General features: G+C 44.2%; 2 protein-coding genes and 2 long non-coding RNA genes across 9 annotated transcripts; 1 reads left to right on the forward strand and 3 right to left on the reverse strand.

Moving 5' to 3' along the window:
- Positions 1-9,412: 9,412 nt before the first annotated feature.
- On the reverse strand, positions 9,413-23,220 carry hnrnpdl (heterogeneous nuclear ribonucleoprotein D-like). 4 transcript variants are annotated; one of them, XM_063210729.1, is made up of 9 exons: positions 23,013-23,220; positions 21,705-21,873; positions 19,278-19,439; positions 18,999-19,130; positions 18,592-18,730; positions 17,111-17,284; positions 15,098-15,139; positions 11,810-11,930; positions 9,413-9,817 (listed from the first exon to the last, which is right to left on the reverse strand). In XM_063210729.1, exons 1-8 carry the CDS (start codon positions 23,099-23,101, stop codon positions 11,860-11,862), a joined length of 978 nt encoding a protein of 325 aa, XP_063066799.1. In that variant the 5' UTR covers positions 23,102-23,220; the 3' UTR covers positions 9,413-9,817; positions 11,810-11,859. The 4 variants fall into 4 exon arrangements, with proteins under 4 accessions (XP_063066799.1, XP_063066798.1, XP_063066800.1 ...); XM_063210728.1 differs by having other exon boundaries at positions 18,592-18,733; XM_063210730.1 differs by lacking the exon at positions 15,098-15,139 and having other exon boundaries at positions 18,592-18,733.
- Positions 23,221-26,890: 3,670 nt separating this feature from the next.
- LOC134459029 (uncharacterized) lies at positions 26,891-28,805 on the reverse strand. Its single transcript, XR_010036742.1, has 3 exons — positions 28,305-28,805; positions 27,420-27,680; positions 26,891-27,093 (listed from the first exon to the last, which is right to left on the reverse strand). It is a non-coding gene; the product is annotated as an uncharacterized LOC134459029 (long non-coding RNA).
- Positions 28,806-32,577: 3,772 nt separating this feature from the next.
- LOC134459030 (uncharacterized) lies at positions 32,578-42,641 on the reverse strand. Of its 2 annotated transcripts, none has more exons than XR_010036743.1 (5): positions 42,510-42,641; positions 35,138-35,240; positions 34,909-35,009; positions 33,984-34,056; positions 32,578-33,586 (listed from the first exon to the last, which is right to left on the reverse strand). It is a non-coding gene; the product is annotated as an uncharacterized LOC134459030 (long non-coding RNA). The 2 variants fall into 2 exon arrangements; XR_010036744.1 differs by having other exon boundaries at positions 32,578-33,596.
- A 1,091-nt stretch (positions 42,642-43,732) lies between these two features.
- Positions 43,733-56,128, forward strand: enoph1 (enolase-phosphatase 1). Of its 2 annotated transcripts, XM_063210734.1 has the most exons (7): positions 43,733-43,926; positions 44,007-44,144; positions 44,304-44,405; positions 46,173-46,375; positions 54,136-54,268; positions 54,782-54,905; positions 55,391-56,128. In XM_063210734.1, the coding sequence occupies exons 2-7, from the start codon at positions 44,061-44,063 to the stop codon at positions 55,513-55,515; spliced, it is 771 nt and encodes a 256-aa protein (XP_063066804.1). In that variant the 5' UTR covers positions 43,733-43,926; positions 44,007-44,060; the 3' UTR covers positions 55,516-56,128. The 2 variants fall into 2 exon arrangements, with proteins under 2 accessions (XP_063066804.1, XP_063066803.1); XM_063210733.1 differs by having other exon boundaries at positions 43,733-44,144.
- The last annotated feature ends 15,805 nt before the right edge of the window (positions 56,129-71,933 follow it).

Consider the following 71,933-nt stretch of genomic DNA (forward strand, 5'->3'; position numbering starts at 1 on the left):
TCATGGTCTGGACTTTGTTTGATATGACGCGATTGCAGGAAGCAGGAAGGACATTTTCTGAAAAATCATGATTTCACTTATAAGTTGTTGAACAAACATGTCTAATGTCTATCTATGGCGATGTAGGACCGTTTAACAGACATGTCTGACAGAACATCCTACCGTAGGATAAAATTACAATGTAGGACTGTTTGTCAGAACACCGGCGAAAATCCTACCGGTCAACATCGGTCAACATCTGTTGTTCTCTTGCTGTGTGGTTTTTGCCATTATGACTTGGAAAACTGCACTTTTCATTCATGAAAAGGGGGCTCTTCTTCATTGTGTCCGCCATTTTAAATTTCCAGAAAAATACATTTTTAGCTGCAAAACTTACTGGTCATACTAGTAAATATTTGTCCATTACTTAGTAAATATTAATGAAAAGATCAAATTTGGCAGTAGACAGTACAGTTTCAATAGCAATACCTATGGCAACCATCCTACACAGTGCAATACCTACTCTGTCCACCATCCTACACCGTGCAATTGACCCCTTTAGAGTTTGAAAACAGATATGACGTAATTTGGCTGTGTGCGCATCGTTGTATCAGAATCAACCGTACACCGTTCACTTGTATAGAAACTCGACAAGTGTTTTTTTCCTAAATAAGATAACGGATGGTCACGCTAACTTCAGATATGCAGTGGGCACCACAGGCACAGGCATTCCTGACGATGTCCTCAGTTCAGTCAGTAGTTTAATGTCTTGTAACAACAAACATCTCATATGCTTCTGGAACAGCCTCTTCCCTCTCAAAATAGCATAACAAGTGTACTTTTCGGAATCTCTATTTTCTATCAATGCACACGCTTCAGAACGGCAGGTTTTCTTTCTTTAGGGTCTGCACTGTCTGTTAGTGTGTGTGTGTGTGTGTGTTCACAGCCAGTTTTACATACAGCCTCCCCACTCCCTATTTTACCCATGCCTGCAGTTCACCTAGTGGCCGCTGTCGAGAGAGCGCAGCCCATTCATTCTGAACGGAATCTGCCCTTTTTTTGTGTTTGTGTATTATTGTACTGACAGACAGCTTAATTTCCTTCAGATGTTTCAGAATGCCTTGCTGGCGGAAAAACAATTATAAACACTCTTTTCTTCTTCATTCTGTAGCACTGCTTAACAAAAGGGGAGAAAAGTAGACCGTCCACATCTTCATGGAATGCATACCTCTTTTTAATACCACTCAGGAATAGAATGAAGTCCAGTTGGAGTGCTTCCTGGAACTGTCTAGCTTTTTAAAGATGGTGCTCTTTGGTGACAGGCTTGGTTGATTTAAAAAAAAGTTTTAGAAATACCAAGGCACTCATCTTCTTTGTAATTAAAATGCCTTTATTTTGTTGGGCATAGCATGATTAAAATACTTTGACGCGTTTCTGCATGAAGCCTTCGCCAGGAAGTGAAGTATTTTAGTCATGGTGTGTATAAATGGGAGAGGGGGGGGGCTGTGGTGTGTATAAATAGGAGGGGGGGTGGCTGTGGTGTGAATAAATGGGGGGGGGGGGGGGGGGTATAAATGGGAGAGGGGGGGGTTGTGGTGTGAAACGGAGGCAGGCAGGCAGGCGGGCGGGCTGTCAGCTAGTCTCTCTGAGCGTCACACGCTCAGACACACAGTCCGAGCTGAGCTGTGCACAGACTTTGTATTTTGGAGATCGCAAATCAATTTTTTGTGAATTTTGACGCATTATCTGGTGAGGATTTCCTCTTCTCTTTTTACAAATATATAAAAGAACTTGGAGTCAGCAAGACAGACTGTAAATTCACCGTTAGAACTGTGACTCGCGCTGTCTCAATTGGTACACTTGTACACTTCAGTGTTCATGTTTTAGTGCGTATGCCGTATTAATTGCGCACTGAAACATAGTCTCCGAAGAGCACAAGTGCACCCTCAGAGACACTGCATTAGTCTTGCTCGTCCTCTTTCACTTGCTGTACCACTGTCACAGTGAATCACTACCGCAAGAAGTGAAACATTTGTAAAACCTTGTTAGTGAAGTTATTATTTTACACACTTACAATTTCATTTGCCCAATGATCATGTCCTTATTATGTGAAAATGAGAACACAATAAACATGGTGGTGTATGTGGGGGGGGGGGGGCATTTATATGAATGTACATTGCACAATAAAACAATCCTGAATTAAGTTTTTTTGTTATACAAAAGTTTGTAGCAGTATTGCGTCCCCAGCATAACACACTCTCTCTGTGCATGTTACTGTATGCATGATTACAATTATGTCGGCCTATACATGTGTATGTATATATCTATGCATCTATGTACTGGATATCACATGCTGTACAACATGATATATATAACATGTCCCTTTGAAATCAATACAATAAATAAAAATGGGTAGTGTGTAGGTTATCATTGAAACTCGTGTCCACAATCACAGTATGCATAATTACATTTATGTATAGGCTACATGTATGTACACGTATATAGCTGGGGAAATGAGGGGGAGGGTAAAATAGAATAAAATTGAATAAAATGGATGGGTTGTGTGGAGGAGAGGAATGTAATGTATAGGTATGTAGAGGAGTGTATATTGGAGTGTATATGATGTGAGTATATGTGTTATATGTGAATGTCTGAAGATGTTTATGTGTCTGTGTGGAAATGGTGTCTATATGTTTAGAAAATGAGATGTGTACTATCTAACCTGATTGAACTGAACAGTCTGATGTGAAACCAAATATCCCTATGGGACAATGAATAATCTAATCTAATCTATGAATCTAGGCTGCTGTATATAAGATGCTGTACAACATGATATCTCACATGTCCCCTTTAAGATCAATAAAATAAATAAAAATGGATAGTGTGACGGTTATCATTGAAGCTCGTGTCCACAATCACTGTTTGTTAAGAGTTTATCATTGTTGTCACAGAAGCCCGGATGAACAGCACACTTACAGAAACAAAACCAAAGGGCAGATTTGTAGTTTAATATATTGGTTATTTTTATTATTAAATGCTTTGTATGCACTGATGCATAAATACACATGTGTGGCCCCTCAGGAATTGCTTGATCAACCTAGTAGGCTATAGCCTCGCGACGCCATTCTCTGTACTCCACCCAAAGATTTTGGCTCCGCACATCGTCTGGAAAAAGCCTCGAGCTCGGTTCTCTCAGTGTTTAGCCAATGAGCAAACAGTTGAGAGCGAGCTCCGTTACTGATTGGTTAAACAACTAAATTCACACTTTCGTTTTGTTATTTGTTTGCTTTTGCGACGATATATCGTAACAGGCATGCTAATAAAGCACAATATGGGTTTTCATTTGAGTTTGGAACTCCAATTAATTTAAATGATAGAGTAAGATCAGACCATCTACCACCCTCCACGGAGACTGATTCCTCTTGGCTTTTGCCAGACTGATTGACGGAGTCAACAGTCGGCTTTTTGGCCAGGCTAAGTAGGCCACTGCGCACTACAACATGCCTTCCAAATATTACTATTTAGCTCACACAGTCATCGTAAATAGGCTAACTGTTGCCTATGACCATAAACACACACTTGTCATGGTAAAGTTTGGGAACTTTTGGCTGCAGCCTAGGGGTCCCCACAGGCTAGATATGGCTACAGCCTAGGGGACCCCACAGGCTAGATGTGGCTGCATATGGCTGCAGCCTAGGGGCCCCCACAGGCAAGATATGGCTGCAGCCTAGGGGCCCCCACACGCTAGATATGGCTGCAGCCTAGGGCCCCCCACAGGCTAGATATGGCTGCAGCCTAGGGGCCCCCACAGACTAGATATGGCTGCAGCCTAGGGGCCCCCACAGGCTAGATATGGCTGCAGCCTAGGGGCCCCCACAGGCTAGATGTGGCTGCAGCCTAGGCGTCCGTATGTGCTGGGGGGGCCTTGATTTGCCACAAATGAAATATTGCAGAATTGTGCACGGCCCATGTCAGGGGGGCCTTGGTACGGCCCTGCGTGGCCCCTGTCAGGGGGGCCTTGGTACGGCCCATGTCAGGGGGGGCCTTGGTACGGCCCATGTTAGGGGGGCCTTGGTACGGCCCATGTCGGGGGGGGAGGGGGCTTTAGCTAGGGCTAATGAAACGTCACAGCTCACTTTCCACTTGGCAGCTTACCAAGAGATCTCTCCTGCGCTTCGGGAATAAATAATCAACTGCAACAGTTTACTACTCAAGACTCAACACTTTGACTGTGGCATTTACAGGCGCTATTCCACTGCCAGGCTCAACCCCATGTACAAGAGCTATTCCACTGCCAGATGCTACTCGGCCTTTAACTCAAAACCATTACCCTGGCCGGCAGCTCCAATCGAATACACTTTACATTTGCCCCTGACAGCTTTACAGTCGATGCCTATAATTCCAGTTCAATGTTATGATTCAGTCAAATCAAACATGTCAATTAGACAGCCGTGCATGCGGCCATGGTATGGGGACAATTAGACCACTAACATCCTGTCATGGTATGGGAGCAATTATAATAAATTACAATCAATTATGTTCAAACTAAAACCAACCCTGTCAAAGAGGGACAAGAGACTGCCCCAGATTATACAATAATAAAGTACTGACTGATAACACAAAAACCATCCTAGAATTTCTTCCTATTATTGCTGAATGAAATCTACAAAATTCCCATATCTAAATATATACTATAAACTATACAACTGTTAGTAAAATGACATACTAGTGTCATAACTTGAGCTGTTTGCTTTTGGACCCAGAGAGTTACTTTGGCTGTAAATGTCTTAATAATGTCACAATTTCTTTGATGTTGATGTAGCCAATAGTCTAAAGGTGTGAAGAACCGCCTGCAACTATTTAAGTCATTTGAGTTAGTTGGACGACTCACGTCACGCAATAAAACGTTACCCGTTGCAGCCTCGTAAAGCTGTCCTGTGTGGCCATGCATATGCTGCTGCAGCTGCCGGTGAAAGTGACACACTATGTGTCTCCCAAACATGGGCATGGGTGCGACCTGCTGCCGGGTCCAATTCCAGCGTGCGGCTCCGCTATCGAGGCGGACCACCTTTGAACAGCGCAATATTTATTTTTTTTGCTGCGAGGGCGACTTTTATTTTAGTCCGTCTTGTCACCAGCAAATTCCACCACCACGAACTGAAAAACAAGTTCACACAAATGACTCGCAACAGGTGCAACGCGAGACGGGGCAGTGGCAGTGCAAAATGCTGACTCGGAAATGGAGAGGACACAGGTGTCCCGGCGGCTAGAGTTTCCTCTACGGAGCCAGGGGCTCATCATGTTGATAGACTACATCAAATAATGGCATGAATTGGCGAAAACAAAATACACCTCAGCTAGCAGGTGACTTCTCTATTCCATTCTGGCCGTAGTAATGCTGACTGCAATGATAGCCTATTTCGTTGTGCCCCGCTTTACAAAGTTCATGGGGAAGTAATGCGCGCCTGACTGCTATTATCGCGCAGTGGAAGTGTAGCTCTACAGTCAAATAAGGCAACAACAACGGCAACAGTCATGGAAGATATAATTAGACCTGGTAGAATGTTCAGTAAATACGTCCGTGGCGTGCTAAAACTCGCTTGGAGCAAGAGGTGCTGTTTCATTACCCTTTTATCACAAATGCACGCACGGATATTAGTGCTCTGTCTCTGTAAACATTTCACTGAAATAGACTGTGATGCTTTGGCATAAGCTATTCGTGGAATTCTTGTTGAGTTAACTCGATGTTGCTGTGAAGTAGACCTATAATACATCTTAATAGAATAATACGACGTGCGTAATTTTGATTTGTCAGTCAAAATTACGCATGAGCGTTATTACAGTTATCAGGTGTAAACAGTACACCTTATTTTCTTCAGTATTCCACTTTATTGTCTATTTCTTTTTTTGGCTCAGAAGCTGAGACAAGCCCTGCTGTAGTCGGCCTGAATGCCAGACTTACAGCCTGCCGTAAAGGTAGCCTACTCTGATGAGAATGTTATTTTGGTCATTAGTATTCCCCTGTTTATTAGTATCCCCCTTGCCAGTAGCTGACTATTATCAAGGAGTTTTATTGGTGTTGATCCCAGAAACATTCTCTGTGGAGACAAGGACAGATTAGTGGACAAGCCTACCGGGCCTAGGAGCCCAGGGACCCAGCCACAGGAGCCCAGGGACCCAGCCACAGGGACCCAGCCACAGGAGCCCAGGGACCCAGCCACAGGGACCCAGCCACAGGAGCCCAGGGACCCAGCCACAGGGACCCAGCCACTGGAGCCCAGCCACAGGAGCCCAGGGACCCAGCCACTGGAGCCCAGGCCTAGGAGCCCAGGGACCCAGCCACAGGAGCCCAGGGACCCAGCCACAGGAGCTCAGGCCTACCAGGCCCAGGCCTAGGAGCCCAGGGACCCAGCCACAGGAGCTCAGGCCTACCAGGCCCAGGCATAGGAGCCCAGGGACCCAGCCACAGGAGCCCAGGGACCCAGCCACTGGAGCCCAGGGACCCAGCCACAGGAGCCCAGGGACCCAGCCACAGGAGCTCAGGGACCCAGCCACTGGAGCCCAGGGACCCAGCCACAGGAGCCCAGGGACCCAGCCACAGGAGCCCAGGGACCCAGCCACAGGAGCTCAGGCCTACCAGGCCCAGGCCTAGGAGCCCAGGGACCCAGCCACAGGAACAGGCCCAGGAGCCCAAGTCCAAGCCTCCATGCTGCACCCCCCCCCCCACACATCTGCATGTGTGTCTCATATTGTGTTATCTCGCTTCAAATTAACTGAATATCCAAATTTTCGACAATTAAGGAATGCTTTCTAACATCTTCTTCACTATGCCCCAAATGTTTTGGAACCGCCATGCTGGGAGGGGGGGGGGTTGTGTCTTGCTGTCTGGCCCAGGGGTCCATGGAGTCATAACCTCTCCCTGTGTGGAGATGAGATCCTCTGGAGGGGGGAGCCTGAGGACCGGCATGGAGCTGGCTCTGGCTGAGCACCTGAACCTCCTTTGTTTTTTTAACTTTATTTGATAGGACAGTGTGAGAGGTGGACAGGAGGCGAATTGGGAGAGAGACGGGAAGGGGTCGCAAAGGACCCGGGTCAGAATTCGAACCTGGGTCAGCCGCATGGCAGGCGAGTGCCCTACTGGTTGGCCACGCCAGCGCCTCAAGCGCGTGGCCCTCCTAGTTTGCCTTCTCCTTCTAGGGCCCGCCCAGGCCTAGCCTAATGGTTAGGGAGGCGGTCTGAAGAGCAGAGGGTTGCCGGTTAAAAACCCATCCTTGTCTCATCCTACACCTCCATCCTTGTCCTTCCATCCATCAAGTGTCCTTGAACAATGTACCTAGGCCCACAGGGGCTGCTCCAGGAGCTGTAACCAATACCCTGTAAATAGCTGTAAGTGGCTTAAGATAAAAGCGTCAGCTACGTGTAATAAGTGTAGTGTAATGTAATGTCTGGCCAGTTCAGTCGAGTTCTCACTTGGAGTGTGAAACAGCAGATCTGTATCATATCATCATCCTGATGAGCTGTGGAATCATTCTCAAATAGTGAACATGCACACTGTATGTGACCCTCCACCGTCATGGTAAAATAAGATTTAATGCTGAAGAGGTTTGAACAGCACCATCTGGTGGCTAAAAGATTTAATGCTGAAGAGCTCTGAACAGTACCATCTGGTGGCTGAACGATGTAACTGCCAGAGCGGGGGGTTGTGATTGAACAAGTTCCAGCAGGAACTCGACTTGGCTGGCAGAGGCGATTCTAGGGTAAGCCCAGGCCCCCAAAGCGAAAATTCAAAAGAATGAACATTCACAACAAATGGCCACTACTGTAGTTAAAAGTCTTAACTTCTATTCTGGTAGCTGCCCCTGCCCTTTGCGGGCCACTGAGGTTGTGAATCCGCTGTGGGCCTACTATAGACTGGGCCCTTAATCTGAAGTCTCCACAATACCCACTGGGGCCATTACCCAATTTAGGCACAACACATCTGGTGCATCCGCACTCAAATTTCACAGCTCCCACAGTGTGCACAGATCTAGTTAGCCAAGGCGCTGCTAATGACCCGGTGTGCGTTCCATTTCCCCACACTGTGCACTGTGTGCTGAGATGCAGTGCACTTCCCACCCTCAGCTTAACGGCAAATAAGTGCAGATATTTTGGCTGACACAAGTGCGTGGATTGAGACGCGATTTTTCATCTTCTGACATCAATTCCGGCTCGTGTTTGTTTTTGGGGGGCGGGACTAAGAGTGTTGAAAAACAGTTAAAACAACATTTACAAACAGTCCTTACTACTGAACAAAACAACTTCTGTACATTAGAGTTCTGTTTCTGGACACGTGAAAACACGTTTGAAACCATGTAAACTTATAGTTTTCTATTAGAGTGGTCCTTTAAGTCCCTGCCTCTGGTGAAGGCCAGCATACAGGAAGCCTCCCCTTATTCCCTGAAAGTAAGACTTTTTAAGGATCTGTGGAGACCCTGTTATGAGATCTGCAGCTGTTGCAATGCATGTTTGCAGGGTTTCCCCAATAAACTGCATAAACCAGTGTCTTTACAGCTTTTTTGAAGCATATTTAGTATCATATTTAACTTCGGTCACAAGGTAGAGTTGCTGTAATATTACAGTAAACTTGCAGTAGGCCTACAACAGCCATGCCTCTGCAACAATTCATTCATTACAGTTAGCCACTGTTGCCACAAGAGGGAGACAGAGTTCACTCTACAGGTACTCGGTGCTCCCTCCCAGGCCCCTTTACTGTTTGTATACAAATATGATGTAATTGGCCTGCGAGTGTTTTTATTCCCAAATAAGAAAATGGATGGTCACGATAACTTCAGATATGAAGTGGGCGCCACAGACATTCCTGATGGTGTCTTCAGGCCAACCACAAACATCTAATGTTTCTGGAACAGCATACTGTATAACCTATTGGAAATGTGTCACAAGTGTACTTCTTAGGATTTCTATTTTTTACAAATGTACACGTTTCAGGATGGCAGGTCTTCTCTCTTTAGGGTCTGCACTGTCTGTTTGTGTGCATGTTTGAGTCAACAATGCGCACGCAATCAGCGATGACAAACCTTCTAAAGGGGTCAATAGTCTTGTCAACTGTATTCTCCATCTAGCATAGAAATCTAGACGCCCCTAACAGTCACAACTTGAATTTGTTGTAGGGGTTTAGCTCGCTAGGCTACATCTAAAAATGTGCCAAACTGGTATGAGTGAATAATCGGATCAGATTAAAATGTTTTTGCAGTAACTACAGTTCATTGTCTGGTTAAGGCTGACCATCAAGATATTCTTAATATTACTCTGTATGACGACACATGCACATTCTGGAGAGATATATAATCTCAATATACTGAATAATTCTATTCTCCAGCTACACTGAGGAACAACCATATAATACAATAAAAGACAAAACCAAGCACGCCAGCAGTATGGTACACCCTCCATTTAATGATCCCTTTATCCAAAACTTTCAGAGAAAATTAAAACCAGAAAGAAAGAAAGGTCACTTTCTGAGTCGAGACTTAAGAACAGAGGGACAGCAGAAGGCCCTGAACACCTCCAACGGGGCGAGGGGACATAACGAAGGAAAAACAAAAACAAAAAGGGAAAAAAATAAAATAAAACACAAACGCTAAAAATCCTCACTATGTACAAAGCAGTTTCACATCCCATTGGACAACTGAAAAGTGGGCGGAGCCAAGCGAGGGCCATGTCATGTCATGAAAACTATGCGGAGAGTTTTGATTGGTTTAGGAAATGGGAGTCCACAATCTGCTATCTCCAATGGAAGTCTGTCGATGCCTTGAGCGCCACCACACACACACGCGTCCACCTGCAACAGAAAAGGGAAACGGGAATATGTTAAGACGAATCAGCTCAGGCCGGCACGACCACCTGAAGTTTTCTCTTTTTTTAAGAAAAACAAAAACTTCATCATCATCATCCCCTTGTTATGAATGTTCACTTCGTGGGCTGCCCCGTTTACGCTACGAGAGACGTGCTGCTGTATGGGGGCCTGTATAGCAGATTAAAGATCATATGAACAACTAGCAATTATCAGGAGAGGGAAAGAGGAGAAAAAACGAAATGAGAAATTCATGAATTCATTATTATTATTAACTGTGGACGTTTAGCCAGCAAAAGGCTTCAGCTCAGTTCCTCCTGGACTGTGGTGGTCACAACTTCACCATAAAAGGAGTTCGCCAGGTCACTTAAAAGAAAAAGACTTCAGCTGACTTCTGGCAACTTGTTAAGTGACGTTTCAACAGAACCAAATGGGATTTCAACGCTCCTGCTTCTAGAGTAGGATTTGTTTTTTTTAACCTTTAAAAGGTGTATTGTCACCAGTGTGACGGGAATGTTTGGACAGTGAAAGTTCTATAGAATTTTGAGCGTCATACAATACAATTTGGAATTTTAGAATCTTGCATTGTTCTAGAACACATTCCTTTTACAGAATGTTCATAAACCCACTCTTTTAAATGTTAAAGCCCAGCTTTTTGTGGCTTGGACAAGTGTGTCTCCATATGATCTTTAACTTGTTAAGGTCATTTCTCCTTACAGAGCGTGCACGATTAAGGGCAGGTGGGTGGTGTGGTATCATTTGAAGTTCTCTAGGGGCTTAAAAGAGAAAGCAAGCATTATGAGTTTAAATTAAGCAATTTTAAAACAAGGGGATCATTTATCAAGGAAATGAAAACCAAGGAATGGATCAAGAAAAAACCTCTGAAGTTCCAGAACTGAAATACAAGAAACACTAGAATAATAAAAACAGAGAAAAAGCACAATTACAAAAAAACACGACACTTTTGAAATCAGTCTTTAGATTTCAGTTACTTTAAGCCCTGCAAGTAAGAGACCCATTATCAAAAAACACACCGTTAACAAAACCATCAAAACATCAAACTTTTACAGAGCAAAATGGTTGACAAAGAGAAGCCCCTTCCTGTCTTTAGGCAGTTTAAGGCTGTTTTTTTGTTTATTTTTGTCTTTGTTTTCTTAGTGAGCTGTCGTTAGCTGAGCTGTGCTGGGAGTTGACGGGATGGGAAGGGAGATAGACCATACCACTGGACTGACACCGACCGGGCGCTCGCTCGCTCTCCTGAGCACTGTGCCAACCGGGCGCGCTCGGCACGGCTTGCTGACCCCGTCCTGTCCGCTATGACGCACGGACGGAACGGAACCGAACGCCCAGACATTTGTGGTCAGGTGACACACGTGACAGGTGAGACAGCACGTGAGGTGACGTGACGTTCCTGCAATGGAAGCTCCAGTCCCCAGCTGGCAGGACAGGCAACAAACAAGGTAAACAATATGAGAGTTAGGAAGAGAGGAGGAGGAGAGGAGGAGAAAAAAAACCCTTTAAACTGCTCCTTTAAACTCTTGAGGCCCACCGTTAGCAGTACTTTACCTGGTTAACATGCTATCAAGTGGCTAAATGCAATAGAACTCTATGAGGATTCACCTGTGCAAATGGCAGGAGGAGGAAGAGGAACAGAAAATCAAAAACAAAAACATAACAAAGGTCTACAGAAAAACACTTACGTTTTCCTGAAAGCTTTACAAAAAAAAAAGTGAACCTTAAAAAAACAAAATTAACAAACCAAAACAAAACTAGAGGTAAAACCTCTATACCAAAATGATTAGCCATTAAAGATCTATAGACATTTCATTAGAGTTTTAGTATCCAAAACATATAAGCCTTGAGGCTTTAAAAGCATTTGTTTGTTTTTGCATTGTTTCCAATTCCTAGATTTATGTTGTCTATTGATCTTTAAACTGGGAGTGGTTTAACCAACGCTGGAGGCGGGGCTCTGAGTCTTACCAGGAAGTGAGCTATTCGGAGTGGGCGGGGCCCTGTGGCAGGGGGCGGGGTCAGTAGGGCTGGTAGTTGTTCTGGTGGTTCCCGCTTTCCCGGGACGCTTTGCCATAGCTACTCTGCTGACCTGTAGACACACACACAGATACACAGACACAGACACAGACACAGACAGACACACACACATGCGCATACATTGGCATCGATTCAACTAACACACCTGGGGTGGTATTCCACGAATCTGGTTAAATAATAAACTGGATCCAAGTTAACCTTGAGGTAGTGGTAAGTGATCTTATAGAGGAACCCGCAGTCTTAATGATCTTAACAAAATGTTGCCAGCAGGCTAGCCGTTACCGGGATAAAGACCTGATGCAGGTTAACTTAGCCAGGTTCATCATTGGACCATCTTCTTGGAGTAGCCCCCAGCAATACAGAAAGTACAAACACATATAGATATAGATATAGATATATAACAGCATTTCAAGTTTATTATCTGTGATAATTTCATCTCCTAAGAACCAAAATTATTCAGTCAATGCAATTACAGTAGCAGTCCTCCACAATACACATGCATAATAGCTCCATTCCCCTGCTGCTCGCTATGAAGACACCATGCCAGGGGAGGGCGCTGTGGGGTAGTTGTGTATTCACCAGGGTTTCTGCAGGGTTCAACAAGTCTAAGCCAACGTCCCTCCCTTGCTCTCTTATTGTCGTCTAGAAGTGGCCCTTTAACCAGTTCCCCCACAGCCCAGGGTTGTCAGCATGCAAAGCTCAGGGTTCCCACGTCAAAATTAAATTTCTATCCATGAGTTTCCGTGACACTGAAGTAGAATTTCCATTACTTCTCATAAAGGGAAATACCCTGAAAACGATGTCAGATGTTTTTCAAATCACCATTTTCAGCCAACTCCCTTTAATATTTTTGGCATTCTACTGTAGAAGGTTGCACAATTTTAGGGTGGCAAGCAGGCCTCTAAATCAACTTTTTTCATCAACAGCCAAAATGGCTAGCAGAGGTGAATTTTGCTAGCCAAACACACACTTACTAATGGAGCAAAGTGGCTAGTAAGGTGCCGTTTCCACGTAGCAGGATATTTTTTTAAGCAGGGTTTTTTTTTCCCTCCTGTTTAGGTGTAAACGCAACATGTGGATAAAAATAAATCCTCCATTGTAACAAATGGGTTTCAGCCCCCTAAATTGGATATTTTTTTTCTCCTGCTTTTTTCACCTGGATTTTAAATATCTTCTACGTGGAAACAGAAGGCCAAAACCAATGCGAAACCAATACAACCGGGAGAAAAAAATATCCACATATAAAAATATCCAGCTACGTGGAAACAGCACCTAAGTTTTGCTTTCTACCAGCCAAACTGAATTTACACCATCAGCATTTGGCCGGTTGGCTGGAGTTAATTTAGAGCCCTGATGACAAGTAAACCGGCGTATATTGTCAGTTGTTATAACACTTCTTACTTTTGACAACTTTACAACATATTCTCCTGACTGCACATGCAGAATGGCCAAATTCCATGACTGGAAAGAGCTCTATTGAATTCCAATGATATTCCAGGATGTGGCGCGTTATCTTGACACTCTGGTATGATGACATGTCTGCAGCTATGGGCCCCGTTTCTCGAAAGCATCGCTGCTAACCAGTTAGCAACTTACTTTGTTGCAATGCAATTTCCCATTGGCAACATACTAAGTTGATAACTTAGTTAGCGACGATGCTGTTGAGAAATGCACCCCTGGTCTGGAGCTGCATCATCCCAATACCAGAGGACGGCAAAACATTCCAGCTTGAAACGTGTTAAATGCACACTTTACTTTCCTACTATCCCAAGTCTATTTTGCACTCTTGCAGACTTCTTGAGACCCTGGCGAAACCCTGGTTTGGAGTGTGTGTGTGAGCGTGTGTGTGTACATGTGTTTGGTGAGTTTGCAGGTCAAGCAGGCACACAGCCAAATGTAGCAGCGCACAGCTGTGTGTGTGTGTGTGTGTGTGTGTGTGTGGGCACATGTCTGCGTGCAGGTGTGTACATGTGTATCTGTGTGTGCACGTGTCTGCATGCATATGTACGTGTGTACATGTATATCAGTGTGTGTGAGTGTGTGTGCACATATGCATATGGTCATGAGTGTGTGCACGTGTGTGTCTGCGTGCATGTTGAGGTGCAGCTGGTAGCCATAGCCAGTAAGCGGTCTTGAGGGGAGAGCAGAGCAGAGCATTAGTGTGTGTGTGTGTGTGTGTGTGTGTGTGTGTGTGTGTGTGTGTGTGTGTGTGTGTGTGTGTGTGTGTGTGTGTGTGTCATGAGAGTGGAGCAGGACCCCGTTTCTCGAAAGCATTGCTGCCAACCAGTTAGCAACTACTTACTAGGTTGCCAATGGGAAATTGTATTGCAACCAAGTAAGTTGCTAAATTAGTTAGCAACGATGTTGTCAAGAAAAACACCCCAAAGCAGTAGTGCACGTGTGCACACGTGTGTGTGTGTGTGTGTGATAACAGTGGAGCAGTAGTGTGTGTGTGCGTGCGTGTGTGTGATAACAGTGGAGCAGTAGTGTGTGTGTGCGTGCGTGTGTGTGTGTGTGTGATAACAGTGGAGCAGTAGTGTGTGTGTGCGTGCGTGTGTGTGATAACAGTGGAGCAGTAGTGTGTGTGTGCGTGCGTGTGTGTGTGTGTGTGTGTGTGTGTGTGTGTGATAACAGTGGAGCAGTAGTGTGTGTGTGCGTGCGTGCGTGTGTGATAACAGTGGAGCAGTAGCGTGTGTGTGCGTGCGTGCGTGTGTGATAACAGTGGAGCAGTAGCGTGTGTGTGCGTGCGTGTGTGTGTGTGTGTGTGTGATAACAGTGGAGCAGTAGTGTGTGTGTGCGAGCGTGCGTGTGTGTGTGATAACAGTGGAGCAGTAGTGTGTGTGTGCGTGCGTGCGTGCGTGTGTGTGTGTGATAACAGTGGAGCAGTAGTGTGTGTGTGCGTGCGTGTGTGTGATAACAGTGGAGCAGTAGCGTGTGTGTGCGTGCGTGCGTGTGTGTGATAACAGTGGAGCAGTAGTGTGTGTGTGCGTGCGTGTGTGTGATAACAGTGGAGCAGTAGTGTGTGTGTGCGTGCGTGCGTGCGTGTGTGTGTGTGATAACAGTGGAGCAGTAGTGTGTGTGTGCGTGCGTGTGTGTGATAACAGTGGAGCAGTAGTGTGTGCGTGCGTGCGTGTGTGTGTGCGTGCGTGCGTGTGACAGCATTAGCGGTAGCAATAGCATGCATGAGAGAGAGGAGAGGAGAGGAGGGTCAGCGTTCACCATTCATGGCCTCTTGATCCCTGCCTCCCGATGCTCGCGGCTCTAAATGTACACGGTGGGGGTGGTTTAGACAGCGCCATGGAACTCAGAGTTGTGACAAACTAGTGCTGCAAATAAAAGTCCATATGTATCGATGCAGCGATCCTACGGCCAAACATAGAATCGAATAGTATCGTATCGTGGGGCATTCGTAATTATTGAAAATAATCGAATCGCTGGCTCCTGCCCAATGCCCTATCGGAAGAAGAAAAGCAATTGGGAAAAAAACCCGAATCCCATCGGTATCGTGGGGCATTCCGAAGTATCGAAAACGATATCAAATTGTATCTGTGGTACAGGAAGTCGGTTGGTGACATGATTCATATGAATACAAATCATTCTAGGCAGCTGCTTCTTTTGGCTAAAGACGAACACAAAATCACTACATAACAAGCAAAGATGACATAAAATGAATTTTAAAATGCATTACGTTTTCCTTTACTGCACTTTTGGTGTTCAACGCTCACTTGCTGGAACTATGACTATGGAGATCGGATCAATGGAGAATGGAGGCGTGTTAAAAAGTCTGTGAGCAGCCATGTTTGGGTAAAAATGGAACATGGAGGTCAATGGGATTAGCCTAACTCTTAGTTCCATGGCTCTGGTTTTCGACAGACACTGGAGCTCTAGTTTAAAGTGACACTGTATCATTTCTGGATATAAGCTCATTTTACACCTCTCCTTCAGTTACAGGATTGAGTTTCACCTTTCTCCTGTTCTGTCAGTCGTTCTCTTAAAGCGATGGTTCGGAGTAGAATCACCCTAATGCCATTTGAACCGTGACACCCATCCACCTTTACACCCGAAGTGTTTTCTGCCGCAGGCTTACATCAACAGAGTTGCCGTGTTATTCGATGTTTATTCCGGTTAGCTTGACTCAAGCGCATATGGATACTGGGCACCGTCTCCAAACTTTCCCCACAAAAATAACATGTCATGACACCAAACTTCTGCAGTAGCACAAATATGGTCTGTACTCACGAAACGAAGCATTTGGAAGTTTGGAAATAGTCCAGGAGTTTATTATTATCAACACAAGCCGAATAGCTTCTCTGCTGCTAAAGCTGCGCCAACGTTACTTCCGTCATCTAAGACAAGCATGTAAGAGTCCTCAACGAAGCTCATAATATGCACAATGAAAAGTGAATTCAGCATCAGTATTGATAACGAAAATCCTTGTCTAATTGATAGTAGGTAAGATTTGAAATATCTTTTAAGTATTGCCTTGAAAATATAAGCCTTAATCACAATTCAGTGAAAACTTTTTTAACACTCTCGTCTGGAAGTTTGTTGAAGACTTTTACGGGCTTGTCTCATATGACGGAAGTAACGTTGGCACAGCTTTAGCAGCAGAGAAGCTATTCAGCTTGTGTTGATAATACTAAACTCCTGGACTATTTCCAAACTTCCAAATGCTTCGTTTCGTGAGTACAGACCATATTTGTGCTACTGCAGAAGTTTGGTGTAATGACATGTTATTTTTGTGGGGAAAGTTTGGAGACGGTGCCCAGTATCCATATGCGCTTGAGTCAAGCTAACCGGAATAAACATCGAATAACACGGCAACTCTGTTGATGTAAGTCTGCGGCAGAAAACACTTCGGGTGTAAAGGTGGATGGGTGTCACGGTTCAAATGGCATTAGGGTGATTCTACTCCGAACCATCGCTTTAAGTCTGTTGATGCTACTTCTAGTTACACAGCTAGTAATTATCATCATTGCATTTTACAGGTCTGGCCAGCTGCTAGCCGACCCAAAATGATCCGATGTCATATGCCAGCTTGGAGAAAAAATTTGCACCGTCAAGATGGTTGAAAGAACAGAAGAAAGGTAACACTCAAGTCATTTAACTCCAGGAGGAGGTGTAAAACCATCTTATTTCCAGAAATGGTACAGTGTTAATTTAAAAACATGTGTAGGTGAGGTGAGGTTGTGCTAGCCTAGCTAGACTAGCCTAGCATGGCGCGCTGCTTACCACTATAGTAGGTGCTGTCGTAGCTCTGGCCACCGTAGCCGTAGCCCTGGCCGTAGTTGTAGCCGGAGTAGTCGTAGCCTGTGTAGCCATTGTAGCCCTGGCTGTAGCCGTCGCCATAGCTACCGTAGCTCTGGTCGTAGTAGCCACCATAACCCTGGTTACCATAGCTCTGACCTGCGGCGGGAGAGAGGGAGAGACGAGAGGCAGGCGATACAGAAGACCGCTCTAGTCAACTCAAGTCAACCATGTCGTCAGTTTCTTCCTATACACGGGTCCATACAAGGAAATTCACATTGTGTTTCTCTCGGTCTCATACAAAGACATGGGGCATTTCTTTAAGTGAAGTGCCCTAGCTTGGCTAGAACGAGTAGCACCTTTTCCCCCCGTATTTCACCAAGGAGTATCCAATCACTAGTTCAAAGTGTAATTAATATTTGGTGAAATCCGTGAAAAATGGGCGTTACTTGAACTAGCAAGGCTAGAAAACTTCGGTTTGGGAAATACACATAGACATGCACAGGACTGACATTTAACAAAACACACATCAAAGTGCAAGACAGGACTTCAGACAATGTAACAAGTAATAATGAAGTAATCAATACAGTTGAAACTGTACAAAAATATAGTACAGGGGGAAGTTCAGAGTAATACGCCAACATGTCTGGTCTGGCAGACTTCACCCAGACTTGCCTTCAGAACGGATGTAGTCACAGCGAGAGAGAGAGAGAGAGAGAGAGAGAGAGAGAGAGAGAGAGAGAGAGAGAGAGAGAGAGAGAGAGAGAGAGAGAGAGACTGAATCCTACCGAGATAGACACATGGCACATTCAGGCCGACTGACAACCGTGCCGGTTCCAGTTCCCACACCTAATCGCAAACCAACAGGTTCATCCGGGTAACAGTCACTTGCGGAGAAGGTTCAGAGCCCGATATGAACATGAGTGGTTCACAGATAAGCACTTCAGTGACTGGTGCAGGCACGGACAAGGGCACCGTTCGGGGTTGAGTTTATCGACAACATCTAACTAAGTCAGTAACTTACTTAGTTGCAATGCAATTTCCCATTGGAAACCTAGAGTGCGTTGCAATATGCGACCTTGCCTCCTCCACTTGCGCTTGTCTCCTCGTATCGCCTCCTGGCCCCTCCTCCGTGAAGAAAACGATAACGTTTCCCAGCTGTCAGCCTAGCCACAACAACTTTTGAGGGACTGTTTTTCATTCACCATCCCAATGCAAATGAGAAAAAGACTCTACAATTGAGCTTTTGCAAGATATTGAAATATAATGCTGTTGTCAGTGATGTCATCATGACATATTACTTCCTGGTACGAGGAGAGAAGCAAGTGGAGGAGGCAAGGTCGCATATTGCAACGCACTCCTAGTAAGTTGCTAACTGGTTAGCAGCGATGCTTTCGAGATACGGGGTCCTGGTCGGCCTGAAAACAGTAGGAGATGGAGAGATACGAAGAGCGCACCAACTTTACCTCCCCTCCCGCGGCCTCGGAATCCTCCGCCTCCTCCTCGACCACGCCCCTGGAAACCACCCCCTGCTCCGGCTACGCCCACTGCGCGACTCTGCTGCTTCCTGTACACATCCTTAGGCTGCGCCACCTTGATCTCACACTGCAACTCAGACACAGACAAACCAGATTAATACGCCACCTTCAGATCACACTAACACACACCATAACTCGTTTTTGTGTTGTCTAGTTGTATTGTTGAATGTGTGGGCACAAGCAAGTACATTCCTAGCAACTGCATTTTAATACTGTTGAAATGGCTAATAAACTTGAACTCTCGATTGGAATGGTCATTACCTTTCCTGGCTCGACATCGTGGTATCCGTTTAAATAAAATAAAATAATTAATATCTTTTTATTATTATTATTACCTTTCCCGGGCCGACGTCGTGGTATCTGTTTTCCAGCAGTTTGGTGACTGGCTCCTCCTCTACGAACGTCACGAAGCAGAATCCTCTCCTCTCATTCGTCTTGGTGTCCACCGGAAGCTCGATATTCTCAAGCTGGCAGACAAAAAGTTGCAGTCATTTTGAAATTGAGGTGGGAAAATGTTATTATTATGATCAACATGCTATGCCATACGTCTCTGTACGTATAAAATGCTATTATAATAATTATTATTATTATTAACATGCTATGCTGCAAGCTACCTCTCCGTAGGTGCCAAAGTATTCCCTGATCTGTTCCTCTGTGGTCTCGGGGCTCAGGCCTCCAACAAAGACCTTCTTAGGAGGCTCCTTCCCCTTCATGGCCTTCGCCCTCTTCGGATCGATCAGCTTCCCATCCAACTTATGCTCCTTCAACTCCAGCACCTGTAGACACAGTTAACAGGTAAGAGGAACCAATCAACACACAGCAGGTGCAGGCGAACACCAATCACGGAGCAGGTAAGGGGTAAAAAGAACCAATCAGCATAGATGATGAACAAGCGAGCACAAATCAACAAACAGTAAATCCATAATGCATTTCTTCGGGTCGATCAGCTTGCCATCCAGGGGTGCTTTTCTCACCAGCATGGTAGCTAACCAAGTAAGCAAATTACTTGGTCGCAGTGCAATTTCCCATGAGCAACCTTCTACATTGCTAACTGGTTAGAAACAATGCTTTTGAGAAACGAAGTCTAGCTTGCGCTGTTGCAGCTCCAGCACCTCCACACAGGTAACCGGCAGTTACCATAGGAAGTAAGAGTTACATTGATATCTGTGATCCATTTCCACACAATAGCGGCTCATGGACCCTTTGACACACAGATTGTCATTGAAACAGATCCAGGAAGTGAGCATCCACACAGAAAGTGCCGAACGGGTACATGAAATTCATTTGAATTTGTTTTAAAGTCATATTTGTGCGTGTGTGTGTGTGCGTGTGAATTGATGTGAGGCTGATTGCTGTGATGAAGTGTGTGCTGTATGTTTACTGCAATGTGCAACAATGTGTATTAGGTCTTTGTGTTTGTTTTTGTATTTGTGATCTTATGCAAGATAACAGACACCGGGTTCAATTAAAGTAGTCTGCTCTACATCTTAGCTCGTTGTGTAGCAGGGGTGTAAAATCACAGCCTCCATGACGATACGATATCGATTTCTTAAAGCAGGGGTTTGATTATTTTTGATACTGAAGAATTCCCAACGATACGATACGATTTTGTCCAATTACTTTTCTGATTCTATCATGTTATGCAGCTATGGCATTGGACAGGGGCTAGTGATTATATTATTGTTGATACCAGTGTTTCCCATACATTGAGGAAACTATGGCGGCCCGCCATAGTTTAAATTTGGCCGCCATAGTTTCCGAAAATGAAAAAAAAAAAAAAATGAAATTTTTTATTTTTATTTTTTTTTAAACTTTTTTTAACTTTTTTTTTTTTTTACGATTTCCGTTTTTCTTAAAACGATTTGAATTACGATTTCCTTCGCATTTTCCTCCTGGAGTAAATACATCCTATACAGAAAACCACAAGTGCTTGAAAGACAGAGGGATCAAAAGTCTAGTCAAGTTGTTGTAGTTAACTTGGGTTTGGGAGCAATAAAAAAAACCTTCAAAGAAGGGACAGTTGGGATGAGTTTACTAACACTCCCCAGGCTTTGTTTTACAGTTGTAATGAGTTAGATGACAGGCCTTCATTGACACGGCAGAGGAGACATCGGGCTGCATATAGAAATGAATGTGTAATGAATGTGAATATAGACATAAATGTGTAATATGTTGTTCAGCCCTTTTAATGGGAAGAATTTTGAAAAACTGTCCCTGTGACCAGCACCCCTCATGTAGAATGTGTACGCCTTTGTGTGTGTGGGGAAAAGGCATAGCCTACCCTCTTAGACCCTTTTTGTCTATGCGTTAACAATTTCACAGTACTCTTACATTCTTATGTCTGCTCCTATTATTTTTTTCATTAAATAGACCCCATATATTACATAGTATATTACATAGATGAGGGACGAATAAAACTGTGTCATAAACAGAAATGATTCATTGTACTGCATTTAAAAATATATATATAAATGACAATGTACTACTAATACCATGGGTAAAATGTTATGTAGCCTTATTTCTCAAAATATAAATGGCTGAACTGTAGGCCTAGGCCTATAGTTTCTCCATGCGCCAATGTCATGCTGTACTCATTGTTTTGTCATTTTGCATTTACATTGCGTGAATACCCCCCCCCCCAAAAAAAAGGCCCGCGGAAAAAAAAATCCCGGCTGCCCCCATAGTTTCCAAAATTTCTGTGGGAAACACTGTGATACTCAAGAATGCCCCACGATACAATACAATTAAATCATCGCTGTAAGATCGATGCATGGATACATTTCGATTACTATTTATTTACACCCCTATTATGTAGCTGTAGGTGAGGAAGTGAGCTTGTTATGTAGAAGGTGAGCCGTACAGGTGAACAGCAACACCACAGCACACAGCTAGGAAAGATGATAGCCCCGCATGTCTCTTAGCAACACCTGTTGCCCCCAACGGACCACTAATGCAAACCTGCACAGTTCAGGATGATTCAATGTATTGTGTGTATACATTATGACTTAATTATGTTACAGGATGGATTTAGATGCACTTACCCGATCAACGCTCTCTGCATCTTTAAAGAGCACGAAGCCGAAGCCCCTAGATCTGCCCGTCACGGCGTCTGTTTTGATGGTGCAGTCCAGTACTTCCCCGAACTTTGAGAGGTAATCTTTGAGATCTTTCTTGCTGGTGTCCCAGCTGAGCCCACCAATAAACATTTTCCTAAAAAGAGGAAGAAGAAGAAAAATCAAATTTAGACCAGGGGTGTCAAAATCAGGACCGGGGGCCAAATATGGCCTGTCGAATTATTTTATTTGGCCCGCAAGATCATTTCAAATGTCCATTATAGTTGGCCCATATACTACATTAATGTATATCTTAGGAAACAGCTCAGACAATACTACACAATTTTGAGCAGGAACATTTGGACTACCTACTGTGTGATGGGAAAAACTGTGTGAAACATAAATAGTATTAAGTCCATGCACGAAGAAATTTTCGCCCACGTTTTAAAATAAATAATAAGTTTGGCCCACGACTTCACAGATCTTGATTTCGGCCCTCAGTCAATTTCAGTTCGACACCCTTAATTTAGAGACAGGCGTAAGGGAGATAAGTCAGCATACACGCTGCTTGGTACACACACCGATGTTGTGCTAGCCACGTCGATGTGTTGGCATGAGAAGACACCTGACCTCGCTAGCAGCGCCACAGACAACACTGCTTAGAAGTAGTTACACATAGTTGAGCCACTTCTGCAACCGTTTAGCCGAAATAATGTTACAAAGGTTCAGAAAGAATACATGCGTGTAGCACTAATAACCCTTGCTGTCTCACAACAATACCAAACAGTTCTGATATACTTTCATTTCACCTCAAAGCCAGATAACCAAAAAACAAACTACGCTAATTGCAAACTGCGAATGCAGGGCTACATGCTACTACAGTTGTCAATAGCCTATAACTACAACAATAATTAAGCAACGTGAGAGCTATAGCCTCTCGCTATACCCCAAAAAATACCAAACACAACACTTTGTTTTAACAAGCGCGACGCTGTTGTTGACAGAATATTAATGATAGGTGAGTATGGCTAACACTCTTCCTGGAGCTAGCTGGAGCTAGCAGCTACGCACACTGCTGGTTAGCGTACCACGTCTGTACAGACCTCCCTCTCACCATTAACATCACACCTCTGTCAAATGTCTGGAGACCAGTTGCAATTGGAAACAAACCATGTGCAGGTATGCATACACATGTCCTCAGTGTCTAGTATATTGTATGCGTGTCATTTGCAGGCCAATGATACCTTCTCCGGTATTAGCTGTGCTTGCTAACATCTCTAGCTAGCAGTCACTCACCCATCATCCTCCAGGTTTTTGCTTGCATTTATTTTAGAACCCTCAGGGATCTCGTCTCCCATGAAGTCAACGGCGGCATCTGTCTCCATTGCGTCTGTGGTGTAAATTAAAGTCTGTTTCTATAATTTACAAAAACCGGGAAAGCCGTCTCCTTCTAGTTGCTGTCGGCTTACCGCGTTTGATAAAATGGCTGCTCACAAAGGCTGTGACGTCACGCAAATACAGAGAGGAAGGGGTGTAGCAACCCAATGTAAGTAGGCGGCTGGATGTGAGTGCCCGGATATCCGCCCGAGTATTTACGTCTATTTTACCTCAGCTACTCGCGTTCGGTCGTGTATTTACGACAGTTTAACCTCAGCTACTTGATTTCGGTCCGATTTGAGTCTGACTGAAGGAGGGACATAGGTGCCGTGCGTAAAGAGCCCACCGCACATCGCCGTTTCGGCGACACCAGAAAGTTCCTTGATCTCCCAATCAAAGGAATAGACCCTGTGACATCAAAATAATTATAAAAAAGTATACAATGAAATTATAACTTAAAACCGAATTGATTTGGGTGTGAAAATTAAACTGTCTCAACCGGGCACCCAAAGGGAATTCATCGAAAGATAACGGCGTTACTTTCTCGTCGGCATTATTTTGTGTTTATTATCCAGGAGGACTGAGCTGAAAACTGCAGCAGTCACCTTGCACAGTTCTAGCTGCTCTGAAGCACGTGCGTGTCTAAGCAAATCATCCTGCCCATTCGCAATGTTAAATAAAAAGTTTTGCACAAGGCTAGGCTATAGTCTAAAATAGACACTGGAATAGCCCGTTTCGGAAGGCATTAAAGTCACGAGTTTACCCAGTCTAAATGTAGCTAGCACCCGGGAAGTTTCTGAGTTTTACTCCTTACATTAGTGAAACATAATATCAGGATATCCAACAAGTTAAAAGAATATCTGGGCATAACATTTAAAAGTGTCAGTGCAGAATTAAACTGGGCGCTGAAAATAAATATTGGAGCCATTCTCCCTCCGTGTCTAGATACAGTCAGAGGCGCGCGCGCACGCTCTTATTTCTGTATTATATGAAAATATCCTAAAACGGTCACAACATCAGAGGACCTTCGTGGTGGAGGATACTTGCGGCGGGGGCCGAGACCGAGTTGTTACGGGACACTCTTAATATTATTGAAGGGACAGACCTCGATACTTTACCCGGTCTAAATGTAGCCCTCGAAAAGTTATGCCGCATAGGCCTATTGTGCAGATTGATGCCAAGAACACGTGAAACTAGGCACATTGGAGACTAGAGCCTATAATTTAGACATAGCCTATTCATTTGATTGTGCTACGTAAACTTAAAAGTGTCAGTACAGAATCAAGCGGGACGCTGAAATATTGGAGCCAGTAACTTCGTGTCCGGTGGACAGCCTATTGTGCAGACGTGTGCGCACGCACAACTAATTTCTCTCCCATTGCTAATCAAGCCTCCGATCTCCAAAAAGACACGGGCACTCAGGATAACCGTTTACACGAGCTGTTTAAATAATGTGATGCACGTTCTTCATGACATGGCATGGTTTGGCCACCCTAAATTCAACATGACTGCATTCGCACATATCGTTTAAACATCCATGATGGAATTGTCACTCTTAATGTGCAAGTATTGGATATGAAAAAAGATCCTAAAACGGTCACAACACCAGAGGACCCGTGGTGGTGTGGTGGATATTTGCCGCGGGGACCGAGGCCGAGTTGTTACGGTAGGCTACAGTCATATTATAGAAGGGACAGTCAGGCGACACAGCGCGACTCACATAGGGTAGCTGTGGTACCGCAAAGCATTCCTGATGGCGGAAATGAATGCAAATGCATGCAAATACTCGGGCGGATATCCGGGCACTCACATCCAGCCGCCTACTTACATTGGGTTGCTACAAGGGGTGGGCATAGAATACTACGGGAAGCGAGACGGTCTAATCTGCATCAAAGAAAACGCCTTTCTGCAGGCACCGGTAGGCTACAGTAGGCTACTCAAGAGGGCCCGACAGTTTGCTGCAGCATTATCTTGGTGGGAAACGCTGTTTTAAACTGAGGAGATTTTAACCTGGTTCTCACATGATGGTTGTTGTTTGACGAAGATGCACGAAGCACGAAGGGTCTGCGTGAGAGCTAAGGAGATTTGACATTCAGAATAAATATCAGCTTAGTGGTGATGAGAAGGAACACTGCGAGAGCATGCTCACTGACCAGGCAACCCAGTCAATATAGACAGGTCATCAGCTGGGAAAATTAGGCCTTTCGTCCTACCGCACTTTTCTCTGTGGATTACTGACAGGAAACCCTATTGGAAGAAATTAAATCATGGGGCCACGTCAATTTTTGCTCAGAATTCAATATGGCCGCCATTTTCCAAAATGACTTGTTTTCATGCATTATTACATTGTACTATAAGGTGATATTCATGAACGATGAACTACTTTCAGCACTATTCTGTCCTATTTCCTTATATACATGTTTACAAAGGTTGACTGAATTAAAAGAAATGAAAATAAAGTTGGCCACCTTGCAATATCCAAAGGAAAGTGCTGAAAATAATGATTGAAATGCACATACAGAGTCTATGGCTGCGAAAATTAGGCCTATTGTCCTATCAGGGTTTTCACAGTGGATTACAGACCAGAAGGCCTATTGAAAAAGATGAAAATTTGGGGCCATCTATGTGCTCCAAAATTCAAAATGTTCTCTGTTTTTCAGAATGGCAGACTTTCACACAATTTTCTCAATACTTACCAATAAAGATGACCTATTTTTCAGTTAAATTGTCTCCTTACAGAGGTGAGTATAAAAGTTGTCTAGAAAAAGGCATGAATATATATTAGACCCACCACCACAAAACCAGGCATAAGTCTCTGGATATCAAAAATGAGTTATCTGTGTGGATTGATAGAGCAGAGCCCAAGGTTTATTATGGTGAAAAAATTATGTTTCTATCATAAGTAGAACCAAAGTTACGGACACATTGCTTTTGGAGTTTGGACATATTTCGCGAAACGCCTTTTCGAGAAATCGGCCGTCAAAGTTTTGGACTATTTTATAGGTATAAAGTCCTTAGCAACGCATATTAATTATCATCCGATTTACATGAAATTTTCACAGATGATTAATGACACTATGACGGACATGCCACAGAAGTTTTGTTTCAATCAAAGAACTTTAACCTATTATTTAAACGGAAACTGACTTTTCCATCCAAATGGAATTTCGGGGAAATCATCCACCTGAAATATGATCATCTTATATCACCAATTCATGCTCTCATACTGTATCTGTCTTCATGTTATGCCTTAAAGAAAGTGAAAGCCCAACTGGGAAACTCCTACTACCTTTGTCATTGTGACACAGCACTCCACAGCACACAAGTGCACACTGCGCACAATGAAATTGCATTTATGCCTCAAAAGGGGGCAGCCCCCAATGGCGCCCCAAAGGGAGCAGTGCGGCAGGACGGAACCATACTCAGGGTACCTTAGTCTTGGAGGATTGTGGGGAGAGCACTGCTTAATTACTCCCACACCAACCGGGCGGGTCACGAGTCGAACCGGCAACCTTTGGGATACAGTCTGATGCCCTAACCGCTTACCCATGACTGCCCTACCGCTTACCAATGGCAACCCTAAAAGAACTAAAAATGACAATTTAACTTGCATATTCAAATTCAAATGTGCTTTATTGGCATGCTTGGAAGTATCAATGCTGCCAAAGCTTAAAAAACACAACATACAGTGCATCAAGGACATGAACATTTAGGTCAATATAGCATTAAATTAAATGCATTTAGCATAAACACATACACACATGCACACGCACGCACGCGCGCGCGCGCACACACACACACACACACACACACACACACACACACACACATTACTCACGTATTCTCTTGTGTACTTGCCACATATTTACAGATTTAAAAGTTCATCTCCACGCCCACAACCTGTCTATGGGCACTCTCAGAGTCAGTGTAAGATTCAGAGATGCGTCGCTTTCTTCAAGTCTCCACTCTTGTTGGTGCTTGATGGTCCAATAGTTCTTCTCTATGAAAAATAAAAAAAATAATTAATAGACAGAAAAAAGTTTTCAAAACAAAAATAGTTATACCCTAAGACAGCTACATTTTTTCTCTTTTCCAGCTCAACTGAAATTAATTATTTAAATATAAATCGATATAGCTCATTATATGGAGTAGAATTTTAACAATCGCCGCACATTGTAAATCAAGATATTAACCTTAAAAGCATCGAAATATGACAGCTGCAGCATAAACATGAAATTCTTTAAAAGAATGGCTACCAGCCAACTATGACACCCATATTACAAATAGGTTAGATGACCACAATATTTAAAAGAGAATGTTAATTACCTGTCCCAAGAAGAACATCTTTGTAGCTTTGGTTGACCTTGGTGGCAGTGTGAACTGAAGGCAGGGGCTGTAGATCATCACGTTTAAATCCAGGGACATGTCCAGTGAGCACTAGGGCATTTTGTGAACCTTGTTGTTGGATGAATGTCACCTCTCCTTTGATGTTGTCCAGCTGAAGGGATCTCGAGACATTTTTCTCCCTCCTGTCCTGTCCCAGTGGAGTACCATTTCAGTAAGCCTGTTAGTCTTTCCTTGCTGATGCTGGAATAAAATAATAGGAATAGTATGTTAAAAATACCATTCCAGTTAACTACAGGTAGAATAGTTGCATATACTCTCAGTATTATTTTAAGTTTAGCCCATTTCAAAAGGCATACAGACTGAGACTCCCAACGGAGTTCGCTCCCGGACGTGCGGTCCCCGGTGTTTCTATCACTCCCGGACTTGCGGTCCCCACCCGATTATATTTCACGTATTATCATATACTGCCACATACAAGCAATTTAGGGTTAGGTTTAGGTTTAGGGTTAGGGTTAGGTTTAGGGTTAAGGTTAGGGTTAGGTTTAGGGTTAGGGTTAAGGTTAGGGTTAGAAACAAAAAACTAACATCAACAAGATAACTGGCTCCGTAATATGGCGGTGGTACCGTTAGTCTGGCTAGTGGGAGCGAGATGAAATGGGAGTGTAATGAGATGGGAGCGTGAATCTGGGAATCTTTCAAAACGAGGAGTATGTAATCACTAAAGGCATGCACTGAGACGTTTTTCTAGAGCTCCATTATACCCACACATACATGTCATGCAGATGAAATCCGGAGGGTTAAAACGTAAAAATCAAGAAACAGAAAGTGTCCTCTGCTATGTAACTAAGTTGCACACTAACTTACCAAAGATTATTGGTCTTTTCATAGCCAGAATTGGGAGATACGTCCGCGGTAAAAAAATTGCATTGGTCTTCTCCACTGCTGAATCTGTTCCCAGTTTGTGCACTCGATCGTCTTTTTCATCATCAAAGGCATCCCAGTCATCATCAGACTCCCAGTCGCCTTTGTCCTTGTCATTGTTGTCCAAAAATGAGGAGTAAATACGGCTATTTACGAGACGAAACATTAATCAAACTTGCAATAACACTAACCATGCTGGTTTGTTGCGGATGTAAGTGAGAGAACTGCGCATGCCCATAGAGCACGCGGTGGGCGTTTGACCAATCACGGAGCTTGATCTTGACAGGCATAGCAACAAGAGGGTTTGGTTTACTCATTTGATTGGCTCTTTTAAAAGAACTACAAAATAATATCGCCATTTGACCTACGTGATTGGACAGGGCATTTCATTAGCTTTCTCCTCGTACCAAACACTTGGATGATCCGCAACAGATCGGAGGTTGTTTCGGTCGGGGAAAAGTGGTCCATTTCGGCTTTCTCTTTGCTCAGTGAAGCCTGAACTTTTGATCACGCTGACATAATTGACATAATAAACATCTTTATTGACCGAATTTGAATGTAATGACCATGGAAATTGAAAATATAAGTGTTAAGGTACCGTTTTCTTCCAAGATGTCAAAACACATAGAAAATCGCTTCCCTGACTAAATTTGGCTGTAGCTCTGAACGCGGCTGCGCGACTTATGCCTGGTTTCGTGGTGAGGGGTCACATATACAGGGGGGGTGGGCAAAATAACTGAGACACCTGTCATTTTAGTGTCATTTACCTTGGTCATTACCTTGGATACTGTGGCTCTTGATACATCACAAAGACTTGCTGTCTCGGTCAAAGATGCAACAGTTACACCTTTTTGAACTCTGACATGTCACCCATAATTTTGTGTGCATTGCAAAATTTTGAGCAAAACCGTGCTCTTACCATGCTAATTGAACCTTCACTCTTCAGTTTACTGGTGCAATGTGCCATTAATGAAGATTGGCCAACAGGCTGGTCCACTTGAGCCATTAAACTTCCAACACTAAAATGATAGGTGTCTCAGTTATTTTGTCCACCCCCTGTATCTTGCCACTTTGAAATATCCAAAGGAATGTTGTCAAATGATTGAATTTCACAAACACATTGGACTGCTGAAAAAAGCATATTTTCCTGCCAAACTGTGTGTGTGTGTGTGTGTGTGTGCGCGCGCGTGCGTTTGTATGTGTGTGTACGTGTGCCTGAGTGCGCTTTTTTCAAGTGTCTGTGGCCAGTGTGCTTCTTTACACACACTGACATAGACACAGTAGACCGGGTGTGTGTGTGTTGGGGGGGGGGGGGGGGGGGGGGGGGGTAAGGGGAGGGGAGTAAGGTGGGGGGGGGGGGGGCAAATGATGTGGAGGAGCGGGGGGATGAATGAGGGGGTGAGCGGGGGTAGGGGGGCAGAGTGGGGTTAGGGGGAATGAGTCGGGGTTGAATTAGGAGGTTGGGGCGCAGAATAGTGTGTGGGGAGATGTGGGGGGTTCGGGGGGCAGAATAATGTGTGTGTGTGTGGTGGGGGGGGGGGGGGGGGGGGGCTAAGTTGAGTTGGGGGGGGGGGGGGTTGACCTGCCAAACTTTTCACATTGGGTGGGGGGTGGGCAAGTATTTTGTGGGGGGGGTGGGGAAGAATGAGTCAGGGGGTTGAGCGTGGGGGGCAGAATAGTGGGGATGAGTGAGGGGTGGGGGGGCAGAGTAGCATGGGAGGGATGAATGAGGGGGTTGGGAGCAGAATAGTGTGTGGGGGAAAGACACTGTAGAGCAGGGAAAAGATGAGCGGGGGATACGCGCGTGCACACATGCACGCACACTCACATGCACGCACACTCACCCTTGCTTTATGCAAAAAAATGTAGGCCTGAAAATCTTTTGGTCAGAAATCTAATGTGAAAAGTTTGGCAGATCAATAGCCTTTTTTCAGCAGTCAACTGTGTATGTGTAATTCAATCATTTTCTGACAACAACAGCATTCTATAGGAAATGTAGATCTTTCTGTTGCCAACCTTTGTACTCACGTCTGTAGATAGGAGATTTCACTGAAAATAGGTTATCTTTATTAATAATTATGGTCTTACAGTATTGAGAAAAATGTATGAAAGTCTGCATTCTGAAAAACAGAGAACATTTTGAATTTTGGAGCACATTTGAGATGGCAACCAGCTGGTGAATCTTTTTCAATAGGCCTTCTGGTCTGTAATCCAATGTGAAAACCCTGACAGGACAATAGGCCTAATTTTCGCAGCCATAGACTCTGTGTGTGCATTTCAATCATTATTTTCAGCACTTTCCTTTGGATATTGCAAGGTGGCCAACTTTATTTTCATTTATTTTAGTTTAGTCAACCTTTGTGAACATGTATGTAAGGAAATAGGACTGAAGAGTGCTGAAAGAAGTTCATCGTTCATGAATATCACCTTATAGTACAATGTAATAATGCATGAAAACAAGTCATTTTGGAAAATGGCGGCCATATTGAATTCTGAGCAAAAATTGACGTGGCCCCATGTTTTAATTTCTTCCAATAGGGCTTCTGGTCAGTAATCCACAGAGAAAAGTGCGGTAGGACGAAAGGCCTAATTTTCCCAGCTGATGACCTGTCTAATAGGCCTATGCTGAATATCTGGTACGAACTTAGGCTACAAAAAACGTTTAGTTGTTGTTGTTGTTTTATTTGTTTATTAATCTGTCTACCCTAGCACTATGCGACTTTTGGCCTACATTATTAGGTGTGTGTAAGTTTATAAAGTGTGTGTGTTGAGTGTTGACAGCACTGACTTATATAGGCCTACTGGTTGAGTCTGCCCTCTGTCCAGCTCTCACCCAAACACAGAGGATTTAGGTGGTCGCCATGGTTGCGGAACTTAGATAGGGGATGTGGCAGAGGAGGCAAAAGTAAAAGTTTTAAAAAAGAAAAACAAGAAATACAGTATCCTTTCAACACAGGCTAACTTCAGTAAACCTGTGTAGGCTACTTGACTTACAATCAGCTGGCTCTGCACTTTTTGGATCAAGTTTGTGGTGGGTTGCTTTTAGGTTTTTAGAGTTTTTCAGTAACAATACAGCCTATCTACCTCATTAGGTAAACGGTGTAACAGCTACTGTATGTAATGTTATGTGCTAGTGTTGAACTTACACCAAACATACTTTTACTTTTGAGGCCTATGATGACAGTCCTGGGCCGGTACTTATCACCTCACCCCAGCTCATACGACCCTACCAGGACCAGGGGAAGCTGCCTTATCCCAACACAGACCATGCCACCCCCTGATGTACGGTATACAGTGTCAATTATATTACTTAGTTGCAACCATGCAGTATCATTCTAGTGTAGTGTTGTATATAAGTTACATGATGTGGACAACGGTGTAGGAAAGTGGTGGGGACATTTATCAACATTCATGGGTGGTTGACGTTTAAGGGCGTAACGCCAAAAAAAAAAAAAAGTTTTTCCAATTCCTGAAAAAATTGATTGAAAAAATTGGAAAAAAATTGAAAAAAATAAAGCACTTAGTGGTCCGTGGAATTTCGCCTAATTTTTGCCATTTTTGAGAAAATGTGTCCTGCATCAACACATTGCATGTCACACCGCAGGAAAATGTCGCACCACAAGAAATTCACTGCATTATGGCCATTTTAATCCTTTTGTATACATGACTGACATCTGAGCTCATGATAACTTGATAATGATATTGTGTTTAATCTTAAAATGTGTTTTCATTTATAAAAAAACGTTTTTCCTTCTATAAGAGCAGTCACACCACAGGACACCATAAAATGAACCTAAGCATTGCGTGACAGAAACATTGCAATATGAAGACATATTAAGAGGTTAATAGTCAATTAATAGTCAATAGAAAATTAAAATGGATTACTATGAAGTATCACTTTGGCGAACCATTTTGCGGACGTAGTTGGAAGGTGGAAGCTGAAAGAGGTAGGTGCGCCACTTTTGAAAACTCCTGTTGTATCGTACACTCTTAAAAAAGATTGGTTAAAATAAACAAAAAATTAGTAGTTTTTAACCGATCTGTTCGATTAATATGTGTCCGAGAAAAATATTAGTCAAAATAACCGATTAGACTTTGGTTAAAATTTCAACCAATCTAGATTAGTTAAAAAACTAACCAATTCTAAATCGGTTGTTTTGACCAATAGATTAGTTATGTTTAACCAATCTTTATAAGTCAAAAATGTACCAATCCCCCAATGGTTGTTTTGACCAATTTGTTCGATTAATATGTGTCCGACACAGATATTGGTTAAAATTTTAACCGATTTGCTTGGTTAGATGGACACTGCAATTACTTCACTCCAAATTAACAGTTTCAAAGCTATATCAATCATAACCAATAACCAAGATTTGAGTTTGTTTAAGTTTATTAACAATTTAATTTCAAAAGGCTTTAAAGCACTGATCTGAAAGGATGGGGATACAGTAACTAAAAATCTGCTTACAGCAATCTGTTCCTTCCCAACACTGATGATGTGAACACAACAAAAACACAGGCTGGTATTAAGGGACATTTTAAAAAAAGAAAAATCAAAAGCAGAGGTAACATTTTATGCTTGGTGAGCCGTTTTCAACGAAAATTCAAATTACAAATGCATGCATATCCTGTGACTATTACTTACAAAACGTTAAGGTTGTGCTTGACAACCGGAGAAAACCTCAGAGTCAACATGATCTTACTTTAAGTTATATTCAAAGAACAGTACATTTTTGCAAAACAAGGAGGCAAGTATCACTTAGAATGGCATACAATGCTGTTTCTCCAGTACCAGGTAAATTACCTGAATTTGCATAGGATGTAGTCTGCATGTCAGTGGAATCAGAAGTAATTAAAATACACATGGTATGTTGTGGAGTGGTGGTGTCTGCGTAGATGTTTAAAAAAATGTCCAGTGACTAAAGAGCAACTTGAAGTGAGAAATGTTCCAGTACCTTGGCCCACTTGTTGGTTGAGATGGTTATATCGTACACATATTCAAAAGAGGCAAAAACAGAGTTAAACTGTGGTGGATATGCCAAGTTACACACCCAGTAGAGCATGAAAAGCTTGTCACTGCGCAAGTCAGGCAATCAGCAACAGGAATGGTTACGTTGTCATCAATGGCAGTGATGACACTGCCGTGTCAAACCCTCGCCTCCTAGTAGTGGGGTCCTTGAAACCTTCTCAGTGTCAGTGCCGAGGGATGCAAAGTTGGTTCCAGTCTGAAAGAATCTTTAAGATTTGAGAGAGAGAGAGAAAGAGAGAGAGAGATACATCAATGGTGCTTAGCCCCATAATGCACGCCATACCATCTGAAACATGCTGTAATAGTCATTGAAAGGTTAATTGCCAGTACTACTCTACTATGACATAACATAGGGCCTTTAGTAATGCACTGCGACTCAGTAATTGCCATTCTGGTAACCACAAAATGTATAACGCCCTGTTTTAACAGGTTATATAGAAAGCTTTACTCTACTGAGTGAACGGTATAAATCATGCAGTATCAGAAGAGGAAGCTTAATTAACACCAAGTATAGCCAAAATCAACAATGCACACAACTATATCGTGACTTGTTCTTTCTAAATAAAGGTTAAAAAAATGTCTGGCAGACGTACCAAACTTGGCATCTCCAGAAAGCGTGGAAATTTCTCACAGATGTCACGCATGGAGGGGGAGTCCTCAGCGATCCTGAAAAATACAACAAATTGAGAAAATGTAACCCAAATACTCCAATCAATGAAACGGTGGGCTCAGTGTCATAGGCCTAACAGCAGAAGGCACCAAGGGTGCGTTTGTAAACTGCCGCTCTGAGCACACAACAATTGGTAATGTCATGTATGAGCAGTGGTGGACAAAGTAAAAGTAAAAGTTAAAAAAAAAAAAAAAAACAGTTTCTTTCCAACACAGGTAACTTATCTGAGTAAAAAGTAGACCAATGTACTTGTCTTACGATGAGCTGATTCTGCACAGGTTGGATTGAGTTTGTGGTGGGTTCTTGTTAGGTTTTTATTGTTTTTCAGTAATAACATAGTCTATCTCAATAGGTAGGTATACTGGAGCAAACGGTGTAACAGCTATGTAATATCATGTGCTACTGTTGTAATTACACAACAAAAGTACTTCTACTTTGTCCACCACTGTGTACGAGTTTGTTATTCAGACTGTTAGATAGAAGACATTTGAAACACACATTTGGTGCAGATTTATTAAAATTTGCTTACCGGTACATTTAGAAACGGTTTTTTTCCAGTATTTTTAGACATGGTGCTACAAAGGGGATCAATGTACTGCCATCCTTAACCCCTTAATGCAGCATTATGGCTCTATGCAATGCCATAGCAATGTTGTTATGATGTATTTAAGCATTTTCAGAAAGTGAATAGGGTCGCTGGCGACCCCATCTGCAGTAAGAGGCTACCTATCCTCTCAAAATAACACACAAGATGAACAGGATGCATCTCTGATTAACAGTGTGTGGTTCAAACTGTTAAGACATTTGAAACACACATACATGTGGTACATTTGTGAATGGTTGCTAACCTTTAGAAATTCTGTCAATGTTCAGAAGCATTTGCAGACATGGTCCACTACGACCAGAGAGCTACCATCCAGCAATAAGGATATCTTGGCCATCTTCTCAGCTGCAATAATAACACACAACATTAGTATGCATCTCATATTGACAGCATGAAATACAGAGCAAGTTAGAACTTTGACTTTTTAAAAACACATGGATAGGTTTTGTGTGATTTTATAAACTTAAACTCACCTCTTGCAACAGTGTTTATTTCTCTGAGGTACACCACACCAGAGGAATCACTCCGTGTAATCAGCCAGCTTCCATGTAGGATCCTTCAGCAATATTCTGTCATCTGCAAAGCAAGACAGCACAAAACATGAACATGATTATGTATCAATATGCCTAATTATTACACTAAAATTAAGTTTGAAAAATGATAACACCACCATGACACAATAGGCTGAATAGGCATACAATATGAAACATCTATAAGATACATTTCTTAAATTGTTTTCATTGATCATTTTCCCACACGGATTGACACCAGATGGCTCAAATAATTCAGTGTGCTAAGATAGAGGGCAAAAAGAACAGATTATATATCTTTCTGGATATTTTACTCATCACTTGAAATGAAATCTGATGCATAGCCCACTTGTTAAGACCTCTAAATCACTAGGCCTACTAGTAGATCCAAAAAGGATGGGCAAAGAATATTTATTGCAGTAACCATACAAAGTAAGCATCTTTGATCAAGCCAAAAATTAAGCACCCTACACATCTGGGTGTTTCTGGGCTCATTATTTCAGGAGAAATCTGTCAAATAGGGATAGGGAATGCCTATTTATTGAAAAGAACACGATCTGATGGCTGACAGTGGTTTCTCCCTGAACAGAGAGAACAGCCTGCACAGAGTTGGCAGTAACAGAATGGGACAAAACAGCACACTGTGTGCACAATAACAAGTTCAGAATCAGTTTACTTACTCACTTCCTTTACACAACGAACAGAGAAAGGCGAGTGTGTTAAAACATACTGTAATAGACCGGAGCGGTAGTCTCTTTAAGGCGTTTATTGTCAAACAGAGCTGCTGTTACAGCCACAACTCACGCATTCATTCAAGTCCAACTCTGCAACTTAACGGGCAAATCATTCTACAACTATTAGACATTCCGTACACATTCCATAGAACACCTAGACACGCGCCACTGTTTCCCTAGTGCTCAAGGCACTAACACAATACTAGCACAAACAATAACAGTAACAGAACATTAACAGAACACAATTAACATGGGTTATCACACTGTCCCCCCCTTTAAAAACAACCCCTTGTCCTCAAGGGGACATGCTAAAGTCATTAAACCGTGGTGGCCTCCGCCTTTGCCGGCGTGGCCTGCTCAGGCTTGGTTGTGGACTGTCCTGCTGAGTCATTGGGGTGAGTGAGGGGAAAGTGACAGTGGCACTTGCACCGGGGGGTGACTGGGGAGGGACGCTTGGTCCGGGGGGTGACTGGGGAGGGACGCTTGGTCCGGGGGGTGACTGGGACAGCCCACTCGGGCCAGGGGGTGAGTGAGGAGGGGCGGCCATAGGGCTAGTGTCTGTCGAGGCCCTGTGGACAGTCTGTGAACTGGGCCCCAGCTCAAACAGTGGAGCAGCACTTCCCCTGTATGGCGCTAACCTGTCCCGGTGCAGTACCACTTTCCTGCCCCTCGGTGGAACCTGAACCCTGTAGACCACTTCGCCCACCCGCTCAATGACCCTGCATGGCCCATCCCAGTGAGAGTCCAGCTTAGGACTTCGCCCCTTCTTTCGCTTGGGGGTGTAAACCCAAACCAGCTCCCCCGCTTGGAAGTCTCTGCCTCGACTCCTCACGTCATAATTCCTCTTTTGCCTCATGCCCGCCTTTTCAAGCTGGTCTCTGGCAAAAGCATGGGCTTTTTCGAGGCGATCCTGGAGTTTCCGGGCATACTCTGGACCCGGTGGGGGTTCAGCGTCTGGCGGCCTACCAAACGCTAGGTCTGCGGGTGTTCGGATCTCTCTGCCCAACATGAGCAGAGCAGGGGTGCAACAGGTGGAACTTTGAACAGCTGAGCGGTAGGCCATTAAAACAAGGGGAATGTGTCTGTCCCAGTCTCGCTGGTGGTCAGCTGTGAGGATGGCTAGCTGTTGTCGCATAGTTAAGTTAAAACGTTCCACTAGCCCATCGCTTTGTGGATGCAATGGTGTGGTGCGTGTTTTCTCCATCCCCAACTGCTCGCACATGGCAGCGAACACCCTCGATTCGAAATTGCGACCTTGGTCGCTGTGGATGGCCTCTGCTGCCCCGAACCGGCTGAACATGCCCCCGATTAGGGCGTCAGCAACCGTTTCGGCATCCTGGTCTGGAATTGCATAGGCCTCAGGCCACTTTGTGAAGTAGTCCATTGCACACAACACATACTTGTTACCCCCATCTGTTACAGGGAATGGCCCCATTATATCCACTCCTACCCTTTCCATAGGCGCCCCAGACGGTTGCTGTTGCAGTGGTGCTCGGGATTGGTCCAGGGGTCCCTTCTGCGCTACACAGTCATCGCAGTTCCGGCAGAAGTCCTCGATATCCCGGCGGTGTTGACCCCAGTAGAATCCCTTTTGTAGCCGACGGAGCATTTTGGAGGTGCCAAAGTGCCCTGAGCCTGCGGCTCCATGGCAGGCCCCCAGCACAGCTTTCCTGAGGCGTTCTGGCACCACAACTTGCCACACCTCCTCTCCCGTAGCCGGCTCCTTCCATGCCCGCTGCAGCACGCCGTCAGAGAGCCGCAGCACCTCGAATTTGCTCCAGAGCCCCTTTGTGGCTGGCGACAGGCCCGACACTGCCCCCCATGGTGGTCTCCGTCCATCGAGGACCCACTGTCGCACGGGCCTGAGGTCTCTGTCCTCCTCCTGGCGGGCCGCCCACTCAGCAGCCTCCACCACCTGAAGCGCGCAGCAGGTAGGTTCACTGAATACCTCTTCCCCTCGCAGCTCCCTTTCTCTGGCGTCCCTCCTGTCGCAGTAGTTGCAGCCATCCGCGGCACAAGGTCGTCTGGACAGGCCATCAGCGTTGCCGTGCTGAGCCCCAGACCTATGTACCACGGTGAAGTGGAAAGACTGCAGCTCCTCGAGCCAGCGTGCTACTTGTCCCTCTGGCTCTCGGAAGGACATAAGCCACTGGAGTGCTGCATGGTCTGTCCTGATGGTGAAGGGTATGCCACAGAGGTAGTACTTGAAGTACCGGGCCGCTGCAACAACGGCCAACAGTTCACGCCTTGTCACGCAATAGCGGCGCTCGCTCTTGTTGAAGACGCGACTGAAATAGGCCACCACTCGCTCTCCTTCAGGCCCTGTTTGTGACAACACGGCCCCCATGCCAACGTTGCTGGCATCCGTGTCCAGCACAAAGGGTAAAGTCGGGTCTGGAGGGATGAGGACTGGTGCCTGGGTGAGTGCCTGTTGCAGAGAGGCAAATGCCTGTTGGCATTCCCTGGACCATGTGAATGGCTGGTTTTTCTGGAGTAGGCGAAAGAGTGGTGCGGCAATGCAGGAGAATCCCTTGACAAACTTCCTGTAGTAGGAAGCCAGCCCCAAGAAGCTTTTCAGTTCTGTCTGATCATTGGGGACAGGCCAGTCTCTGATGGTGCGGACTTTCTCCTCCAGCGTGTTGATGCCCTCGCCGCTCACCCTATGCCCGAGGAACTCCACTTCCCTGCGCATAAAGTGGCACTTCTCTGGGTGCAGCTTCAGCCCCGCCCCAGCTATCCTGCCCAATACCAGCCTGAGGGAGTCTAGTGCTGCTTGGAAAGTTCTCCCATGAGAGAGCACATCGTCCAAGTACACCAAGCATTCTTGGCGGGGGACACCGGCCAACACACTGTCCATAAGCCTCTCAAATGTCCCTGGCGCATTGCACAGTCCAAAAGGCAGCACTTTGTACTGCCAGTGCCCCCTGCGCGTGCTAAAGGCAGTCTTGGGTCTCGACTCTGGAGAGAGGGGGACCTGCCAGTACCCACTCCGCAAGTCGAGTGACGAAAACCACGAAGACCCAGTAACCAGGTCCAGTGTCTCGTCAATGCGTGGAATGGGGTAGCAGTCTTTCCTTGTCGCATTGTTCAGCACTCTAAAGTCCATGCAGAACCTCCACCGTGGGCTGTTTTTCTTTCGTACCATTACAATTGGTGACGACCAGGGGCTGTTGGAGGGTTCAATGACGCCTGCCTGCAACATCGCTTGAACCTCCTGGTCCGCAGCCTCCTGTTTCACCCAGGGTAGGCGGCGAGAGCGCACTCTGATCGGCCTCGCCCCGCCAGTGTCTATGTGGTGTTCTACTAGGTGAGTGAGCCCCACCTCATCCTCACTGAGGGCGAAAATGTCCTTGTACTCCCACAGCACTTGCCACAACTGCATCCTCTGCTGGTCATCCAGACCATCACAGTTCTTCTCCCAGATGCCTCTGACCGCCCCAGCCCGATCTTCCATGTCCATGGGCCGTTGCGGTGGGGTCACGACTCCCTGACCCCCTGGTGACTCTATCTGGCCAGACTGTAACCCTACTTCCGGGTCTGCAGTCAAACTGTAGGTGGGTACAACCTGCGTCACCTGCTGTGAGGGCGACATAAGCTGCACATGTTGACCCCCGGGTAGGACTAACACTCCCGCCCCCAGGTCCAACGCACACCCTGTGAGTCTCAGGAAATCAAGGCCAAGGATGCAGGGATCACGCACATCTGCCACCCATGCCGGAAAAGTCACTGCTACCCCCCCCACTGTGAAGACAAAAGTTCCCCTACCTTTCATGGCGGCGGTCTGCCCGGTAACTGTTTGTAGTTTCACAGAGGTCGGTTCTAAGACGGTCCCAGCTGGAACAACGTCAGGCCTGATTAGTGTAGCAGTGGACCCAGTGTCCACCAGAGCTGAACAAGACACATTTCCCACCAACACTGGAACATGACACAAGTTACCCACTTCAGTCCATCCTACTGTTATGACAGGGTCAGTGGGTGTGACCGTGTCCATGCACTCCCCCTCCTCTGATGAAAATTGCAGTCCCCTGGGAGTGGCTGACGGGGTCCGGGGTGTCGGGGCTACCCGGACCCAGTCCCGTTTCCCTGAAGTCCCCTCGCTGCCGGGCAGTGACGAAGCAGGTGTCCAGCGTCGCCACAGCCCCAGCACCGCCTGGGGTTGCGGTCCGGTCTCCTAGGAGTGCCCAGTGTGGTCGCGCGCACAAGCTCAGTGAGCTCTGCTGCCCATGCCGGTGTGGAGGTCTCCGCAGCTGCTGCTCTGACTGCAGGGCCCGCATGCTCCTGGCCAGCAGTGTTGATGTGTGCACGTACCGCCTCCCTCTCCGATGCTCTCTCCAACGCTTCCAGGAGGGTGCTAGGGTGAGTGAGTTGCACCTCCACTCGCAGCTCCGCTGGGGACAGAGCCTGGACGAAACGGTCGCGTGCCAGCTCGCTCTGTACAGTTGGAGGCATGCTGCCATAGGCTCTGCGCGTCAGGCTCTCTATTTCGTTGGCCAGCTGACGGAGGGGCTCACCAGGCCGTCGGTGCCTGTTGTTCAGCTCTGCTCTCAGGAGATCCACTCCCCCGAAGCGCCCGAATCTTCTCTGAAGTGCCCCAACCAACGCCTTGTAGTCCCCTCTATCTTTGGGATCCAGCAGCATAAGGCAGTCTACAGCGTCATCAGTCAAACACATTGCCAGTTCTAGGGCTTTGATGTCATTGGGCCACTTATGTGCTGTAGCCAACAGTTCAAACTGGGCACTAAAGGCCTCCCAGCTCACCTTTCCGTTAAATTTCGGTGTTTTTACGGCTCTCGCGGCTCCAGTATCCGCGGCGGCACGGGCGGCGCCATGTTTGTTTACATTCTCACTCTGATCCGTGGCTGCGTCGCTGGCTCCCATGGCAACCGTACCTCTAGCGTTGGTGGCTTCAGCCTTGACTTGCGGTGGTCGCCCGAAGCCTGCTTCACCGGCCATCCTCTCCACTACCTCCCGAAGCCGCATCACTTCCGCGCCCAACTGCCTCTGCTCCCTCCAGTGACCGAAAGTAAGCCTTTCATCTCCGTCCTCCTCTCCTCCCTTCATGCCCGTGCCGGTAAACATCTCCTTACCGAGCCGAAACACCGAACGCCTATGCTAACTGACAGCTAGCTAACAACAAAAACAAAACGACAAGGTCTTCCCAGAGTCAGGCAGAGCCAGTTCCACTTTCGTCGTAACCTACCGAGTGTTTTATTCTGACACCAGTGTAATAGACCGGAGCGGTAGTCTCTTTAAGGCGTTTATTGTCAAACAGAGCTGCTGTTACAGCCACAACTCACGCATTCATCCCAGTCCAACTCTCCAACTTAACGGGCAAATCATTCTACAACTCTTAGACATTCCGTACACATTCCATAGAACACCTAGACACGCGCCCCTGTTTCCCTAGTGCTCAAGGCACCAACACAATAATAGCACAAACAATAACAGTAACAGAACATTAACAGAACACAATTAACACGGGTTATCACAATACTTCAGAGCAAGTGTATAGTCAAAATGAGTTCGTTTCTAACAATAAAAATCAGGCATAAGTTGTGGCTACTTCAAGCTTCTGAGTCAGCTAAAAGATAAGCTGATGTTGCTAACGAACTTCTAGCTAGCTCTTCTCTCTGGTATTTGTGTTTTACTTTGGCTCAAGTACATTAACTGGATATCTTCAGAGCATAATTATACTCTGGGAGTTCGTTTCTAACAAAAAAAAGACTTTAGCTAGCTAATGTTGCTAGCGGACAAGAGATTCATTATTCAGTTTGGCTAGCTCTAATGTTGCTAGCGGACATTTAGCTAGCTCTTAACTTTGGCGCCAACAGGCTTACAACACTAACTTGGCATGTTGTAAGACTTTAGCTAGCTAATGTTGCTAGCGGACAAGAGATTCATTATTCAGTTTGGCTAGCTCTAATGTTGCTAGCGGACATTTAGCTAGCTCTTAACTTTGGCGCCAACAGGCTTACAACACTAACTTGGCATGTTGTAACTTCAGAACAAAATTATATTCAAAATGTGTTCGTTTCTAACAAGAAATCAATATTCAGTTATGAATACATCGGGCTATTTCAAACATCCCTCAACAAAGTCAACATGATTTAACCGTTAGACTATAGCTAATTGTTGCTAGCGAACCACCTCACCATGCAGCGCTAGCTCTTTCAGGTGAAGAGGCCGGCGCAGACAATCTCTGGCCGGCGGGGAAGCACTCCCATCGGCCCTCCTCCAGAAACCACTGATAGCTATGTTGCTAGCGGACATTTAGCTAGGTCTTGACTCTGACATGGGTGTTTTGGCACCACTGGACAAGTTTTATAGCTCTTTCGGAGCAAATCTATATTGTAAATTTCGTAGAGTTTGTTTCTAACAAAACACAAACTTTCCAACAAAGTTGTGAAAACAACCTAGGGCTAAGTTAGCATAGTTATAATAGTGGCCTGTTAGCGGAGGTATGGTCTGAAGACAAATTCATTGCAAATTACCATCCTGAACAAGAAACTGTTTCGTTATTCACTGTATATTTGGCATTGTCTTGAAATTATTAACGAAACATTGAAAATAAACGAACTTACCTCACAAAGTGTTTGAATTTCACCAATATCTCAAACGGCTTTCCTGCAGCACCAAGATGGCGGCTTTGTCAGAAAATTGAGAAGCAGAGTTACGTACTTGACGTTGAGCGTCAGACCTGCGTCAGTTACCAATCTCTTAGTAAACATTTGCTTAACCAATGATATTAGTCATTTTTCAACCAATCTGTTATTAAAGTTAACCTTTGTTAAATCAACCAATTTGTTCTTAACCAATGATATTAGTTGTTAGATAACCAATTTGTTTGTTTAATAGTTACCAATGTCACAGTTAATTTGACCAATATTGCCTCAACCAACGAGATTAGTCATTTTTTTAACCAATCTCTTTTAAGGGTGTACCTGTGCAACCTAATGGAACTGTGAACCACTAGATCGACTTGTATGGACCCACACACCACGGCCAAAGCGTTCAAAAGGGTTTTAATGCACGCTATGAGCTTTAAAACAGGTCAAATACCTGCCCGACGGGCCAGGGTTTAACCGAAAACAGCGCAATTGAACAACTTTGCGCAGCACGCATGAAACTTTCTCGCGGTTTCCCCTTTCATCCTTTTCCCTGGGTCCACCCAAGATGGGATATGAATCCAAACTGGCCGGAATTGCCCTTTAATATAAAATTAATATTTATGCAATCATGCCAAATGCTTCATACATTAGTCAAAATGTTGTTGGTTAATTTATATATATATTATATTCCAGGTTTCATTAATGTTACAGTCACACCGCAGGATATTTGACATAACCTTCACATAGGCCCTAAATCTTAACAAAAATGTTTCTTCTCATCTAAGACTAATATGAAACATAAGGTATCACATCTTCTTTCATTGACATTTATTTTTTAAAGGAAAAATGACAGTTTTGTAGGTTTTTAACCAATGTTACGAAAAAACAAGGCGTCACGTCTCCCACCCTAATATATTTTTTGCATTAGGTGAAAATGTGGTGGGGATCTATCAACAATATATTTTTGAATTACCGGTAGGTGAAAAAGTGGTGAGGATAAGATAGGTTTATCTCACTACTGGTATGGACATGTCCCTTCAATCCACACCTAAAATTACACCCATGCATGTGGAACAGTACTTTGGGTAAATTTCTGCACCTTACTGTATGCATTGAAGCTGTAATTTCGCTGCATGTGTCTGCCCATGCTTTATCAAGTCCCCTCCAACAGGCGGCGCCAGATAGCTGTGGTGGTGAAGTGGGCGAAATGGGCTCGCTGCCTCTTTCCGACCGTCCCTGAACACACCAGACTAGTTTGTACAGACATGTTGACCACCCAGGAATTAGATTTAGTTTGCTAACCAAGTTTGGGCTCTACTGGAGCACGTGTGTGTGTGTGTGTGTGTATGTGAATCTCTGTGGCTGCATGCGGCTTGGTGGTTAACGTTAGGTTCGTATTCTCGGAGACACTGCAGCTTCTTGTTCTAATGCAAATCCATTTCTGTCTTTGACACTCCTCGTTCTCTGCAGTGAGTGTGTTGTTGTGTGTGGCCGGGTGCGAGCCTTGCTGTCTTCAGAGCGATCATGGCTACAGTGACTGTTCCTGCAAACACCAGTGTGTTTCTGTTGGATATAGAAGGCACCACCACACCCATCACATTCGTTAAGGTAAAGTCACTTTGTTCTTCTTGCATGCAATCAAAGAGCTAGAAGGTTAGCACAACCCAGCTAACACCACTAGCTATTGTACAGTTTATCAGCTAGCTTTGCTTTAGGTGTGTATGTATGTGTGCGTGTGTGTTCATGCTGTTGTCTCTTGTCACACAGGACATATTGTTCCCATACATCAGAGAGCATCTAGAGGAATACTTGTCAGATCACTGGGAGGAGGATGAATGCAAACAGGACGTGCATCTGCTAAAGAAACAGGTAACTGTCCATGCAACGCTTTGTTGGGCACTATATCAACGCCAGTTAGCTCCAATAGGCTACTGCTAGCACTATGTGGAGGCACATGGCCCGACACCATTCATCACAAGTATTAATGCCATAGGCGCTCCAGTGAAAAGCAGCATACGAGATGGTCATTTCGTGTCTGCATCTGCATCTGCATGTTTAGAGCCTACTTTAGTTCTGAATGCCAAGGCTGTATAGATCTAACTACTGTGCCTAGTCACTTTGGTCCCCGTGAATCAGTTTGACACCGACCAGGAGTGACAGCTCCGTGTAATGATCATTGATTGTTGTTGTTGAGCAGTGACCATGGGTTATTGCGCCATCACATATCTGACAACATTACCACACGCAGATAATTCAGGCTATCACTGATGTATCATAGTTATTATTATTCTAATGCAAATATAGGTAGAAGGAAGGACAGTTGTTTGACCATGCAATCGGGAATGCACAATCACATCATAGATTACACTGTGTGCTGCATTAAAGCCTGGTTCTCGACCTTTTTTGGCACGGGACCCCATTTGACATTACAAATTTATGGGGATCCCATACGCGTTTTCCCCATGAACAAAACAAAAACAGTACTTGTAGGTTAGGCTATTAAACCCACAGATATTTCTGAAAGGGCGTGATTGGCGTTCGAACCAGAATATTAATATTCTGGTTGAAACGCCACATACAAGTATGGTTATTATTAATATTTATCAGTATTTTCACACCCAGACATTTCAGGCGACTCCATTTGAATTCCAGTCGACCTCATATGGGGTCCCGACCCCAGTGTTGAAAAACAGCCGCATGCAATAGCTTCCGGCCAGAGCCCTGTGCTGTAGTTGTGTTTACAGCTAATTAATGTCCGACTGTACTGCTACTGCCTGCCCAGTCTCCAAATGTAATTAATGGGAGCCAGCAGCCAGCCAGACACGTGCATGCTGTGGTCTGAGGACATGCTGATGATCATGTCCAGTCCATCCCTGCTGCTTGTGGCCTCTTGTCTGCATGTCGCCACGCCTCCGTAGAGAAAACAGTGAAGTTTTCTGGCTTTTAACATTGGCCAGGGGTGGAGAGGGAACCTACCTGACCTAGGCAGAGCAATGTTTTGGGGCGATTTGAATTGTGCTTTTGCGAGATGTTGAATAAAATCATGAATGACCTTGAGCCTTAAAATCATGAGGCTACAAGCCAATAGGACATGAAGGGAGGAACTATATTGACTTGTACCCTGACACTTTGCTCACGCACTCTCCTCTCCTCTCTTCGTCTCTCCCCTCTTCCTCACCCACTCTCCCCTCCTCTCTTCTTCTCTCCCCTCTTCCTCACCCCATTCTCCCTCCTTCTCTCCTCTCCTTTTCTCCTCTCTTCTTCTCTCCTCTCCTCTCTTCTTCTCCCTCCTTATCTCCTCTCCTCTTCTCTCTCCTCTCCTCTCCTCTCTTATCTATCCTCCTCTCTCCTCTCTTCTCCTCTCCCCTCCTCTCCTCCCCCCTCCACCTCATCTCCCCTCTCCTCTCTTCTCTTCTCCTCTCCTCTCTTATCTCTCCTCCTCTCTCCTCTCTTCTCCTCTCCTCTCCTCTCCTCACCCCTCCTCCTCTCCTCTCCTATCCTCTGCTCTCCTCTCCTCTCCCCTATCCTCTCCTGTCCCCTCTCCTCTCGCCCCTCCTCCTCTCCTCTCCTCTCCTCTCCTCTCCTCTCCTCTTCTCCCCTCTCCTCTCCTCTTCTCCCCCACCCTCCCCATCCCAGTCGGAGGAGGACCTGAGGCAGCATCGAGCGTGCCCGGTGGCGTGTGCGTCCCAGTCGGGTCAGACTGATGAGGAGAAGGCCATAAGGGAGGTGGTGGAGGGGGTGCTGTGGCAGATGGCAGCCGACCGCAAGACCACCGCGCTCAAGCAGCTCCAGGGACACATGTGGAGGGCAGCCTACGCCACAGGGAGAATACAAGGCGAGTAAGTGACCAACACACACACACACACACACACACACACACACACACACACACACACACACACACACGTGGAGCGCAGCCTACGCCACCGGGAGAATACAAGGCGAGTAAGTGACCAACACACACACACCGCATGTTTATCATACATACATACATACATACATACATACATACATACATACATACATACATACATACATACATACATACATACAGTACAGGCCAAAAGTATGGACTCACCTCCTCATTTAATTAATTAGGGGCCAAGCAGCGAAGCTGCTCAGCATTACCCGCAGCAATTTATAGGTCCCCAGCCCCAACCCTTTAGCGCCACCAGCTAGCCAAAGTTCCAAATACATTTCTGTTTGAAACTTTTGAACTGCTGGGTCAATTTTCAAAAAACTTGGTATCCCTGCAATCCTTGGGCAGAGACGAATCCAATGACGTAATTTTCCGCCTGGATAGTTTTCCTGCCATTTTGAATGTTTTGAAAATCAATAAAAACGCTATTCCTCCCTCAATTTTTGACTTTTTTTTCTGAAAATCTGTATATCTCTGGACTGAGCCTCAAAAAATGTACGCCTTCAATTTTTTATATATGGGTGGTTGACGTTTAAGGGCGTAACGCAAAAAAAAAAAAAAAGTTTTTCAAATTCCTGAAAAAAATGATGGATAAAAATTGGAAAAAAAATAGAAAAAAATAAAGCACTTAGTGGTCTGTGGAATTTCACCTTATTTTTTGCCATTTTTGGGAAAATGTGTCCTGCATCAACACATAGCATAGGCATGTCACACCGCAGGAAAATGGAGTCACACCACAGGGAATTCACTGCATTATGGCCATTTTAATCCTTTTGTATACATGACTGACATCTGAGCTCATGCTAACTTGATAATGATATTGTGTTTAATCTTAATAACTTATGTGTTTTCATTAATGAAAAAACTTGTTTTCCTCCTATAAGAGCAGTCACACCACAGGACACCATAAAATGAACCTAAGCATTGCGTGACAGAAAGATTGCAATATGAAGACATATTAAGAGGTTAAGAGTCACCTTAAACTTCCACAGCACTCTCCAATAACTGAGGTACTGACTGGTTAGGAGCCAGTCTTTAAGACCCTTGTAGTTGGCCTTGCAGCTGCCCATTCACAAACATTGACATACATGTCACCCCACAGGACGCAATTTGTGTTACGAAATTGAACTTGTAGTTAATATTACTGTCTTGAGTTTTTTCCACATTCACATATCTTAATCTAAAGTTAAGATTTATGCAATCATGCCAAATGCTTCATACATTATTCAAAATGTTGTTGGTAAATCTATATATTATTATATATTATTTCATTAATGTTACAGTCACACCGCAGGAAATTTGACATATAAACCTTTACATAAATCTTAACAAAAATGTTTCTTCTCATCTAAGACTAATATGAAACATAATGTACCACATCTTCTATCATTGACATTTGTTTTTTAAAGGAAAATAACAGTTTTGTAGGTTTTTAACCAATGTTACGAAAAAACAAGGCGTCACGTCTCCCACCCATATTTTATTGTTTGGTCGAGACAGCCAATCAAAAACGGCCTAAAAGTCTCCAAACAGGAAGTGAAGTCATATCTTGGGAACCCGTGGTCACAATCTTCTTCAAATTGTCACAGTCATCCTTATCTATCCCATGATTCACCAAAAAAAAAATCAGGTCGCTAGCTCAAACTCTCTAGCGCCACCAGCTGGTCAAAGTTTTAGCTACATTTCTGCCTGTAACTTTTGAACCACATGCTCGATTTTTAATCTGGTGGTACTGATAAAATCCTTGGGCCAAGACGAATCTAACGCACTCTATGACATCATATCCGCCATAATAGAATGTCCGCCATTTTGGATTTGGTGAAAATCAATAAAATGCTCCTCATCTTTCAAATCTAGTCGGGTTGTCACAAAACGTGATACATGTGATCTCTGGAGCACTCTGAAGAGATCCCCAAAAGGGTTTTATTACATCTTGTACCGTTTGGCCGTGACAGCCAATCAAATTCCTCCTAATAGACGCCAAACAGGAAGTGAGGTCATATCTCAGCAACCCATAGTCAGAATCTTTTGGGAATTGTCACACACAGAGTGCATCTTAATATGCCACCTTGCCTCCTCCACTTGCGCTTGTCTCCTCGCCCCGCCTCCTGGCCCCTCCTCCGTGGAGAAAACGATAAAGTTTCCCAGCTGTCAGCCTAGCCACAACAACTTTTGAGGGACTGTTTTTCATTCACCATCCCAATTGCAAACGAGAAAAAGACTCTACAATTGAGCTTTTGCAAGATATTGAAATATAATGCTGTTGTCAGTGATGTCATCATGACGAGAAGCGAGTGGAGGAGGCAAGTGGAGGAGGCAAGGTCCCATATTAAGATGCACTCACATTCTTGGCTATCCCATGACTCCCCACAAGAACTTTCAGGTCTCCAGCTCACACACTAGCGCCACCAGCAGGTCACACATCAAATTTTGAGGTATATTTCTGCTTGTAAAAATTAGCTATGCATGTCTCTGACAGTCTGCCTGGTCAGCTCTTTCCGTTGCCATGGCAACTTACGCGGACTTACTGCTTGGCCTCGCATTGCTGCTTGCAGCTGTATTTCTCTTTATTTTTGTGGCTTTTTAAAGAACATAATACATTTTCAGAGAGGGCATTATTTCTGTGCATGAACACATGTATAATTTTTTGCTTAACAAAAAAATGAAATATATATAAAAAATAAAAACTATTATTTATAAAATATATTTAAAAAATGCCAAACAGTGACGTCAACACAGCAAAACTGAGGGCCCCACATGTTTCAACAAGCTTATTTTTCTGTCTATTTTCAAGTAAAACCCCAGTCATTCGAGTCCATTTTAATTTATACAAGCAATACAAGACAGATTTTCTTGATCTGATAATAGGTCACTTGGTCAGCATAGCTGGTTATCTAGGTGAAATAGTGATACAAAAAGTAAAGGTAAAAGTGAAAAACCCTGCCACACATTCCCTCCAACACAGGTTTGACCTCTCTAAGTAGCTGGCTGTGACTCAATATCATATCAAGAAAATGTCTGTAAAATGCTTGTATTGGCAAGTGTTTAAAACTAAAAAAAACCCTCAAAATGCCAGTTCTACAATTCTAGTGAGTTATTGGAGGACTTTAATGTTCAATTAGGATTGACATGACTGTCTGGGCATTTTTATGTGAAAATAGACAAAAATAAGCTTATTGAAATGTGTGGGGCCATCAGTTGTGCCGTGTCGACGTCAGGTGGATAGACAACTGTCGTTGCTGTTGGACAACAGCTATAATTATATTTTTTGGTAAGTACGTAATTCTCCATGTGTTCCTGCACAGTTTTGATGCCCTGCATGAAAATACACAATGAAAATCCACGAAAATAAAGAGATGGCATAAATGAGAAGGTGAGTCCATACTTTTGGCCTGTACTGTACATACATACAGGTGTTACAGGTTGAGGGTTGTAGGTTTGAATCCCACCCTCAGCTCTCCCTACACCTCCATCCATGGTTGAAGTGCCCTTGACTAAGGCACCTAACTCAACACTGCTCCAGGGACTGTAAATAACTCTACGTCGTTTTGGATAAAAGTGTCAGCTAAGTGTAATGTAATGTAATAGTAAGCTGTAGAGTCTGCAGTGTTAACTGCCCTTCACACCCTCTGACTGCTGATGCTGCTGCTGGTGTGACTGACTGTGCATATCCGCTACTTACTTCACAGATCAATAATTTCCGGATTAATGGAACAAACAAACACCCTGCTGCCATTAAAAACCCTTCTAGGGATGGGCATTAGCATATTAGCTTTGGCTACACATACTATGATGCTGTGCTATAGGGAAGGGCATTGGAAATTAGCTTTGGCTACACACAAATGCTATGATGCTGTGCTATTGGGATGGCGGGCATTGGAAATTAGCTTTGGCTAAACATGCTATCTTGCTGTGCTTTAGGGATGGGCAAATTAAACAAAGCATTACTTTCCCATGAAAGAGTTCGGATTTTCATTCTGGAGTGTAATTAAGCAATATGACCCGAGTGGGAGGGATGATGTTGACGGATATCATCCCTGGTGTGGTTCGGCCATAGGCACGAAGCCGAAGGCTGAGTGCCGTCGGCAATCACACCAGGGATGATATACGTTAAACATCATCCCGACCACGAGGGTCATATTGCTTTTATACAATAGTTCAATTGCCAACAAAATACCAGAATAAATGTTCGAATTCATGTTTATTAGTTACCTTCATCATACTTTGTTTACCTGCTCCGCTAAGCAAAGTAGTTCCGAATTGATTATGGTTGCTATGCAATGACGAGCTGACAGCGCCAGCGCGTAAAGTTCCATGAAACGCTGTGAAGTGCATTTCTGTGTGGACTGCGAATGGGCTTCGCTTAGCCTACTAAAATGATGCATGATAAATGAAAACACTGTGCAACTTCAACATTTTAGTAGATGCCTACTTTTATAAGCCTTTTGGCCGACATTGATTTTCACGTTTTTGTGGACCACAAAACTTGCTGATAGCTGCGTAAAGACACACCTCGTCTTTCCCTCTCCAGTGCCGCATGAGATCCGAGCGCTGTTCTCACACGCACAACCACACAAATCAATCCCTTGTAGGCCTATGATATCCCGATGTCTGCTTTAGGCTACTGCAGGCTACAACTTTGCCTAGGCTATCAGCAAAGTTTGCCATCCACCATGTGCAAATCAATTAATAGTAGCCTACAAAGTGGGCATCTGGAAGCAAGATACCGTGTGCCATGCAATTTAAAATGATGGCCGCTTGGAACTGGAATGAGTTGCCTTTTAGTTTATTGGGAGGGAAAACGCGAACCCATCTCGGGTTCGCACCCACATCAGACGTTTGCCTATGAAAGTGTTTCAGCAGCAAAGTTTTAGCCTGCAGTATTAATTGATTTGCACGTGGTGGATGGCAAGCTTTGCTGATAGCCTAGGCTGTATTTTAAAGCCATCTCTTCCTCGTCATTCCCTCTCCCGCAGCGCAAATGAGATCCGATTATAGCGGTTCTCATACACTGCAGGAGACTGACATAGCCTTTCTGTAGCTGTGTCGAAAAAGTGTCAAAGTCCCGCATATCTCCCGTTTGAAACTATCTTCCGTGTATGAACAGATATTTAACGTAGGCTACATGTGTTAGATTGCCTTCAAAAGACTACGAAATAGAGGTCGCAGAGGTGTGCCAACTTCCCAGACAACTGCACTAGAATCAGATCACTTCTTTCCTCTGCCAGAATCCAAATACCAACGGGGATAGGCTACGCGTCTCTGTCATGCGGGCGTGCGTGCACTAGGGTGCATCAGATGCCCCCTATGAAAAGATATTGCCTTGGCCCTATAGTAAAAATGTTCTACACCCAGTAGAAACACACTGTGTAAAATATTTTGAAATTTGGATGAAGTCTACCGGGGCCACCAGCCCCATGAAAATACAAAATAATGGTGATAGTCAGAATCTTGGAATAGAAATGGACATTTTGCTGCATAAAGCTACCCAATAAAAAACATATTGTCTCAGCTCTGTGATAAAAATGTTCTATGCACAGTAAAATCACTCTGTGTAAAATATGTTGAAATTTAGATGAATTCTACCGGGTCCACCAGGCCCATGAAAATACAAAATAATGGTGATGCTGATGGGCAACCTGGATTCCAAAGCTGAAGTCCAGTGCCACATATTCCAAATGACATACCTAGTTTTACCTTTCCAGTTAGGGCAATTGGACAGGTAAAACCAGGTAATTTGAAATCTGTGGCACTGGATTGTAGCTTTTGAATCTAGGTTTGCCATTGTCTTAAAACAGAGGTGGACAAACCGCGTGACACATTTGCCCCAGCCAATATAATGAACCAGCTGAGCCTAATTACCACTTAAGCCAGGTTGATGAGGTAATTAGTGAGATCACCTGTATTGGGAGCACAAACAGAAGGAATATCTAAGCAGGTTGTGTATTCAGTCGATCCACTTACACAGACTTCAGTCTCAGGACAGACTGATGGTCAAACTGCTATATTTAGGCAAATTTGCTCTTTTGCAACACAATATCAATTCCTTGCTGCCTTGGACCACTGCTAGTATCAAGCAAGAGATTGCAAAGCTGCATGACTGTTATATTTGTGTGTTTCACCTGTGGGCCTACTATTCATGCAGGAGCATCTGTACTAAAGCTGTGAATGTTCCTTGGAGTGCCTAGGCTACAAAGCAGTCAATACAACTTCTTTATCCCAATTACTTCTTTATCCCATCGCCTGTGGTAGTATTTCACTTTACTCCATCAGATGAGTACCATAACTTACCTGGGAGGCCCTTGGCAATGGACTCTGGACCTGGTGATACCCATGACATACCTAGAAGCCACTTAAGTACAGGTTTTGGGAAGCCACTCTTTCCAACATCACATACAGTTGTATTGTATGTACTCTATTGAACTACTGCAGGGATTTCTTTAAAAAAACACAGGTCATTCCAAGGAGCATTCACAGCTTTAGTACAGATGCTCCACCAGGTATTAACAGCTACCTGTACAATCCTGTAGGCCCACAGGTGAAGCACACAAAAGTCATACAACTTCGCAATCTCTTGCTTGATACTGGCAGTGGGTCAGCTGGTTCATTATATTGGCTATATTTGGAATATGTGGCACTGGACTTTGGAATCCAGGTTGCCCATCACTATCACCATTGTTTTGTATTGTCATGGGCCTGGTGGACCCAGTAGAATTAATCTAAATTTCAACACATTTTCCACAGAGTGATTTTACTGTGCATAGAACATTTTTTTTATCACACAGCTGAGACAATATGCAGCAAAATGTCCATTTCTATTCAGGGCTGGACTGCACGATAAATAGGGCCCGGGCACTTTTGGATTTAAGGGGGCCCCCTCATTATTATTAGTGCCGCAGAACTGACTCACCGGTGGGCCCCGCACCCTCATGGGCCCCTATTTTCAGTAATGTAAAAAATAAAAAAATGGGGGCCCACGAGGGTGCGGTGCTCACCGGGAAATGCCCGCCATGCCAGATGGCCAGTCCAGCCCTGTTTCTATCCAAGATTTTGACTCACCATTATTTTCAATTTTCATGGGGCTGGTGGCCCCGGTAGACTTCATCCAAATTTCAAAATATTTTACACAGGGTGTTTTTACTGGGTGTAGAACATTTTTACTATAGGGCCAAGGCAATATCTTTTCATAGGGGGCAACTGATGCACCCTAGCGTGCGCCCAACTTAGTCCAGCATTGAACAATGGAATAGAATGATGGTGAGTTCAAAATACGCGGCCCTGGTTACATTCACTTTCTCCGCAGTAGACTATGAGATAGAATGATGGCGAGTTCAAAATGCGCGGCCCTGGTTACATTCTATCCACGGCGAAGTGATTATTAGTTGATGAGTCTCCGAGGATGATGTCCACCTAGACATCATCCTCCTTACCGACGCGTAGAATGCCAGTAGAACGCGTCTCATCCAATCAGATATCGCAAAATAAATTGACCGGATCTAACTATTGTATAAATTCTAATATCACACAAGATCTGCTATAACATGGGGGTGCCATTCTCATATTCTTTCCCTGCTGTGTGTGTGTGTGTGTGTGTGTGTGTGTGTGTGTGTGTGTGTGTGTGTGTGTGTGTGTGTGTGTGTGTGTGTGTGTGTGTGTGTGTGTGTGTGTGTGTGTGTACAGGGTGTACCCGGACGTGGTCCCTGCCATAAGAGCTTGGCGTCAGAGGGGCATGAAGATCTACATCTACTCCTCAGGCAGCGTGGAGGCCCAGAAACTGCTGTTTGGATACTCCATAGAGGGAGACTTACTAGACGTAAGCACTTTAGATAAAATAATAATAATAATATAATATTAAACTCCTGTTTGGATACTCCATAGAGGGAGACATACTAGACGTAATCACTTTAAATAAAATAATAATAATATAATATTAAACTCCTGTTTGGATACTCCATAGAGGGAGACTTACTAGACGTAAGCACTTTAAATAAAATAATAATAATATAATATTAAACTCCTGTTTGGATACTCCATAGAGGGAGACTTACTAGACGTAAGCACTTTAAATAAAATAATAATAATATAATATTAAACTCCTGTTTGTATACTCCATAGAGGTAGACCTACTAGACGTAAGCACTTTAAATAAAATAATAATAATATAATATTAAACTCCTGTTTGGATACTCCATAGAGGGAGACATACTAGACGTAAGCACTTTAAATAAAATAATAATATCATATTAATAATATAATATTCGATTTGACACCAACGTGGTAATGTAATGTAATGTAATACGCATGTAATCCCCTGTGTGGTCCTCAGCTGTTCGACGGCCATTTTGACACCAACGTGGGGGCGAAGGTGGAGAGCCAGAGCTACGTGAGGATAGCGGAGCGCATCGGTGTTCAGCCCCAGGACATCATGTTCCTCACCGACGTCACCAGAGGTAACTAATAACTAACGCTGCTGTGTGTGTGTGTGTGTGTGTGTGTGTGTGTGTGTGTGTGTGTGTGTGTGTGTGTGTGTGTGTGTGTGTGTGTGTGTGTGTGTGTGTGTGTGTGTGTCAGATACAACCATTTCGGTTACCGTCGCTCGCTGGTGCGGACGTGCTATAAACATGAATTGTGTGGAATGTTGTCTAGAAATTTTTAAAGAACTCTGCTTTCAGACTATGTACACTTGTATGTTAGTTTTATTTTTGAGTTTCAACAATTAAGTACACTTTGACTTTTTTTTTTACTTTTGAATGGAATTAGTAATGGGGGGCTAACCAACATACAGACTAGGAGGCTATTTGTGTCATGACTGCAGGTGCACATGTGCAGTATGTGAGATACAGTATGTAACGTTGTCATGGTGATGCATTGCTATTGGCTGGCTTGATGGATGATTGACGGCTGCTCCTGATTGGCTCCTCCTGTGTGTTCTCAGAGGCCAAGGCTGCAGAGGAGGCGGGGCTTAGTGTTGCCGTGGTGATGCGTCCTGGAAACATGGAGCTTACGGATGAGGAGAGAAGCCACTACACGACAGTCACCTCCTTCGGCCAGATAGCCTGACTACACACACACACACACACACACACACACACACACACACACACACACACACACACACACACACACACACACACACACACACACACACACACACACGGCACCATTATGACCTCTCACGTCTGTCCTCTCAGCAGCAGCCCCCCCCCCATGTGGTGTTTTTATGTGGTCAGACACTGCGTAGCAAAATGACAGAAATGCAGCATTCGAGAGAGTGTGTGTGTGTGTGTGTGTGTGTGTGTGTGTGTGTGTGTGTGTGTGTGTGTGTGTGTGTGTGTGTGTGTGTGTGTGTGTGTGTGTGTGTGTGTGTGTGTGTGTGTGTGTGTGTGTGTGTGTGTGTGTGTGTGTGAGAGAGAGAGAGAGAGAGAGAGAGAGCAATGCAATCACAACAATGTCCTCAGTGGTCTTAGCAGCTGTTTACACGTATGTGGATATTTCTGAAAGTGCATCGGTTTGGCCTTGTGTTAACAAGTAACCAGAGTTTTCGAATGAGCATTTCAAAACTCCCGTTTGTGGGGGGATAAAACGAACCTATCACAATGGAGTTTTCATTTTCATCCACATGTTGTGTTTATACATAAACGGATTAAAAATATACGCATACATGTAATCTGCACCTCAATGTGCCAGCTCTCTCATGTCCTCCTTCAGTATCAGTGGAAAAGATGTGAGCAGAGGTCCCCACAGAGACCTGATACTGTATGATGTCAGCAGAGGTCCTGACAGAGGTGTCAAAAGTAAGAATGAATTTGTGGTGGAAGTACAACAGCAGCGTGTGATATTACATACACCATTCACGGCTTTGTACCAAATGGGATAGATCGACTAAGTTGTTACTGAAAAACACTAAAAACCTAACAAGGACCCACCACAAACTTTAGGCAATCAGTGCGCTGTGAGTCAGCTGATCATATAACGAGTACACAGGTCTACTCGTTATTACTAAGAAATAAGTTACCTATGTTGGAAGGAAACCGTGTCTTTTTTACTTTTACTGTTGACACCTCTTGTCCCGGCTGTTGAACCTCAAGGCCCACGTGCCAAACACCAGTCCAGTGGCAGTCCAGAGTCCTAGAGGAACTGTAGTATGAATTCAGAAGTAGTCTTGACGTCTTGACGTCCAGTGGTAGTACGATATGATGATGTCTTGTGTTGGTGGCTGTTTTTTGCTCAGTGGAGATGGGCGTCGAAAAGTAGGTTAAAAACTCCCATATCTAAACACATCTGACCTACAAAATAGTAGGACCAGGACAACCAAATAGCCAGATTAAAAAAAAAAACAGGATTTGATGGTTTTCACCCGAAACATCACAGAGAGAGAAAAAACAAATCCTGGTTGAAACAGGCTATTTTCTTTTTGATCTCGTTATGCAGTTCTGCCCCCATGTCCCAGGTCTCCGCAGGACCCAGGCCACATCCCTACCTCAGTGCCAAGGAGAGGACGGGAGAGTATATATGGAAATGGACCCCCTGCCATGCCAGTGTAGCTAACTAGTGCACCCCCACCTCCTCATCAATGCCAAGGAGAGGACGGGAGAGTATGTATGGGAATGGACCCCCTGCCATGCCAGTGTAGCTAGCTAGTGCACCCCCCACTCCCCCACTTCCTCATCAGCAAGGAGAGGATGGGAGACTAGATATGGGAATGGACCCCCTGCCATGCCAGTGTAGCTAGCTAGCGCACCCCCACCCCCACTTCCTCATCAGCAAGGAGAGGATGGGAGACTAGATATGGGAATGGACCCCCTGCCATGCCAGTGTAGCTAGCTAGCACACCCCCACCTCCTCATCAGCAAGGAGAGGACGGGAGAGGGACCTCTTCATCCCCCCCCAGTGTTGATAAACGTTAGTGTAGCTAGCTAGCCTCCTCCCCCCCCCAGTGTTGCGAAACGCTAGTGTAGCTAGCTACCACACCGCCTCCTCATCCCCCCACAGTGTTGAGAAACGCTAGTGTAGCTAGCTAGCTAGTACACCCCTGCCTCCTCACCCCCCCACAGTGTTGAGAAACGATAGTGTAGTGTGGAGCTTCCTCAGTCATTCTTTCCTAGGATCCAACATTACCTCATAGGGTGCATTCCAATATGCGGACTCCCGTCCTTTGTCTGTGCTTGTGCCCTCGTGTTTCGCTGACGCCCCGCTTCCGTGGAGAAAACCCTTACATTTCCCCGCCGTCAGCCTGCTGTAGCCGCAACAACTTTTGGGGGACTATTCTTCATTCACCATCCCGTTTGCAAATGCGAGAAAATGACAATAGAATTGAGCTTTTGCACGATATTGAAATACAATCATGCTGTCCGGCAGTGGTGTCAACAATGATCGATTCGGCGATGCAATCCAATGCGGAGCATGGACGATCCAGAATCGATCCGGCAAGTTCCAGAATCGATCCGGCAATTTTTTTAAGTTTCAATTACTTCCATGGATATTTCGGGAGCAAATGAATGTTAAATTAAATAAAAGCACTTCAAAACATTGCAAGACTGATACAGACTGATACAGAAAACAGCCAATAAATTGTTGCTCAGTATCTGACTACTTGTATTGCCTCATCATGACTGATTAAACATTTGCTTTGCTTTCAGTAGAAATGTAATGCATTGCAATGGATTGTAGAATTATATCGGATCGGAACGGATCGCATAGAATCAAATTGAATCGAATCGCTACCTCCCGAATCGTGATCGAATCGGATCTCGAGGGCAGTGCCGATCCACACCACTACTGTCCGGCGACGTCATCACCAGGCCACAAGGATGCAAGTGAGGACGGGAGTCTACATATTGGAATCCACCCATAAATACTCTAGTGAATAGTTTGGGGGTTTTGGGAGTCGAGTATGTTCATACCTACCATGTGCCCAACCCAGTCATGTTGAAACCAACTTCATATTGCTACCAGCGATTAGCGTTGCTCATCCAGCTCCAGCCGTGTATACAGTAGTGCATTCTGCTGGATGAAGATTGGGATTCAATAGCTATAGCCAGCCTGACTTCTCCAGACCCAGCTTTGTGAGCTCACACAAGGGTCTGGAGGACTTTTCGAATTCTCCCTGATCCCAAACTAAATGCAGTAGAACCAATCTGGATTGCCGGATTTTCAGAGATGTGTAGTCAAAATGTTAAATCTAGTGAAGGGAAAAATAAGTAAAACGCGAGAGTTGTTTCAGCAACAATGGCTGCTCGCATGGACTCACTCATGGACATTGATTCTGTAATTTTAACTGTACTTTCGAATCTGTGAGTAAGTAGTTAAAGTAGCAGCTCATTAAAAATGTCAGACAAGTGTTTCCCCAATCATGTGCAAGGATTTTTCTTGATAAAACTCTGCCTTCAGAGACCTACAGCCATGGCGCGGCTCCAGATGGATGTTCATGGAGCAAGGCGAAACCCATTCATCTGGCCAGAGTCCGGCTGTGTTATACACGTAGCTGTTGTGCATTCAGAAAGACAGATGTTGACATGTAATGACGTGTAGTAGCTTTGGAAACAGGGGTGGGGAACCTAGTTATGTCTCGAGGGCCGCAGGGGTGGGGAACTTACTGTACGTCTCGAGGGCCGCAGGGGTGGGTAACCTATTGTACGTCTCGAGGGCCGCAGGGGTGGGGAACGTAGTATGTCTCGAGGGCCGCAGGGGTGGGGAACCTTGTATGTCTCGAGGGCCGCAGGGGTGGGGAACTTGCTGTATGTCTTGAGGGCCGCAGGGGTGGGGAACCTAGTATGTCTCGAAGTCCGTAAGCGGACCTTGAGGCGGTCTTATCTGGCCCCCGATATAATTTTAATATTATGCATCTTCACCTGAAATATAACACATTTTGTGAACAAATTCTAGATATAACATTTGCAATGCAATTAAGTTATATTTTCAGGGGACCTATTGAAGATGGGGTCTGTTGTAAAGGTGGCTGCCTCAAATATACAGTAGGCCTAAAGTGCAGGGGAAAATCCTGGTTTGTGGCCATAGTACGGCCCTTGGAGGATTTTAACATTTGAAGTGGCCCTTCCTATGGGTGGCCCCTCCCCACCCCTGTTCTAAAGGTTGCTCACCCCTCTAAAGGTTCCCGACCCCTGTTCTAAATGGATCCTTCACTTGGTGCTTACTCCACTCGGCTGCAGTATTACAGATGTCCTGGTGGAATGGAAAACACAATTCACAATCTACTGTCATTTGATGTGTGTGTAAGATACTGAGTGTGTGTTGGTGTGTGAATGTTTGTAAAACCCTAAGATGATGATATGCATTTGTGCTCTCCTTTGACGGCACCTGTACTCTTGTGGAACTTTTAATTGATGCAAAAAAATAATAATAAAATAAAACAAGAATGTTTGTCTGAAACAACCTTCAATGTCTGAAACCAGTTTCTCATTTACCATTTTCTAACACAGAAAAAAATGAAAATGAGTGTAGATTATTGAATTAAATATTTAATTTGGACAATAATAATATTTGACCATTTTGTTCGCTGTGGGGGCTGTTACCCTTTCGAGCCCCAAGCTGTGTTGTGCAATGTTACAGGTAGATTTCTTTAATACTATATACAGTAGGGTCCAATAGCTCATGACAACACAGATACAGTGCCCTCCATAATTATTGGCACCCCTGGTTAAGATGTGTTTTTTAGCTTCCAATTATTTTATTTTTTTTCTAAATAATATGGGACCTTAATGGAAAAAAAGAGAAAAATCCAACCTTCAATACAAGTGCATTTATTCAGTGGGGAAAAAATCCCACATAAAGAAATAATTATTTGACATCAAATAATGTGTGTCACAATTATTAGCACCCCTGGTGTTAATATTTTGTACAACCCCCTTTTGCCAACAAAACAGCACCTAATCTTCTCCTATAATGTTTCACAAGATGGGAAAAGACAGAAAGAGGGATCTTCAGCCATTCCTCTTTGCAGAATCTCTCTAAATCATCCAGAGACCTGGGTCCTCTCCTCTGTACTCTCCTCTTCAGCTCACCCCACAGGTTCTCAATAGGGTTGAGGTCAGGGGACTGAGATGGCCATGGGAGGAGCTTGATTTTGTGTCTGGTGAACCATTTCTGTGTAGATTTGGCCATATGTTTAGGGTCATTGTCTTGCTGAAAGACCCAGTGACGACCCAGCTTCAGCTTTCGGGCAGAGGGCAACAGATTTTGATTTAAAATGTCCTGGGGCCTCATTTATAACGGGTGCGTACGCACAAAAGACTGCGCACGCCAAGTTCACCGCAAGGTTTGGTATTTATAGAAAAAGAACTTGGCGGTAAACATGCGTAGCTCCACGCAAAGTTTGACCCATGCGTAGGCACTAAACAAAAGACCAAACGCGGAAAGCGCGACCTCGGGAGGTAGCTGGAAGAACGACCCGAAATTGGTTGAAGAAAAAAATCAAAGGTCACGTGTCACGATAGCCACTTTAACATTAGTTAATCCAGTTCGCAACGAAAACGCGGTTGTTTGTTGTTTGGTAATGGTGGAAAATAATAAGTAGGCCAGTCTGTCTACCAGGCCTATCCGTAGCCACATGCATGTAATAGACGCTTCAAATTGTACGTTTAGGATAGGCCTACGTTACATTTGGAAATACCCTACATTATATTAACAATAACCACGGACCTTTCCAGTATCGGGCTATAATCGTATCGGTAGGCTATAAAGTGTTCCGAGTCTGCACGGAACTACGTCACATTTAAGCCAGTTGCAGAATCATCTGCTCGAGTCCCACGTGTATCTGTAATGGTTGATTTTCTCAGCCATACAGGCAAGCGCAAGTGCCAGACTAATGGACAGCTTCGTTTCTCTTGTTGCATGTCATTTCTTTTCCATGCGGTTATTCGTCATCAAAGCAGAGGTGTGCATTTGACAGCTGGTCTTATACACTGATAATGTACGTTTATAATACACACATTTAACAAAATACAGACTAGAAAATGCACATAGGCCTATGTGATGCTGTCTGTGGATATGTCGATCGACAGTTGGGGCGTCGCTTTGAACTGAAAGCAGACAGCTGCGCGCAGTGACCAACGGCAATTGTTGAAAAAAGTTTAAACCCGGTGCATATGAGGTGCGATGAGACAGCGAATAGATTTTCTACCGGTGAATTTCACATGGGGACATGCCATGTGAGATGTTTCCTTGACGCAGCTATTTTCCCCTTTGTTCACAACTCAATTAATACTAGCCTACATGTCCATGACTTGGCAGGTTCATGTCCATACCATCCTTATTTTATTTATTTTTTTATTTCTGGTATAGCGTGATTTTTGTCAACATAACCATCCACATGCTGCAAGGTTTTATTTTTGTAGCCTACGACTTCCCAAACTTAACCGCTCCACTTTGCCCAACGTTCTCTAGGCCTATCTAATAAAACTGTTTGCTCCACATGTGGTAAATAGGCTATCTCGTCTGCTTTCCGCACGCCGTCCACAGATATAAATATTCATTTTGGGCGTTTCACTGAATATTCATAGATAATTATGGGTGTGTCCACAGGTGCGCACATTTGCCGCAACTTCAGAGTCAGTTGGGATTTATAAAGGGAAATCGACGTGGAACGTGCGTGCGCCATGCTTTATAAATCTGAATATTTTCTTGCGCACGCACATCCTGAGTTTCGTGCGTGCGCCATCTTTTGGCGCATTCCTTCCGCAAAGTTTTATAAATGAGGCCCCTGGTATTTCAAAGCATTCATGATGCCATGCACCCTAACAAGGTTCCCAGGGCCTTTGGAAGCGAAACAGCCCCACAGCATCACTGACCCACCCCCATACTTCACAGTGGGTATGAGGGGCCTCATTTATAAAACTTTGCGGAAGGAATGCGCCAAAAGATGGCGCACGCACGAAACTCAGGATGTGCGTGCGCAAGAAAATATTCAGATTTATAAAGCATGGCGCACGCACGTTCCACGTAGACTTCCCTTTATAAATCCCAACTGACTCTGAAGTTGCGGCAAATGTGCGCACCTGTGGACACACCCATAATTATCTATGAATATTCAGTGAAACGCCCAAAATGAATATTTATAGGCCTATCTGTGGACGGCGTGCGGAAAGCAGACGCGATAGCCTATTTACCACATGTGGAGCAAACAGTTTTATTAGATAGGCCTAGAGAACGTTGGGCAAAGTGGAGCGGTTAAGTTTGGGAAGTCGTAGGCTACAAAAATAAAAACCTTGAATTGCAGCATGTGGATGGTTATGTTGACAAAAATCACGCTATACCAGAAGTAAAAAAAAAAATACATAAAATAAGGATGGCATGGACATGAACCTGCCAAGTCATGGACATGTAGGCTAGTATTAATTGAGTTGTGAACAAAGGGAAAAATAGCTGCGTCAAGGAAACATCTCACATGGCATGTCCCCATGTGAAATTCACCGGTAGAAAATCTATTCGCTGTCTCATCGCACCTCATATGCACCGGGTTTAAACTTTTTTCAACAATTGCCGTTGGTCACTGCGCGCAGCTGTCTGCTTTCAGTTCAAAGCGACGCCCCAACTGTCGATCGACATATCCACAGACAGCATGACATATGGGCATTTTCTAGTCTGTATTTATTAAATGTGTGTATTATAAACGTACATTATCAGTGTATAAGACCAGCTGTCAAATGCACACCTCTGCTTTGATGACGAATAACCGCATGGAAAAGAAATGACATGCAACAAGAGAAACGAAGCTGTCCATTGGCACTTGCGCTTGCCTGTATGGCTGAGAAAATCAACCATTACAGATGCACTTGGGACTTGAGCAGATGATTCTGCAACTGGCTTAAATGTTGACGTAATTCCTTGCAGACTCGGAACACTTTATAGCCTACCGATACGATTATAGCCCGATACTGGAAAGGTCCGTGGTTATTGTTAATATAATTTCCAAATGTAACGTAGGCTTATCCTAAACGTACAATTTGAAGCGTCTATTACATGCATGTGGCTATGGATAGTTACTACTTATTATTTTCCACCATTACCAAACAACAAACAACCGCGTTTTCGTTGCGAACTGGATTAAATAATGTTAAAGTGGCTATCGTGACACGTGACCTTTGATTTTTTTTCTTCAACCAATTTCGGGTCGTTCTTCCAGCTACCTCCCGAGGTCGCGCTTTCCGCGTTTGGTCTTTTGTTTAGTGCCCAAGGGCGCCTGGAGCCGTACGGCCGTACGCACTGTGCGTACCTTCACCAGTGGAGGAAGTTTTTTTTTTTTTTTTTTTTTTTTAATAAATATTACGCCTATTGTGTCTTCTATGAATGTTGTGACAATGCAACATATTATATGAGAAGAAGCAGCATGAAGCAAATTAAAGAGCAGAGACTATGGTTGGGCACCATTAGCCTAATTTACAAAGGCAGATAGCCTGCTTTTTGCTTCTGTGCGTAAAACTCGCGCGCTCCTGAAAAAAAGATACAGCAACAAGTTCTAGTTCCATCAACGGAATTCTAACTTGAGCGGCTACATAGAAATAATGTATTAGTTCTATGGAGCGGCTACCTCCAGTCAGACATAGCCCACAAATTTAAGTCTAGTTCTAGTTAGCAAAGACAGCTCTCCATTTCCCACTTGGAATGACACATAGCCTATGTCGTGGCGTCGCTGATGGCAGAAAAAACAAATAACCGAAGTTAATGTCTTGAAAGTGACAAGTTTCAATCGTAGCCAAAATCCAGTTGTCATGTGGGCTAGGAAGAAGGCATTTAGTTCTAAAGCAATTCTGCGTGTTTTGATGACATGCAGTGTGGGTGTTTTCTAATGCTTTTTGCGCACGTTTTCCTGTTTGCTGACATGAACAGCATTCTGCGATTTGTGTGCGAGTGCGTCGGTGGTTCTCTTGTGCTCTGTCTCTAGTGCGCATTTGTTATCAGCCTGGACTAACATTCAGTGCACTCCCCGGTGGGTTAACAGGCTGATGTAGTCGCTTTCTGCCTTGTCTTGCACAACGTGCCCGGGCTTTTTATGGTCCCAGCTCAACCTGTGACGTGAACTTCATTCATCATGCTGCAGCAGACACCTCTGCGCCAACTTTCTACCCGAGTCGAAAAGTATAGCCTAACGCTTGAAAATTTGTATCTAATGATATGGCGTCTGCCATAGCCTACTTGTTTCATCCCCATGCACGAGAGAGAACACAAGTGCATGCAGGCCTTCGTAGTAGCATAGTCGGGGAAGTCGCAGTTTAAAAAAAAAGTAATAGTAAGCGTATGCATGGCTGCACAAAAAGAAGTGAAACGCCAATATAGCCAAAAGGTTTTCAAAACCGTATAGGCCAACACCTTGTCAACGTCAACAAGTTACCTTGTTTCCTAGCCTAAAGCAATAAGAAAAATTGACAACTGATAAAGAAAACCACCCCAGACATACTGACTATACTCCAATCCTATGTTTTTTTTTCTCCTCCGGTGTCATCGTCCGCTGTCATTTCTCCGGTGTTTTTTGTTGTTGTTGTTGTTGGGGGGGGTTGGGTTGGTGCGTACCTTACTGGTCAAGTCTGCAGGCGCCCCTGTTAGTGCCTACGCATGGGTCAAACTTTGCGTGGAGCTGCGCATGTTTACCGCCAAGTTCTTTTTCTATAAATACCAAACCTTGCGGTGAACTTGGCGTGCGCAGTCTTTTGTGCGTACGCACCCGTTATAAATGAGGCCCGAGGTGCTTTTCAGCATGCGCATCTTTCGTGGTACGCCAGACCCACTTAGAGTGTTTGTTGCCAAAAAGCTCAATCTTGGTCTCATCTGACCAAAGCACACGGTCCCAGTTGAAGCCCCAATACCGCTTGGCGAACTCCAGACGCTTGCGTTTATGATTGTGAGTGAGGAAAGGTTTTCTCCGTGCATGCCTCCCAAACAGCTTGTTGGCGTGTAGACAGCGCCTGATGGTTGATTTGGAGACTTTGTGACCCCAGGATGCTACCATTTGTTGTAATTCTGTAACAGTGAGCTTTGGAGATCTTTTGATTTCTCTTACCATCCTCCTCACTGTGCGTGGTGGCAAAATAAACTTGGGTCCTCGTCCAGGCTTGTTTACCACTGTTCCAGTTGTTTTGAACTTCTTAATTATTCCTCTCACAGTGGATATGGGCAACTGCAGTTGAGTGGCAATCTTCTTGTAGCCTCTGCCTGACCTGTGAAGGTCGACGCACATCTGCCTCACTTGTATGCTGTGTTCCTTTGTCTTTCCCATGTTTAAGAGTGGATAAGAGAAATGGCCTCGGTGTCACGTCATATTTATACCCCAGGGAAACAGGAAGTGATGAATTACTAATTAAATGTTCCTACATACTCTGGTAAACTTTGTAAACTACTGTAGAAATGACAGAAATGCTTCAATTATATTTATTTCCTGGGAATTGTTAAGGGTGCCAATAATTGTGGAACAGGTGATTTAATGAAAAATAATTATTTTTTAGTCAGGGATTTTTTTTATTTTCTTACAATTTATTTGAGTTGAAGGCTACATTTTCCTACAATTTTCAGTGTGACAGTATTCTTCTGCAATAAACACTGAATTTATTTTAAGGCTTTTAACACATCTCAACCAGGGGTGCCAATAATTATGGAGGGCACTGTATATCATAACAACAATAACCATTGATATTCCTACTTTCCCTGATAACATATAGTGGAGGATGTAACACGGGCAGGACAACATATAGTGGAGGATGTGACACGGGGAGTGCGTTGCAATATGCGACCTTGCCTCCACCTGCTTCTCTCCTCGTACCAGGAAGTAATATGTCATGATGACATCACTGACAACAGCATTATATTTCAATATCTTGCAAAAGCTCAATTGTAGAGTCTTTTTCTCATTTGCAATTGGGATGGTGAATGAAAAACAGTCCCTCAAAAGTTGTTGTGGCTAGGCTGACAGCAGGGAAACTATTGTTTTCTCCCCGGAGAAGGGGCCAGGAGGCGAGACGAGGAGACAAGCGCAAGTGNAGGAGGCAAGGNCGCATATTGCAAAGCACTACAGGACAACATATAGTGGAGGATGTGACACGGGCAGGACCTCGACTGTGAGCACCACAGAGGGTGAAGCCCAAACAGACATCCTTCATTGAAATTTGCATCCCTGTCTTATAGGGCAGTGGTTCTTAACCTGGGGTGCGGGCACCCCCTGGGAGTGCGCAAGAGATTTCAGGGGGTGCGCGGAATTTTGTTTGTGTTGAGGTTATGACCAAAATTCTGCTTCCAAACATAATTAGGCCAAATCAAGACCAAATTAAAACATGATTTGGACCTGATGTACAAATTTAATTCGACCAACGTTTCGGCTTACGCCTTCATCAGGGTCATCTTGATCAAGATGACCCTGATGAAGGCGTAAGCCGAAACGTTGGTCGAATTAAATTTATAACTGCATGAAGTCCTGAGTGTGCGACGACCATTCTTTTTCAAGTTGAGTCTATTGTCTGCCGTACGCACCTCAAACGGTGTGCGTTTACTAAAACCCAAAGAAAGACCTGATGTACAGTCATTAAAGTATTGATTAAGGTCTAAAGCAAGAATCATTGTTATTATTCACTTTTCTTTCTTTCTTTTTTTTGAGCGTATACACGTGTAGACCTTTGGGTTGGGGGTGTGCGGCTTTGTCTTGGGCACAGGTAAGGGGGTGTTTCAAGAAAAAAGTTTTTGTTATAGGGTATGCAGTCTTCAAGTGTCCTCTGGAGAAAAGGGGATTCCGATTTGACAACAGGAACACATTCCCCACCAGAGGTGAATAAAGTAAAAGTAAAAAAAACTCCTAGTGTATCAGGGTCATTAGGTGGTGTTCAAACTAGTATATAAGGTCATGTACTCATTTTGAAATAACATCAGTGGTATCAGCAGAATTTTATACCTACACTTTATACTCCTCTGACCGCCACTGTAGTCTTACATGTAGTACAGTAGTAGTGGGAGAGAGTGAGGGTGATTTCCTTAACATCCTCTAGGTGGGAAAAGGCTTCTGTTCCAATAGTTGACAAGCATTCTCCTTAGCTACCCAGAGGGAGAAAATTAAAGTGTAGGCTACATGAAAGGTGTGTAAAGTGTGCACATGTAGGCTACTTTATGTGTTTCCTGAATCTTCCTCTTGATGGTAAATGTCTTCTGTTATGGGGAATAGAGAATGGAGATGAGAAACATCGAAGCACTCCCAGAGATGACCATGAGCTCGAGTAATGGCCGAAATACTATTTTTTTATCAGCACTGCATGAGAACTTTGTTCAGTTGGCCACTAAGGGGCGCCCTTCACCTTTATTTCCTACCTGTAGTCTTCACCACTGGTCCTCTTGAGGCAGTTTCTGCTTTTTCAAAACTCTTTCACACAATCAGTAGGCCTACATACAATGTAATGACGACTCGATTCTGGCCCTTCTCACCTTGGACAACTGATGGGAATATTGTGCTAATATTTAGGGTTCAAGAATATTCATTTTAGTATACTGACAAAAGCTATTTTGTCTATTGTGTCTGAGAGCTCTCACTCATACTCACAAACACACACACACACACACACACACACACACACACACACACACACACACACACACACACACACACACACACACACACACACACACACACACACACACACACACACACACACACAGACACACACACACACACACACACACACACACACACACACACACACACACACACACACACACTGCTGGCAAGTTCAAAAACAACAATAACATTCAAATCAGTGTTAGGAAGGACTTAATTGTATCCATATGAGGTTTCAGAAATAATTACTTTATAATGTTTACATAATCATCATTATTTCATTCAAAATGTTAACATACTGTGTGTGTGTGTGTGTGTGTGTGTGTGTGTGTGTCTGGATGCAAGAGTCTCCTCCTCACTATTGAAGTGAAAGTTCTCTTTGCGAGTTCAAAAGCGCAGCACGTGAAGAGGGTGGTAACACAGTCTCGCCCAGAGTTGTTTATTAACAGAGGAAAAAGATCTTCAATATATAGGCTACATAGTACGAGCAACTACTGATGTGTGTGTGTGTGTGTGTGTGTGTGTGTGTGTGTGTGTGTGTGTGTGTGTGTGTGTGTGTGTGTGTGTGTGTGTGTGTGTGTGTGTGTGTGTGTGTGTGTGTGTGTGTGATCCCAGGGCTCAACAATCATACTGACACAAATCTCAGACACACACACACAGAAAGAAGAAAAAATGGATAGAGGCAGGGAAGAGATACAGAGAAATGAAGTGCGGGAGAGACAGAGCAGGTGTGAAGAAGAAGAAGAAGAAGAGAGAGAACATTAGAAAAGAAGAGAGACAGATAGAGGAGGTGTTGGGGAGAAAAGAGATAGACATTAGGGAGAGATGGAATGGAGAGAGTAGATGTGGAGGAGAAAACAACAAGATGGATGAGTGATGAAGAGGCCAGTCATGAAGAGAAATGTGGAGAGACAGAAATAACATGCAGAGAGACATACAGAGAGAGAGAGAGAGAACAGAAGAGAGAGAAGCAGGGAAGACAGAACAAGCAGTATGAGATGGAGGGATGAGGACAGAGAGACACACTGCCCAAAACAGACTCACTACATGTAGTGCTTACCGTAGTGTTTCCAATCTGCAGTGTTGGTGTTGAAGTGCAGAACATAGAAGCTCCACTCCAGAGTCACACAGCTCATTAGCTCTCAGGTTCAGACATGTAAAGATTAAAGGGACACTGTGTGAGATTTTTAGTTGTTTATTTCCAGAATTCATGCTGCCCATTCACTAATGTTACCTTTTTCATGAATACTTACCACCACCATCAAATTCTAAGTATTCATTATGACTGGGAAAATTGCCATTTTCATACATGAAAAGGGGGATCCTGTCCATGGTCCGCCATTTTGAATTTCCAAAAATAGCCATTTTTAGCTGCAAAAATGACTCTACTTGGACCATACTAGAAAATATATATATATATTTTCAAAGATATTTTTGTGGGCTTTTTGGGCCTTTATTTCGGATAGGACCGAAGGTGCTGACGGACGTGAGTGTGGAGAGAGATGGGGTAGGGTTGGGAAATGACCCCGTCCGGACTTGAACCGGGGTCCCCATGGGCATGGCCCAAGTGTGGGTGGCTTTAGCGCGCTGCGCCACAACACCCCCAATATTTGTTTATTACTTAGAAAACTTTCATGTAAAGATCAAATTGGGCAATTGGCAGCCCAGTTTCAATGAGCAGCATAGTTGCAGTACCCTTTTTGATCATTTCCTGCACAGTGTCCCTTTAAGCATTCAGTGTGAATGCCAATGCCTAAAGAGTGCTCCTTTGTAGGCCTGTCTTGTCATGTTGATTTATAATTCTTAACATGTAAATAAATGCATTGACAAATCAGCATCAAAGACTCAACAATAAACATTGTTTTCTTTTTTATTTTGACTGAAATAGAATTTCTGATGTCACTGATGGATATGATAGAACACCCCAAACCCCATGGTTTCGATCTTCGAAACGTTGCTCCTAATAAATTAAGTCTTTTGCAAGCAGTGTGCAGATCCTTTCCCGCTCCTACATGTGACAATCTTTTGATTTGGCACTTGCTGATGCTTTTTTGCTTGATGTGCGCACTTTCCACCATACAGTGTATGGACTACCCAAGGAAATTGAAGACAGTTACATTGCCAGGTTCTGCTTACCTTTTTTCATATAGCCAGTGACACAACCCCCCCTCCCCCTGCACACACACACCCTAAAGTCCATTACAGACTGCACAACAAAACACCTGTTTCAACCTGTCAGTGAGAGAGAGAGAAAGAGAGAGAGAGAGAGAGAGAGAGAGAGAGCAAGATAGAGACAGAGAGACAAAGAGAAAGAGAGAGACAATACATTTAGTAGTAGGCCTACTCGTAGCAGCAGCATCAGTACAATACTAGTAGTAACGTTGTTGTTACACCTTCCAAAAGACACCTTCCATCCTATCTGAATCTGAATCTAATTACCGGTACCTCACGTATATAGGCTAGACCCACTTTGGCGTTGGCAATGCCGTTGCCTCCTCTAGGACTTTTGATACCCAGTAGCCTATCTACACCATGCCTTGGAGAAGATGGGACCTTCTATGTTCATTTTTCTAAAATAGGCTATGTAATAGATTTCTTGGAATATGTGAGGTGTAACATCTCCTTTTCTCAGTTATGTTTCAATATTTTTTCTTGGAAGAGTTTAATGGTTGGTAAACTTTTGAAGATTGTTCAATGCTGTGCTGTAATGCTGACCTCTTGAACACATGTGAGAGCAAGATAAGGTATGTTGGATACATAATGGGAACCTGCGAAATACCAACAGACAAAATTACACCTTTTTTACCTCGTAGCCTTTATGAAAGCAAGACCAAAGAGGACGTTTTCTCTAACTTGATTTTTGATGCATCATGGTATCTAAACTGTGTTTCAGAGCAGAAACAACAATTTTTCTAAAATAATATGTACGATTTCTCAGAGAAGATAGGAGATGTCACCTTCTTTCTCCTTTTCTGAATTTGTTTCAATATATTTTCTCGGATGAGTAACAACTGCTGGAGGTTTGGCAGTTTGATGTTGTACTGTAATGATGACTTTTCACTTGGAAACACATGTGAGAGCAATAGATAAGCTATGAAGGACATTACCTGACTTGCCTATAAAAGAGCTCACCTTTGCAACCAAGCACTCCTTCAGTGAATTAGCAGTAGTTGCATTACTATTTGATTTGTGTATGATCCTCTCAAAAGCCCCCTAAAATGATCATTTTGATGTCCGTTTATCATGCCCAGCAACAACGCTCTTATAGTTACACATCTTGTATCACTATCTTATGAGAATAGCAGTGGATATCCTGGAATATGAAGTTGACAATAAATGTCGTCATCAGATATGAGGTGCTACTACTAACGTCTTGTTGTCCCACAGGTACAGGCATTAGCACCACCTTTTAACACACTGCCTGAGCACAAACCTGGCCGGCAAGACAGAAACTACTGTGTAAGGATAGACCGATATATATATTGGTCCGATATCGGGCGGATATTTGCATTTTTTAAGTGTATCGTATCGGCCGATACGCGGGTGGTTTTGGCCAATACGCAATATTTATTATTTTATGTCATTCAGGTTTTTTAAAAGCACCAACCATCTACCTCAATTTGATAATGTTAAAGGAATGTTTATTTTCAACTTGAGACCTGTAATATTTGTCTTTTTTTTAAAAAAAACTTTTTTTGACCCATATCGGCCCCAAATATCGGTTATCGGAAATCGGGTATTGGCCAAGGGTGATGAAAAAAAAATCGGTATCGCATCGGCCATTAAAAAACCTGTTTCGGTCGACCCCTACTACTGTGTGACCCTGACTGGCGGTGCATCATGTTCACTCTCTTCATGTTTGACCTTGACCTTGACCATTTTGTGACCTTCACTGTGGACACTCATCAGCCTTCCTGGCACCAATGGCAGGCCCATC

Source organism: Engraulis encrasicolus, chromosome 11, assembly GCF_034702125.1.
Source record: "Engraulis encrasicolus isolate BLACKSEA-1 chromosome 11, IST_EnEncr_1.0, whole genome shotgun sequence".
NCBI classification, from domain to species: domain Eukaryota; kingdom Metazoa; phylum Chordata; class Actinopteri; order Clupeiformes; family Engraulidae; genus Engraulis; species Engraulis encrasicolus.

Excerpts from the sequence above, each read along its gene's own strand:
- enoph1 (XM_063210733.1), top strand. The coding sequence starts at position 44,061 with ATGGCTACAGTGACTGTTCCTGCAAACACCAGTGTGTTTCTGTTGGAT. Across the intron at positions 46,376-54,135 it reads ACAGGGAGAATACAAGGCGA|GGTGTACCCGGACGTGGTCC; the intron begins GTAAGTGACCAA and ends GTGTGTGTACAG. Across the intron at positions 54,906-55,390 it reads CCTCACCGACGTCACCAGAG|AGGCCAAGGCTGCAGAGGAG; the intron begins GTAACTAATAAC and ends GTGTGTTCTCAG.
- hnrnpdl (XM_063210728.1), bottom strand. The coding sequence starts at position 23,101 with ATGGAGACAGATGCCGCCGTTGACTTCATGGGAGACGAGATCCCTGAG. Across the intron at positions 21,874-23,012 it reads AAAAACCTGGAGGATGATGG|GAAAATGTTTATTGGTGGGC; the intron begins GTGAGTGACTGC and ends TCCTCTTTTTAG. Across the intron at positions 19,131-19,277 it reads ACTTTGGCACCTACGGAGAG|CTTGAGAATATCGAGCTTCC; the intron begins GTAGCTTGCAGC and ends TTTGTCTGCCAG.